The sequence below is a fragment of the Chenopodium quinoa genome, unplaced genomic scaffold (assembly GCF_001683475.1).
Source record: "Chenopodium quinoa cultivar QQ74 unplaced genomic scaffold, ASM168347v1, whole genome shotgun sequence".
Taxonomy (NCBI): Eukaryota; Viridiplantae; Streptophyta; class Magnoliopsida; order Caryophyllales; family Amaranthaceae; genus Chenopodium; species Chenopodium quinoa.
The window spans coordinates 241433-313521 of record NW_018743510.1 but is presented as its reverse complement, the minus strand read 5'-3'; the positions used below and the strand labels follow the sequence as shown (position 1 = coordinate 313521).

Below are 72089 nucleotides of genomic sequence, written 5' to 3'. Positions count from 1 at the left end.
GCACCTCTTTCCTTCCTCTAGACAAAAGTTTTTCCTTCCACCCTTGAAGTTTCTTCAAGATTCGATCTTTTAAGGCCGCAAAATAGATTTTTGGATCTTCCGATGATAGTGGGAATTCCCAAATATTTTTGTGAGCATCAACAAGTTGCATTCCCAACAAATCAATCAACTCCTTTTGCTTCGACACACACACCCCTTTGCTAAAAGAGAACTCTTACTCCTCATAATTAATTTTTTTGTCCGGAAGTTGTTTCATACAAGATGAGTATATCAACAATTTTTTAGCATTCCACTCGGTTGACTCTAGCAAAAAGTAAAATGTTGTCTGCAAAAATAGGCGAAAGATTACCTGTCCATTCCTAATAGCAAGAACCCCATGTAAAGATATATCCACAACGACCTTACAGATCAAGCCTGAGAGGGCATCCGCAATCAAAATAAATAAATATGGAGAGAGCAGGTTAGCCCTCGGGAAGGAAAACTTTGCCTCGACATCTCTTGGACTAAGCTCTCTTTATCCCACTAACTGAAGACTATCTTAGGTCTATATTGTTTCTACCCGAAACAACTGCTAATTCTCACTGACTCCCATAATCTAGTAGATACGCTACAATTAGGGAAAGAAAAATATATAAATATCTTATGGACCCTATAATAAATTTAAGATATCAGCCTACGCTTTAATCACAAGGCACACCTACTTGCACATATTGTTTCTTCTATTCTTACCTCTTTTTCAACTTTGTAATTTATTTGTTCAAGCTCATGTCATAAAAAAAATCTTAATTTATAAACCTTTCATTTTAATACGGAATTTATGTTGATAGATGAATTTAATGACGATGGTTCAAATATTAGCACAAAAGGTACGAATAAACTAATAGTTTATCTTATGATATATTTCTTTTTATTGTTTTTGTTTAGTGTATAACTTTTTTAATTGCATGGTTTATATTTTTAACATAATACTTTAAGGTGTACTTTCTATTAAGGCTATATCTATAAAATGATTCATAAAACCATGTTCAAAATTAAAATTTTCTCTCCCGTTAGGGCGATTAGGGCGTAGGGGTTTTTGGGGTTTTGGTTGTCCTCGTGCCACGGTGGTCCGACAGATTTTTACCGACGCCATCTCCGTTTCTCTGGCGTCCTTTCCAGCGGTGCAAGTCTTTTCAGTGTGTTGCGTTTCTATTGTCATCAATTTTCAAAAGCTTTTGGCGTCAGTTATAAGGTAACGTGTGCAACAGGTTCCACGGCTATTTTTCGGTTGGTTCCACGACCATAATTCGGCGTTTATAGGACCGGAGACGAGCTCTAATTTCTGGCATATTCGGTGGGCAAATTATCAGGCTCTCGATCTTGTTGTGCGATTTTCTGGTGCAGTTCTAGCAGTTTTCTGGCGTACTTGGTGCGATTTTCTGGTGCAGTTTTTTGGCGCTTTGGGTGCGACTTTGGTGCAGTTTTTGGTCGGCGGCAGTGGGTTTCAGTAGGTGTTGTCTTTTGGTGAGTTTTTATTTGCTGTTTTTTAGTTGTTTTTTTGCTGTTTTATTGGTGTTTCATGCGGCTTGGGTGGTTTCTACTATAGTATTGAGTGGTGGTTGTGTGTGTGTAGCTATGTCGGCTATCGTTGTGAGATTTTATTGTCCCTTTATGGATCTTAGTGGGTGTCAAGATCAGGGTGGAAATGGGCATACTAGGAGTTCTCTAATCATGCATCTTCATGATCGTCATTGTTGTATTGGTGCTCGAGACATCACACGATATTCTCTTACTTCTAATTTGGTTGTTTATACTAAGGCAGAAGTTACTTTTACACGTATGGGAATTTGGTTATGCGGGGTTTGCTACAAAACATATACTCTTCGTTCTAAGTGTCGTCATGGCAGGGGTGAGGAATTTATGTCACCCTTTGATGAAGGAGATGGTATTGTTCGTTTTGTGCTTCATGAATTTTCAAAGTCAATAGCTCCTTCTTCTTCTGCACGGCTAAGGCGGGCGACTAGGTGCAAGATTACCTTTGTGGTTTTGATGTGGCTCTCCTTAATAGCTTGTTATCCAAGGGGTTTCATACTGTGAAATCCATTCCTCCCAAGTGTCATTTGGGGTTTTCTCTTATTTTGGAAGGAGCTCTTGATAAGGTGATTTGCAAGCCCGAGGACATCTCTAGTTGGGTTTCTTTGCTAGTGATGCCTCTCTGTACCCATAGAACCTTCCATCCGTGAAGTAGTCTTGAGTGTAAGTCTACTATTAACGTCAACGTCAAAAGGAGAGTATTGTTCGAGCTATTGTTTCTCAGAGTGCTCTTGGTGGTAGTTTGCAGCTTGTGAGGGAAACTTTGGAGGAGGATTCTCATACTTTGTCGGTGGTTGATGATGAGGACCTCGATTTGGATGAGCTTAATATCAAGCAGCATAAGAGGAAGATTTGTGATGGTCATTACACTATTGCGGTTCGGGTTCTTTCTTCTTCTAGCATTGGTCCTTTTAATGATGTCACTTTTGCGGATTTACAATCTAAATACCCTTCTTCACCAGCTCCTTCTTTTCCTGATATACCTATTAATCAACATCATCTTATTGCTACTCCTGTTGTTGTTTTGAACCTTATTACTAGTTTTCCACGTGGCAAATCATGTGGTATGGACGATTTACATGCTTAACACCTTACGGATTTCTTGAGTGGGCCAGATGTGGATTTTTCGAATGAGTTAGTTGACTCTATTTCTCAGGTGGTTAATCTTTTTATGGCTGAGAAATTAAATGTCCTAAGGTATTGGGTGAGTATATTGTCCATGCTCATCTCACACCTATTGTCAAGCCAAGTGGTGGTATTCTCTCAGTTGTCGTGGGTACTATTTGGCGGGGTCTGGTTTCGAAGGTTAGTGCTGTTTTGGTTGGACAATCCTTGAATCGTTATTTCGATGGTCTTCAATTTGGTGTTAGGGTGCCTGCTGATGGTGAGGCAATTCTACATGTTATAAATCGGTTGATTGAGGATCGCGGTTCTGACGTTGGTCTTTCTATGTTGTTGGTGGATTTTCAAAACTCATTCAATTTAATTAGTTGATTGAGTCGTTATGTTACGTGAGGTTCGTCTTCGGTGTCCGACCATTTTGCGTTGAATTGAATTTTGCTACTTTAATCAAGCCAGATTGTATTATAGGGAGCACACCTTATGGTCATCTTAGGGCGTGCAGCAGGGTGATCCCCTTGGTCCTCTGCTTTTTGCTTTGGTATTACATCCCTTGGTGTGTAAAATTAGAGACTCTTTTGACATATGTCTTCAGGCATGGTATTTGGATGATGACACTATTATTGGTGATATCTTGGTAGTGGGGAAAGTTCTAGAGTTGATTATGGAGGATAGGCCTCGTTTTAGACTATACCTCAATGTAGAAAAAATTAAAGTTTTCTGGCCTGTAGAAGACCCTCGTTGTAGGCTTGTGGGTGTCTTTCCCCCTGATATTGCTCGACCTCTGCATGGTATTAAATTGCTTGGTGGTCCCACCTGTTCCAACTTCGTTTTTAATGGTAAGCTTGTGATGCAGATAGTGACCAATACCATTGTGCTTATGAATAAGGTTGCTAAGCTTGATGATCCTTAGTGTGAGTTTTTGTTACTTAGGGCATGTACGGACATTTCAAAACTCTACTTTGCTTTGAGTACTTGTCCTCCTTGTTTTTTTAGGAGGCTTAGGGCATAATTGATGGGGCTCTTCGGTCTTCCTTAGAGCGTATTGTTACTGCTTCTGGGATAGGATTTGGTGATTGGCAGTGGCGTCTTGCCACCGTACCTTTTATGTTTGGAGGGCTTGGTGTTTATTCCACGAGTGATGTTCGACATTATGCTTTTCTCGCTTCTCATTTGTAGTCTGCTGGCTTGAAGTCTAAGCTTCTTCGACATGTTGGTATTGTTGGTCCTGACCGTGCCTTTGATGATGCGTTGAGACTATTTAATAGAACTGTGGAGTCTAAAATTTTAAGTAATCATTGTGAGGTCGCTGCCCCAAAACTTATGAAAAAATTGGCAAATATATATATTTCACAAAGGTTATTGATCTTGCAGAATCTACATTTTCTTTATCTCCTCGTCAGCCAGTTTTGTGGAAGTCACAGCAGGGAGAGCACACCTCGGCTTGGATTTGGGCGGTTCCTATTTCTGGGCTGGGTAGACGATGAATGCCAAGACTAATCGATGTGTTCTTGTTAATGATTGAGTGTTCCTATGTTCTCTATTTCAACATTGTGCTTTGCTTGTTCTAGGGTATTTGCTGGGGATATTTTTGGGGATCATGCGGTGTCATGTGCTAGTATGGTGGGAATTAAACATCACCATAATGTTGTTCAGTGTAACCTTCTTGATGTTTGTTATCGGTCTGGGATTTCAGCAGGAAAAGAGGTTGAATTAGAGGAGGTTGTTACATTGCTAAAACGGGTTCAGAAGTTCTTGAATACGCAAGACATTAGGGTAGGTCCTGCTGCCTATATCTTCACTAGGATTAGATTTGCTATAGCTAGAGGAGTGGGAGCCCAGATTGTATCTCGACTTCCCACTAATTTGTTTTATAGGTTGCATGACTTTGTCTATTTTTGGTATATAATAATAATAATAATAATAATAATAATAATAATAATAATAATAATAATAATAATAATAATAATAATAATAATAATAATAATAATAATAAGAAGAAGAAGAAGAAGAAGAAGAAGAAGAAGAAGAAGAAGAAGAAGAAGAAGAAGAAGAAGAAGAAGAAGAAGAAGAAGAAGAAGAAGAAGAAGAAGAAGAAGAAGAAGAAGAAGAAGAAGAAGAAGATTATAATAATATGATATTTTATTACAACTATTTACAAATAGAAGATAAATGAGTTGGATGTTCTGTATTTGTGCAATATTTGAACCTGTAGTAGAGCTACTTTAATTTCACAAAAAGATGGGAAAAAAAATCGAGTTTTATAAATATATATGCTTATTAAATTTTAAGTACTTATTGAGACAAATTGAATAAATTAAACAAGACATCACACAACTTTATACTCCGTAATTCTTGTACTCTATATATATTAAAATTAATTTAGAGTCTTCTTTCTTTTTTTTTTTAAGGAAAATTTAGAGAAAAATCCAAATAGGAAAAAGAAATAGAAATGGAAGAGTAAAAAATGGTTTATTTTAAATAAATATTGACATAAACACAACTTTTTACTATTTTAAGGCTTTTGAAATTATATGGTTATAAATATGTAAAAGCACATTTTTAGGGATATAAGAGTTCATGCACTATTTATAAGATTTTTGTTAAACTTTTTATAAGGTAGAAATTATTAATACAAATAATTAATGGTAAATGACAACATTATGAAAATTCTAAGTTATAAAACAACTAAATATATTGCGGAGTGGATCTATGTTCATAATAGGGGTGAGAAAAATTGTGAGTACACGGAATTAGAACCGGAATCGGTTAGTAACAGGCAGGTCCAGATCCGGAATTGGACTTGGGGGTTCAAATTCCAGAAGATAAATAAAGGAACCAGTTGCAGCCGGTTCCAATTCCAATTCCCAATTTTTTGGATCCGAAGTCGGTTGGGTACTAGGTTGCCTAATAAATATTAAACTAAATGTATTTAAAAAAAATAAAAAATAAAAAATAAAAAAAATAAAAAAGTTTGAATGTATCTAGTTAGTTATATAAAAAATATATTATTAGTACCTAACATAAATAAAATAGATTCTTACATATATAAATATAAGTATTAAACGCTAAAAATATAAGTATTCAACGCTAAAAATGAAGTGGATCAAGATAAGTATTATAATTTGTACTAAATTTAGTTCACGTAATTTGTTAATTTATCAACAATTTTAATATAATTTATTTTTTGTGTTTAGAGAGCCATAATGGCGAGCAATGAGAATCGATCCCAAGATCACCTAAAATCGGAAAGAAAGCTATAACCTCTTGACCTATCCCTCACTTTCATAATTTATTTCAATTAACTTTCATATTTTATTGACTAATATTTTATTGAATTTTAGTTAACCATCCACGCTTTGTAGAGTTGTTTAATTTTTATTATGAATCCTTCAACCTGATCATCTCTAGCTACAAATAGATTCAGTTCAACAATAACGGGACTCAAGAAAGGAAAAACAACATTACATCCCCTCTTTGATATAAATTTGAGGTAGTGGACACATTGTACTCTGAACTATATTCAACGGGATTACCTTATACGACAAGGCTTCACACAAGTGTACCACAAACACCATGCACACATTTGAAGTGGTCAATTCATTAGCTGAATCCATATCAATAAGTGCATCAATCAGGGATTTAATTCCTAATTTTTTTTCACTAGGCGAAAAATGGAAATGAGCACCGGTTCAAAACCCCCCTTTAGCACCGGTTTTAAACCGGTCCATATTTGAGGGATGCTAAAAAAAAAATATTAGCACCGGTTCAAAACCGATGCGAAAACTAAGAATTAGCATCGGTTAACCAGTGCGAATTAGTTTTGGCACCGGTTAACCGGTGCTAAAAGTATATAAGGCGCGCTTTTCTTTTTTGGTATTAAATGCAATTGGCACCGGTTAACCGGTGCCCTTTTATGGCCCAAAAAATAAAAAAAAAATTGCATTTTTTTTTTTTTGCATTTTTTTCACTTAAATTGTACCAAATACTTATATATAATCATAATATACATAAAACACATATATTTTCTTCAATAACTTGTAATATTAAACTTTAAAAAACTGGAAAAAAAAAATAAAAAAAAATAAAAAAAACTACACAATCAAAGATAGGAGGCAGTAATAGCACTAAAGTAGCAGCAACAGCATCAAAGATAGGAGGCACTAGCAGCAATGTAAAAGCAGCAGTAACATCAAAGATAAGGCAGCAACAGCTGCGGGAGTAGCAGTTAGGGAGCAGTAGAGGCAGCAACGTGGAGAACTGATCCACTCTCTTGTGAAGAGGCAGCAGTGTGGATAAGACAACAAATGCATAATGTAGTAGCATCAACTACGCACCTTCCTCTTCAACATTGCAACATAATGTTACAGCAACGCTGCCCTGCCCAGACCACCACTTCATCAACAACAAGCCACTTTGGTTGTTGGCTCAGTCATAATTTCCTTGTTCTTTTTCCAAAGACACATATCATATATGCCACCATAGTCCTAGAGGACTCCTCAATTATTAAGCTTATAGAAACAGATGAAGACTCGAAAATTAATCGATCATCACTAAGCCCTATCATGTATGCCAATTGGACTAAAAAAAAATTGTGATTGAAGGTAAAGGAAATGCAAGTTCACGTGCTTGTGATTTCACACATGTAATTCACAGCATCAGGTAATGTAGTTATGTGACAGTAGGTTAACTGATCCTTTATAAGGACAAGATCAAGAAAACTATAGTTAAAAAAAAAAAAAAAAAAAAGACCCACATGAGTCACATTTCTCAGCCCAAACAAACAAGTCCAACATCAATATGAGCAACAAAGCAAAAGCAGAAAAAGAAAAAGATAGCAGATGCATCATTGTTAACACTCTAAAACCAAAATCAAGCAATTTATCACATTGCAGAAATCAGATTGCAGAACCAGATTGCAGAAATTCTATCCTCTGTAAACCAACAAGCCCAACCAGATCGCAGAAATCAACTCCATCATTCATCAACAAAAACCGTAAATTTCAACAACATTCATCAACAGAAACCGCAAATTTCATCAAAATAAAGTAAATAATTCATGAACCCATCAAAGGGTTTTTTTTCATCCAAAAACTTCTCAAATTGTGTTACCTCAACGGACAAACCGGAGCAAATCACAGTGAGAAGTTGTACGATGAAAGTGAGTCCCTTCATCATATGGATTATCCTAGTGTAACTATTTACGGCCAAGGGACTCAACGCATTATGATATCTATAGCACACGTCTTTAATATTCATCAACCACTAGGACTCAACACATCTTTAAAATTCAAAGAATGTATGCATTTAAAGGGACAATTCATCAACCACTTGGATAAAATCAAAAGAATAATCCATAATTAGGGCCAAAACCGAAATAACAGCAACACAAGCTCAGCATGGCAAAGGCAGAGACTCAACATGCGCAAACAACAGCAACACAAGCTCAGCATAGGCAGCAACAATAAAAGAGGCTGACCAAAGGAATCAACATCAACAATGGCTGACCACATGAAGCAATAATAACACAGGCTACACATAGGTAGCAACAACAACACAAGCTGAGGGACAGCAGCACAACCTAACCACAGGAATCAACTGCAACACAAGCTGACCATAGGAACCGACAACAACCCTGGCTGAGCACAGGAAGCAATAACAACACAGGCTAGGCATAGGAAGAAACAACAACACAGGCTGAGCATAGGAACCAACAACAACACAGGCTAGTCACATGAAGCATTATCAACACATGGTAACCATAGGAAGCAACATTACCACACCCTGACCATAGGCATTCACAACAACATAGGCTGATCATTAGAACCAACATCAACATAGGCTGACCATAGGAACCACAACACAGAATGAGCATATGAAACAAAAACAACAACACAGAATGAGCATATGAAACAAAAACAACACTGAGCAGAGTAACAAACAGCTACACAGAGTGGGACTGTAATCCAATCGAGCAATAACACAATTAAAATAGTCAAATCTATCCAAATGCTCAATAAGAGAAAATTATTTATTTACAACTAGCAACATCTTCTCAACCTTATAATCTTGTTATGCATGCACATCAACAATTTAAAATCAACAATACCCCAACGTCACTAAAATGCGGTTGTTATAGGCGATATGAAGGGCCGAACAAAAACAATCAGCCTTCATAATCGAAATGCATTGCAAAACAACTGGACTAATGATTATCAGCTATCAAAATAGAAATATTGACAATTTAGTTAGCTAATTTGATTAATTTTATCTAAACCGAAATTTCGAGCCCAAATATCATTCTAACTATTAAAATTATCATTCATACATTTTGAAAGTTCATTTAAAGGCAAGAAAGTCGAATATCCCAAAAAAAAACTAACTGAATTCAGCAATCAATTAATTTAATTAGCAATGAATCAAACGGATGTTAGGAGGAATTTCTTGTTAACATTTTACTAGTAAATTTGATCGATTTCTTCCCTAAATTTGATAAATACAAGTAGATTCAAAATTCGCAATGAAGTAAATTCAACACATATGTAAAACAAGGAATTCAAATGTCAAATTTCAAAGATATCAACAATAACACAAGCTACACATAGTAAGCAACAACCACCACACAACATCAACGAACACCAACACAAATATCATCAAAATCCATCCTGGCCAGTAACTGAAATTACTGGCATACAATCACAACCACAAACAAACAAATCCTCCACCCAAAACATGCTGCTATTTATATAAAAATAAAAAAATAAAAAAAAATAAACGGAATGATAAATAAATTAGGGTTTCACAGAGACATTTACCTATTAGCTACAATTACTGGATCTAACGCTTAAGAAGCGAATCAGGGGGGGACTCAAGATTCACATCCTCTTCAATCATCGCATGAGATTTTTGCCCCAACTCCATGAATTCTTCTGAGGGTTAGACAAGCAACCCTACGAACAGATGGAAGGTGTAATGGGAAACCATTCATGGCCGACATCGAGGGACTCAAACACAGATCTAGGGTTTCACGATTGCCGACGGCTTTCAAATCAATGACTTGAACAACAACATCTGGAAGATCTTCAGAAGAATCAGGAGATGGGTTTGCAATAATCTTCGAAATCACATCTGGGGTTACAATATTCACCTCCATTTTATCGAAAAAAGGGGGAAAACAAAGATAAATTAGGGTTTGATTGAGGAGAGAAATTAAAATCCACAATAAATTGAAGAACCCTAACAATTTACTAATTCGCATACAACAAATCAGATCAGTTAAAACTAATCAATTACCTGTTGTTCGAAATGGTTAATTGGGTAAAAGACGTTTCTACCCTTAATAAAAGAAAAAGGAGAAGAGAGTGAAGAAAGGATAGTAAGTCTTCTTATCCCACTTAACCTCATCCTTCATACCAAACGCCTGGTTGGGGTTTTTCCCTTGGCTTTAAATGAAATAGAGCCAAGTCCAAAAAGTAAATTTATCTACATCTATACTACACCTCCTAACCTAACCTAGTAATCATACCTGAATCAATCCAATTCCAAACCCAAGTTAATAAGAGAGAACCTAAACCCGACCCGACCCGACCCAACCCAAACAGCTCGAAATCACCCAATTTGACCCATTTATCATTTTTTGTAATGACCCAAATGATCCAAACCACTTGAACAAAATGATAAAAAATCTAACCCGAATCCGACTCTTTGACTCGAATTGACAGGTCCACTACAACTATAGGTTGCGTAGTTTAAATTTTCCCGCAAGTATATCCAAATGTCTCACCTAGATTATAATAACATAACTACTTATTGGTCTGGCGATGTGCTGGCTCACTATAAATTGGTAAATTTGATCAAAATTAAATTTAAAAGGATAGTATTTAACAATATTTATAAGTGAATAAAGAATAAAAAAAATGGGTGTTAAATTTTATTCATTATACTTTACATAACCTATTAACTATTACTAAAACAAAACATTGCTGACGTCATCACTGTCCACATGTCACTCACATAATAAAAAATTTCCCGCTAAAATGCAAGGATGATGTCATCTTTTTTTTTTTTTTTTTGTGGAGCTACCATATTTGACAATTTTGAAATTTCCTATCAATTTATCTTTAAAAAAAAATGAAACAGTTGTAAATAGCACACTAATAAATGGACTCTTACATAAAAATATGTATTAAGCGACGTTGAATAGATATTATATCATAATTTTGATGAAAAATCTAAAACTATGAAATTACAAATATTTTTGTACAAGGTGCATAATTCTTATTTATATTTATTCATTTTTTTAAAAATGTATAAATTATAAAAATAGATTTTATATAAACCGTGCATCACACGGGTTCTAAACTAGTAAACTAATAATTTATGTAAATATTATACTTTGTATAATTATTGCTTGACAAATTTTTGGACGGAAACTATTAAGTGGTGGTAGCATCCAATTTGTAAAAAAAATTTCTGGTGTTAAAATAAATTTTTTTTTGGTAGATGGTGTTAAAAACCAATTTCAGACTTTTTTTTGTTGCTAAAAATCAAATTTTCCTAATTTTAATATAATTTGTTTCATTTAATTTTCATACTTTATGAATTAATTTATTTTAACTATAATACTAATGCGTTACACAAATGGTATAAGTAGATAAAATTCGTTAAAGGTAGAGGTATACAAATTTTTTGTATTTATTGATAGTTGTTTATAATTTATTTTTATTTTTTTTTCCAGTAGTTGTTGATAAAAACAAGTCTGTTATAGAATAGCATAGATTATGACGAATTTGTCAAGATCCTGACTATACTCCATATTTTTTATCACGTATAAAACACAAAACACAATAAAAAAAAGATGTACAAATAGTGCTAATATTAAAACGTGTCAATAAAAAAAAAAAAGAGGGAGTAGATGGCAACAAAACCATATTGGCCTTCTACAAATGAGCATAGAGGTTTATTAAACCATTGTGTGCCAAATTCAAGGGTATTATATCCCAATTTATGTAACCTTTAATGCACAAAGAACGTTCAACGTCTTTAATATCAATTTTGATTTTAAACGAGCCACAATTATCATACTCTAGAGATCCATCTAACAAAGGTATAGTTTTGCTTCAATCTAATAATCCAAATGCATCACTTGTTTTCCTATTGAAGTAGTCATATGCATTACCGAGAGTTAGAGATTTCAACAGACCCATATATTAGCAAATCTTTGAATTTGTCCAACCAATGTAAATAGCATATATTTCAACCAAAGAACTTGGAAACAATATACTCCGATATCCAACGTACACCAAACCTGAAATCCAAATATTAATAATTAAAGGCAAAACTGACTTGGTTGCACCTAGCACCCTGAGCTTTGCGCAATAGTCATAACATCATAAACTAATGATTTGGGTGCAAAGCGTACTATTAGTGAGTTTTCCGACCACCATTCTCGTAGGAGCCGGTGAATTAAATTTTTATTTTTCGATTTGCGCGCCGAAAAATGTCCCGTTAAGGTTTTGAGAGTTATTTTAGCCCTTAAGGATCCAAATTAAGCATGTAATAAGCAAAAAAAAACATAAATAACTCAATTTGGCTTAAAAAACAATGACATGCAAATCGAGATATATTATAACACGCAAAACGGGTCATTTACGCTATTTTTTTTCTTATTCTGAGCTCAATTACCCCCGAAAATCTTAACGGGACATTTTTTTGCACACAAAAAAAATTATAATTTAATTTACCAGCCCCAGCGAAAATGGTGGCCGAAAAACTCACTAAAGGTACACTTTGCACCCAAGTCATTAGTTTGTGGTGTTTTAGTTACTATACAAAGTATAGGGTACTCGGTACACTTAAGCAATAATTCAGAGTGTTGAGGCTAATTTTGCTATAATTAAATTATCAAAACAATAAAATAATAAATTAAATTGTAAAGGACAACACTATAAAACTCTATCTTTACATTACAGATGTAAATGATTTCGACTACATCATGATCTATGAATTACTATTACCTATGTGTATCAAAAATTCAAAATAGAAAACGCAATTTTTCATTTTCTTAGATTTAATTTTTCTTATTGAAGAATATTTTAACTTTTCTTCCTACAAAAAAAGAAAAAAAAAGGAAAAAAAAAAAAAAATTCTTAAATAAAATAAAAACAAAGGGCATACCGAGTACTTGGGTATCATGATGATTCATGAATAACCATTTTCCCTGATTCGTTGTCACATAACTCAGTATATATTCTAATTGAGATACGGAATGCTTCTTGATAATCTAGTGAGTTTTTACTCTTATTAGGTAGGAAATTCACAAACTAAGAGCACTTATAATGATGGGCAAAATAAAATGCTCATGGGCATTTTTGTGGGCATTTTGGTAGAAGTAGTCTTGCAATGGTGAGCAAAAGTGAAAATGCCTATAGGCATTTGTTATTTTGCTCATGAGATGAGCAAAATAAAGGATGAAGTAAGTATGTGGGGCCCACGAATATGCTGAAATTAATATAAAGAAGTGTTGTGTAAGAGAGAGAAAATAATGGTGGGGTATTGAAAAAGTGAGAGAGAGAGAGTGGTGGGCAAACATTTTTTTTGCTCACCATTGGGAGTGAAATTGTGAAAAAAATTTGTCCATGGACAAAACTGATTTGTTGAGAGAGAAAGTGAGTAGAGAAATAGTGGGTGGGCATTTTTTTTGCTCACTATTGAGAGTGGTCTAACAGTTGAAGTAAAGGTCCAAGCAAATCGGATTCTTCACCCTCGATCATTTCACATTTTCTCAAGCTATGGAGTGTGCATACCGTACTTTTAATTATGGTCTTACACAAACAATGGTGCTGATTTGTTTCTCTTATCTCCTCAATCTACTTCTTCCTTTGAATCATTTGGGCACTTTTGTATTAATTTGGCTTCCAAGACTGTTTTAAACACATCACAGTGTTTACATAAATCAAATTATTTGGCCCACATTTTAATTTATTTTCTGATTTTACAGTTTCTCTTCCTACAAGCAACATTATTCCGAATAGAATTATAGATGTTCTTCTATCAGACGTTTACTCATAATGAGTTTCGTATCATACTCTTCTTATCTTTTAGGAAGAAATGAGTATCTAGAATAAATTCTTCATGTGCAAAGGAGTTTACGCATTAAAGTACTATTAATTTCGGAGTTAGAGACGTGTTAAACTGATTATATAACTGATAAGCGGTTATAAAAAGTTTATGGGGCATATGTAAGAGTATTTGTATTCTAAACTTACAGTAAACTGTATCATAAAGATGCAATTATCCCTAACTTTCTCATTGTATTATTTTAAACATAAAGCCACACCAATAGCAACCTCTTTTTAATTAGTCTATCAAACCATACTGTATAACAGTATAACACAAATTGTTATATGTGGTCAATCACGCCATTAGTTGATGATATGACCACTTTTTTATTAATTAACAGTAATGTTGTTAATATAATGATCAAATGGGATTACCTTGACAAATATTGGTTACTCAAATGAACAACTGGATTTGGATTACTCTTATGAACAAAATTAAGTTTCTCTTACAAATGAATAATAATTACTCTTATGTGCTACAAGAGGGAAGATCTCCCTTTGAACTTATTTAGCAAAACTTTTTAAGCACTATTCACCTGATCTATTTTGACCATTGTTGTTGATATATAAATGATACAAAAATATTCTTATAAATGCTTGTTAGAATCGTCTCAATGAATAATTATAATTCATACTTAGCCAAGTAAAAAATAAAGCATTTAAATAAAAATAGAGGGAATAATAATTTTTGAAGTAAACATTACAAATTGGTCAAAAACAAATTGGCCAACCCATCAAACTCTTGTTTAAATCGTGCTTAATTTTGAAAACTATCTTTATGCAAGACCCTTAGCCCACCTTTTAACCATGAATTTACTCCGTAACTTTTTTCATACAGTTTTAGGAGGTTGTCCACATTAATATCACATATTAACAAGAGTTGTTAATATAGTGGCAAAATGGAAAATAAATACCTTAATTTTCGCATTTTATTCATTTAATAATAAAACATTGATGTGTATCCCGTTTCACTGCTGCGGTATGGTATTTTTGTAAAGTGACTGCACTTGACGGTAGAGTTAGCGTCGTTACCTCCCATTTTCTCTAACAAACTTAAGGAGGAGAGAGAAACCATTAATTCAGCCAAAGAAAACAATCAATAATTCCTTCGAAATTATCCTCGGGCCCATCAAAAACAAAATTCAACAAATATTAATCTGGATCCTGCTACTCCTGATTGTATGGTAATCTAGCTTAAAACAGCAACAAGTATTCAATTACCTTAGGTCATGCCTCTTCTCTTGCCCAGCAAGAATTCACTTATTATCCAAGCGAAATCGACACCTGTCGAAGCTTAAGAGTTTTGATGATGATGAATAAAAGCAAACTTCAACTAATGCAATTTCTCTAAGTGTTTGATTAGAACAAGTGAAGTTGATTTTGGAAGTGGATGAGTAACCTGCTTATGAAGACTCAAGAAGATCCTAAGGAAAGTTATAGAAAGTAGAAGAAGAGTTCCTCAATGGAACTAACTAAGTTCCCTAACAGGAACACTAAGAGAGGTTCCCTAATAGGAGCTTGACAGCAAGCTAAGAAGACTGGCTTGGTCTACGTTGAAGACAGCAAATTCTATAAGAACTTGGCCTGCGAAGTTCCAGCAAGAAGCTAGAGAATGAAGGATAGTCCTGGTCTGCGTGAAGCCCAAGTATCCTTAATTTACAGCGTTTGATGAGATAATCCAGCTAGAGAATATAAGTCTTTTTGTTAAGTTTATTTTTTAAAGATTATTGTAAATATGTTAGGAAAGTTTATGCATGGAATTTATTAGAAGCGTGACAAAGCTTGGAAAGTTTATAAAAGATAAGTTTTAATTTTATGAAAAGATTTTTGAAAGAATTTATTTTATAAAATCCGGTTTTACAAAATGTTATTCTTTTCATAAATTATATCTTTGATAATTTTTCTAAAAAGATTTTCTTCTAAGAAGATTTACATAAACGTGTAATTATGAAAACGACAGTCTTATAATTTTTATCCGTAGAAAACCCTACTTTACATACGAGTACAACTTGTATATAAAGTAGAATTCATAATTTGCACAACTTTGTGAGTTTATGCGTGAATAATCTGAAGAGAGCTCAAAGTGTAAGTTTGCCAAGTCTAAACTTTGTCATATTAGTTTCGGATTTCATGTGTAGCTTTCCAGTCACATATTAGAATCAAAAAGTTTGTATTGTTTTGGTTTTGGGTGAGTGTTAAGCATATTGCATATAGATTGTAGGCTTCAAGGTTGAAGCTGAGTGTGTGAGCATTCAGGGAGTGCCGAGTGAATCTAAGTCAGGGACTTAGGTTGGGTAGAATAGGGTTCTACTGTGTAGCAAGTTCAACCTGGAACTTGTTAGTAAAGGTCTGATTATAATAGGTTGTAACTAGGAGAGTTTGCTCTATCATAGTAAATTGCTTTGGTGTTTGAAATCCCTTGGAGGGTCAAGGTTTTACCTCCACTTGGACCCTGGAAGGTTTCCTCGCAAAATCCTGTGTGCATTGCAAGTTCCTTTTATATTTCTTGTTTTAATTCCGCAAAAGTAGTCACTAGGAACTCACATACAATTCCCCCCCCCCCTTGTAGTGTTCGTCTCAACTAACCATACCTTAGCTCATGCCTCTTCTCTGAGCCCAGCAAGAATTCACCTCTTACCCAAGCAAAATCGACCGTCCTAATTACAGGATTCCACCTAAAAAAACCATCATAAACACCACCTTCTCGTCGCTAAGGATGAATTGGGGATTCAATCAATAAACCCATAAAGCTGAGGCTGAATTGGGGATTCGGCTGACGATTATTCGGAAGTCAATCTACCAAATTTGGGTATTCAATTGCCAATCCAGGGTTTATTTAACTTCCAGAAATTGAAGAAGATGGAAGTGAAAATCCTCATCAACGCGAAAACGGAGCGAGCTGGGTCTGGAAAACGGAATATTTTGTGGCCCCACATTTCTTTCCTGACTTACCCCCAGATTCTCAGTGCGAAATGACGTTGACACCCCTACATCAACAAAACTTGTTAATATAGGATATTAACTTGGATTTTCTCCGGTTTTAGAAGAAAAAAGAGAGTTGATACACAAAGAAAAGGAGAATGCAACACATAAGACTAAGAGCAAGCACAACTGATGTTTGTCACATTCTTGTGTCATTTATTATCAGACCTATAGCAACGGAGTAATGAATTATTGTCCATATTTTCCTTCCTTTCAAATGAAATTTAGGTCTACCAAAGATGTTATACTAAATTAGCAATAACAGCTTTGTTTTATCAAAAACTTCTATTTTACCTTTTTTATGTCAAGTAGTATGTTTGCCATTAGTTTTCAACCTCATTTTCTTGATCCAAACTAACGTGTCATGTATTTATACCAACTGGGCAACTTTAATCATGTATGCATGAATGAGAATTTCACGATTGTAGGATGAATGGTTCGCCCAAACTTGATCTAGTAGTCTACTACTAATACGCACTAATCGTCTAGTCTCAAGTGAGATCGGTCTCACCCAATTTTATAAGTCACTTCCGAGACCCTGACTACTAGAAATCTAGAAATAGTCTCAGTTTACATGTACATGGTATACTTTGCATTGATTACCCTCATCAACCATGTTACAATTTTCATAAATATCATTTGTGTATTCGAAATAATGTGGTGAGACCGGTTTCCAATAAGTTTTTGTGTATACGATTACACTGCTCGGTATATACTTGCAAGGTATGTAATAATGTAACCAATGCGTAAATTACTCATAAAATTAAGTAATCTAATGACAAGATCAGCATGAGAAACTCTTTCACAAACAAAATGATAGTTGATCACAATTTGCTCAATATGGGTTCAAGTGTTATAGATGTGTAGTGCTCACACTGTCACTCATTTGACAAACATGAAGATGTGATAGAAAAAAAAAAACCCATTCAGATAGAAGCTTCCTGCATTGGTACAAGCTGCATCAACTGCACGATTTATAACTTGGAGCCATTGTAGATTGGTTTTAGTAGCGTCAAGATAACAAATTAGAGCCATGACTTAGTGAGGGAACAGACTTCGTGCCTTGCTATTATCTAGAGTTCTAGACAAGGGCACAAGGCTATACAGACAATACATAATCCATAGTACAAGAATTTTGGGAGCTCTAGAGAGAGAAACTCCCTGCTGTATTTGTGAGCCGCGAGAAATAAAGTGTTCCTACTTGTGCTTGTGTTTGTGTGCTTCTCTTACTTGTGTGTGCGTGCGTTCTTTATTCTTTGAATGTTAGGCTGGTGTAGACTTGGTCTAGGCGCCATCATGGGAACCTCTAAGGTCCCTAACTTAGGGGGGGAAAAGTTAATCTACAAATACCCTGCATTTCAAAAAACTTGTGGCATACTCTCGTTAGTAAACTGAGACGCTACCTATACTCCATAAACTGAGACGCTACCTATACAGTATACTATACAATACACAGCATACATGATATCAGGATAAGTCGTGGCAAGCTAAGGCATTACAATTAGTTGGATATAAGCTGCTAATCTAGTTAACTTCTGTGATAAACAGAATTGAACTGTCTTTGGGGAAAGCAAGGTATGCAGTGTATAGTACAGGTCAAAAACTATGAAAATTGTGTTTTGCATAGCAAATCAATAAAATAAACGCGGTGTGTAATAAGACAGGAGCAAGTCTGAATAAATAACAATAGTGTATTCGCGTGGACAGTTGTTGATTAGAGGCATTCCTATGGTATTTAAGCTTCCTACATATCAAATATTCCATTCATTCTCCTACAGCCAAGTCAGTCTGACCATGAATATAAATAATTTCCTGACCTAAATCCGAAGTCAGAACAAATCTGATCTTATTCAATGGGGCTAATTAAGCTTCATATAGTGACTTGATAAGTATATATTAATGTCGCTTAGGTTGCTTTTCATATAGATTGTTGCATTCTAGAAGCACTCATGTGAGACTAGCGTTGTTTATGGAGTATTGTAATTGTAAATGATAGGTCAACGGCGTTATAGAACGTTGACTGAGCCATGGACGTAATGGAGAGCATCTGTAAGACTGAGAATGTGTCCATCTTGGGTGGTTTTTGGACTATTATAGTATTGATAATGTGTGTAAGAAGCTATATATTAATCACATTTCCCTCCTTCGAGAAGGAATAGCATTGAAGGAAGATTATGTGTCAATAACTTCATACAAATCTTATCCAGTTTCTGAGATTCAGATAGATAAATTAACGTTTAGAATAGATTTTTATGATAAGAAGACATATGCAAGGGTTTGTTTTATGATACACGAAGTATGTATTTGTTTTAATTAATATTAGATAATCCTTTATTAGTTGCAAAAATTTATACTAGCCACCGAGCCAATCCAAGCCGGGTTTGACACTAACACGAGCTAGATTGGTTCGGGTTAGTATCTAGGTTGGGCTGCTTTGTGCACGGATAAGTTGACCCAATTTGGGCTAGGTGTTGGGGTTGACTGGGTTTGGAAGAAGATTTGGGCAAGTTATTTTATAGTGTATTTGAGCGAGCACGTGGGCCGTATTTCAACCTGGCCACAACCCACCTTTTGAGTTGGGTTGTACCGAGCTTTCACCAAGATAACATCGGTTGATCCAATGACCAGACTGATTTAGGTTTGTTGTGGATAACTTAGCCCAATGGCTATCTATGACTACAACTCTTAAATATACTCCATAATAGACTGTTATCTATTATGAGCACATAAAAGTCACCTACACAAGTGAGTATGTGATTTGAGATGACTAAACTTGTTTTATACTTATCCTGCTATAATACACTTCTTAGAAAAAGAGACGTCTTATCAAAATACTTCGTATTAAGTATGACTGTATGAGTAAGATTAGGAAAGGGATAAAGATATTAAAATCACTAAATACATTCTATGGCCAAAAACACCTTAGAAAAAGAAAATGTCAAAATTCATAACTAAAAGGCGACTTCCTCCTCACATACCATACCACAACAATCATGCAAATCAACATCATGAAAATTACTACTCCTATAAACATTACAATAATGTTGACGACATTAGTTAGTAGCTTCCTTTTTGTCACCTTTATAATCAAAGCATAATTACAACAAGGTGAGAACCTGGATTACTGACCCCACAAAATATGATTCGTTTTCCTCGTTTTCATATGCATATTCTTCAACAGGGTAGGCAGGGGTAGTTTTAACAGGTAAGATTTAGTCAATTATTACAGTACCATAATCCTTAGCTTTCTGCACACTTTACTAATCCTGTCTTTCCACTGTCAATATTAATATGCTTAAGTCATAATTATATAGTATTAGTAGAGTACAAACAACCCAGAAAAAGTAAGATTAATGTGTTGGAAATTGCATGGAAAATATACTGTTGCACATGTAATCTATACTACTTAAGACATTTGCACATGATTTTGGTCCACCATTGCTACTGCTAAACCTTACATTACAAGAATATCTAAATTATACTCCATTCTATTCAATATCATACCGACACATTATTAATTATTGTTCCAACAACCTAATTAGCTACAGGAATAAATTCTGTACAATTGGAGCTATACCAATAATGGTGCTATTTCTATAAATTTTGTTTTGCTTGACTAATCAAAGTTGCCAAGGCGGTCCGAAAAGACCTGAATCATTATTGTAAGGGTTGATGATCCATAGGCGAGGGAGCCAGAGATATATGATGCAAATGAACAAAGCTCCCAGTCCGAGTGTGCACAAGAGTGCGGGTTGGGAGCACAGGTTGTGTATTGCGTAACCTCAGAATCGGAAAAGATTTACTAAACAAAGTTCCTACCAACCAAAGAGAGGTTTTGACTGATACATCTATCAGCATTAATAAACAAGTTACTGCATTTGAGAGCTTTACAGATTGAACAATACTTTCTATATACAATCTCACATGTATCATGGAGTATAAGTTTCTCAATACCTAACATATCCAGATGAATAGACCACAAGACTGCAAGTTACAACAGACAGGAGCAATACCCTTCATCTAATCAGGAAAATAACATACTGTATATTAACAATTGAACAAAAACTTGTGTAATAAGAGTACATTTTTCGGATCAAAAACTGAAGAAACAACAAGATTATCGCCTTTATTAAGAAGTCGAAAAGATACAATTTCAATCCGGGTATGTGTTACTAACCAAGATAATATGCTACAAGCAAAGATGGTCATTCAAACAATTAGAACACCTAATACTAATACTAATGCTACTACTCACAATTGCCCTCTCTTGTCACCAATTCTAAACACAAACTATGAACAAGGAATTAGTAAGTAAAAATCAAGTGGTAAGGCAGAAAACTAACAAGAAAAACAAGCTCAAAAGAAGAAAAATTATACATACAAAGAAGAAAAAGAACTCATTCTCTCTGAATTGCTCCGATCATCAAGGTCTGGCGAAAACGCCCCACAGTTTTCCCCGGCCAAGACAATCAAGCAGCTTCTTGGCTCCCACGATTTCGAGCTCAACGAGCTTCTGCAAGTAAACACAAGCTCCGGCAGCCACCATTTGTTTCCTGCACTTCTTAGAGTGAATCAAAGTGGTCAATACAGCAATTGGCCATTTCTTATCTAAAACCTTAGTCAATGGATCCAATAGCTGAACTGTTCCTATTATCCCTCTCTCTTCCTTCCTGAATATCTTCCTGTTAACAGTACACATCAACAAACTCGAAAGAGCTTTCGCAGCCGCTTCTTTCTCCTCAATCGCTTTCCCATCCAACATCCTAACTAGAGCAGAAACACACCCATTTTCACCCATCTCCCGTCTCGCTTTCGAGCAAAACCCGAGCTCAAAAACAGCTCCTGCAGCTGCAATCCTCACTGCCAAAACCCCACAATTCAACAATGGCAACAATCTCAATGGAAACCCCTGAAAAATCAACACCTCCCCAATTGGATGATACGATGCTAAGTTCCTTAACAACTCAACAGCAGGCTCTAATCCCCTCCCAATCGGAGTCGAATCCCAGTAATTCTTCAAACTCTCAACCCCACCTTCTCTTGCAACCAACACCTTCAATGTCTCATCATTACACACCAAATTTGACAAACACCCGATCGAATTGTCCCTAGCTAAGCTCGTCCCAGCAGCCGATAATGCGATCAACACCGGAATCGAATTCTCCTCAACAAAATTCTCCTTAATCTCCTCAAATTGAGCTAATTTCCTCAACACCCCGGCCGCCATTGCTTGAGAACTCGGCGTTCCGCAGTGACAAATCTCCAACAACGACGAAATCCCACCTCTACAACCAATCGCCCTCGCATTCTCCTTACTAAAACTCAACGCCTGAAGAGCAACACAAGCTTTCTCTTTAGCAAACCCACTTCCAGACTCAATTACCCTAATCAATTGATTCAACAACGATAAACCTTCGGCAATTAAAACATGTTTACTACTCTCAATCGTCGAAACCCTAGCAATCGCCGCCACAATTTTTTCTCTCATCTCAAACGACGTCGTATCGAGTGATCGCACAAGAACAGGAACAATCCCTTGAGCAACCCCAATCAACACATTCTTATCATCTTCATTTAACAACGCTAACAACGAATCCATTGCTGAGTTCTTTGACTCAGAACTTCCGATCTGAAGACGAGTCAACAAGTTTCTGACCTCTGCTCTAACAGCCTCCCTTCCTTGAGGTTGTTGTTGAGAGCTCGAAACGACGCCGTCTTGGGAGAGAACCCCACTTCGAAGCAAGATCTCACAGTCTTTGTTAATCCCATCGAGTGTGGAGGACAAAGAGTCGATGTCGCTCTGAGTACGGAGTTTTCCGGCGGGGAGGGAGGAGGGGTCGGAGCATTTTCCGGCGAGGGAAACGGCGTCGTTTAAGGCGGAGGAGAGGGAGGAGAGGACGGCGAGGGAGAGGGAGTTGGAGGAGAGAGAGTGGGAGTGGGAGTCGGAGAAGTCGGCGAGGTGGGATTGGAGAGAGAGGAGTTTGGATTTGATGAGAGACCATTTGGGTTTGAAGTGGTGGATGAGAGGGAGGTGGGTTGAGAGGAGAGAGGTGAGAAGGTGGGTTGAGAGGAGGAGGAGGTCGTCGGATTCCGGGGAAGCTTCTTTCATGGCGGATAATGGAGGTTGAAGAGAGAGAAAGTATGGTGGTTAGAGGAGAGAGAAAGAGTGGAGTTGTTGTTGTGGAGGAGGAGGGGGAGGCATGAGGGAGTGATGGAGGAGGAGATTGAGGAAATTATGGGGGGAGATGGAGAGAAAGGAGAGGAGAAAGAGAAAGGGGGAAGGGAAATTATTGATGGATACTGGAAATTAAAATGAAAAATGAGAAATGAGAAAATGGAAATGTGTTCTGCTTTTTTCTGGTTTTGTATTCGCGGTTGTTATGGTTTTTGTTCACGCGCTGTGGGTCTGTCACCTAGCTGTTTAATAAAGGGGCCAAATTGGTTTTATCCATTTTGCATACTACTTAAAAAAAATAAAAAATTCTTGTGAATTTTTATACTTCTAAGTTGTACCTAGACCTGGAAAAACTAACCCGAGTAGTACCCTATCCGAAATATTCGATCTATGACTTAGTTAGGGCGCGAAACAACAATATGAACTCGACTCGTAAACAAAAATATAACTCAATCGGAAGTGAATTGACCCGTTAGTTTTTGACCTGGTGCTCGAAGTGAACCGACATGAATTGACCCAAAGAGATCCTGATACTCAAACTAGATCCGAAAGACCTGAACTAAAATACCATATACCCTAATGACTGGTCACTGGACCAATTTCATCCCAAATTAATTGACCAAACTCAAAGCTAACCATTCTAATTCTTTTAAATCTTTAATTTTTTTTACTCCGTAATATGTAAGTGTAATGATTCTCAACTTGACACAAGGTATCAACTTCATCTATACTTGCCTAAAAGTCCTAACCCGGAATGACCCAACCTGACCCGACCCTATATGTACTCGAAGTATAAATTACAAAAAGTTGACATTTGAAATGTGTTTTGAGATTCTTGAGATGATTGTAACAAGTACCAAATGAATATATTTAGGCCCTGTTCTCGTCACTTTATTAAAAAAAATATTTTGTAAAAATAATTTTAGCTCTATAAAAATAAGTTCACTTCATTATAAATTACTCTATTAACTTTGAAAGAAAATATATAATAGAAAATCATTAAAAATAAGTTTGATTAGTAAAAATAATTTTAAGTCACACTACAAAAAAAATAGGCGATTTCTGACGGAACTATTCCGTCAAAAACACCCAGTTTTCCGTCGGAAACCGTAGTTGTAAAAGTATTTATCAGAAAAACGACCTTTCAAATGGAAATTCCGACGGAATTCAAGTGTCGGAAGAGATTTTCCGGCCCGAAAAAGTTCGACATAAAGTATTTCGCCGAAAATTTCTGACGGAAATTCCGTCAAAAAATACTGTAAAAAAAATAGCCCACACCAACCTCCACTGCCAAACCACCACCTCCACCCTTAGCCCTGATTTAAACCCCAATTAACTAACCCACCTTCTACCCCGAAATAAACCCCACCCACCCAAAACCACCACTAACCCACCCTAAACCCTAACAATTTTAAACCCCACCAACCCCAAACTAAACCGACCACCGGTTCCCTACCACCACGACACCACAACAAAAAAAAAAAAAAAAAACAACAACAAAACATCAAAAAATCTGACCACCACAACCCAGATCTATCAACCACTGCCCACCACTACCTCGCCAACCCAACCCCCAAAACCCGAACTCCAACAGCCACCACCCACCACCACCATAAATTTTCAAAAAAAATTTGAAAAAACAACAAACAAAATAAAATTATTTTTTTTAAAAAAAAAAAGAGATACATACCTTAATTTGACCACACAAAACCTCAAAATTGGGTTTTCAAAGCCAAATTCGACCATGAAAACTCCAAATCTAGAGTTAATCTGACCTAAAAACCTTCATTTTCAACATGAGAAGAGAGAGCAAGGGAGAAAAAAGACCTTTGTTTTGCGCCGTAAATGTTGATGTCTGTGTTGGTATTGTTGTTGATGTCGATGTTGGTGTTGTTGTTGCGGCGGTGGTTAGTGTTGGCAGTGGTGGTGGGGTGGTAGTTAGAAAGAGGAGGGAAAGAAGAGGAAGGAAGAAAACAAGCGAGAGAGAAGAAGAAGAAGAAGAAGAAGAAGAAGAAGAAGAAGAAGAAGAAGAAGAAGAAGAAGAAGAAGAAGAAGAAGAAGAAGAAGAAGAAGAAGAAGAGAACGAGAAGAAGAAGAGGAGAGAGAAGGAGAACGAAGAGGATAGAGAACGAGATGATGAAAGAGAAGAAGAAAGACAGAGAGAAGGAGAAGGGGAAAGAGAAAGAGAAGAGGCGGAAAAGAGAAGGGGGAGCTATGTTTTAGGGTTTTCTTTAAAACGTTTTTTTTTTTTTTAATAATATTCTGACGGAAATTTTCGATGGAATAAAACGTCGGAAAGTACATAAATTTCGACGGATTTATATTCCGTCGAAAATTTCCAACGGAATTACTGAATTTGTCGGATATCTGACGGAATAGAAATCTGTCGAAAATTTCAATTTTTCCAACGGTATAACATGCCCGTCGAAACCAGTCCGTCAGAAATAGGCTATTTTCTTGTAGTGTCAATAGAATAATTTAATTTCAACAAAAATAATTTCAATTCAATGTAATTATTTCAATTCAACAAAAATAAGGCGAAGTGATCATGACCTTTATCTTTATACAAACACAAACGAAGGTTAATGTGGCGTGTGGTGTATCTGATTATGTAATTTAAGTGCAAAAATCAAACTTGAGGATTTATTTCAGGCCATAAGAGTAATATAAGTTCAAATTACAACTAACATAAAATTTAACAAACTCAAATAATATAAGTTTAAACCTGTAATTTAGGTGAATAAAACATACCCTAACTATTGGAGAGTGAATAAAACATACCCTACTATTGGAGAATAAAATAAATAAAGTTTAATAGATACATCACACATTAATGATTGTGAAATTGTAAGTAAAATCTAATCTAATATCATATTATATAACTATTATATAAAACTAAACTTTTACCTAGGTCACGAGACAACGACATTTGACATTCCAATTTTTCGCCAAGTGTCCAGCCACATATTAAGCAACAATTAATTATTAATATGACGCGTAGGATTTATTTAAATATATTTTTTGTAGAATAGGATAAAAAAGTTGGGTAGCTTCAGTAGGATAAAAAATTATTTTAGTGTTTTATTTTCAATAAAATTTGGATTATTTAGTAGGATAGAAAAATTATTTTAGAGTTTATTTTCAATAAAATTTTTTGTCTTGAATTTTATTTTCAATAAAATACCAATAATTCTATACAAATGACGGATCCAGAGAGGTACGAAAGGAAAAAATAAAAATCAAAGAGACCTGTTATTATATATAACCGTTCTCTTAAGTCTTAACATGCAACAAGCCTTTCCTTAATTAAACGTTTAGAGAAAATAAAGATCATAGCTTTAGACAACCGTTCTTTTTTGTTGTACATTATTACTTCTAATTTAATTAGATTATCAAGTGAATATTAATCCATAAATTACCCATAAACGGACAAGTATGATTGTCAAGTGATTATTAATCCACGAGTAGAAAATTCAAATAACATATACTTCCTTCGTTCTATTAATATTGCAACAAGGATAAAATTACGCATCCCAAAACACATTTTATATGCTAAATATCTATAGTTGTGTAAGAGTAAAAATTATAAAAAGTATTTTATGAGACGAATCCAACTAAGATCCCACGTGACTATATTTTGCATAACGTATATATCGTATTATATGGTCAAACAAGAGTGATGAATAGTGCAAAAAGTCCATTGTTGCAATATTAATAGAACGGAGGAAGTATATTTTAGATAAAAAGTTTTATTTTAAAATTCAATAAACAACCCAAGCATCGCACGGGCACAAAACTAGTATATATAAATAAAGGAGACATTTTTTAGGAGCATTCGGCGCGCCACATGAGCAAGAAACTTATTTCAACCAATAAAAAAACATATAAAATGAGATTTGTATTTTATTCTAGAATTAAAAATTTCAATCGCCTCATAAGCAAAATTAACAAATGTTTTAAGAATTAAATTTCAAATGTAAACCACAACGAATAGTGATTTAGGATTAAATTATTTAAAAGCCAAAAAAAAAAAAACCAATATTTTCACATTAAAGATTTTTATCCTAATATGTGACGAATGTGATAAAATATCTACAATTTATCTAATAAATTCAATTGCCACATAACGGTGGCATTATAAAGTACATTAAAAAAATAATACTTTTCTAATAGCCCGTAACAGTTTAATTGAATTATTCAGTTTCAAAAAAAAAAAAAAAAAAACACCTTATTATGTGGTTTTTTTATATTTGAAACTATTAAATAGTTAAATGAATCAAATGATATTTTAAAAAAAAAACTTAGATTCTAACTAAGAAAAATACTTCCAAGGTTTATTAATACCTGCAACATTTCTCTTTTTAGGCTAGCTAATGCACTATTTCAATCGTTAATATCTTCAATTACCAATGTGTAAAAATTATAAAAATCTGATACTATGAAAGTATAAATTGAAACGAGTACAACAAGATCCCACATGACCATATTTTCCCTAACCTATAAATCACCAAAGCTAGTCAAAGTAAAATATGAGAAATTTTGTCAACAACTAACATTTAAATGACCACTTTTGAAAATAACTTCCTTTTAATTTTTGTTTTTATTTTTTAAAAACTACCATAAAAGCACAAAAACTTTGAGTAGCATTACCACATTTAATTATCCTGCAAGAATATCCGGTTGATGGAGCCTAATTTATAAAATTTCAATCAATTGCGATAGAAAATAAGAAAATTCGGTAGCTGAACACAATTATAGGTAAATTGTCTTTAATTCTACATAGTAGTTGATTTAATTTCTCAATTGAATCTCATAATTAGGGTTCTTGGTCAAAAAAATGGTAGTTGCTGACAAAATTTCTTAAAATATTTGAAAATTATAAAAAGTATTTTATGAGACGAATCCAACAAGATCCCACGTGACTATATTTTGCATAACGTATATATCGTATTATATGGTCAAACAAGAGTGATGAATAGTGCAAAAAGTCCATTGTTGCAATATTAATAGAACGGAGGAAGTATATTTTAGATAAAAAGTTTTATTTTAAAATTCTGACCACCACAACCCAGATAAAAAGAAACGGAGGAAGTAATGTTTTGAGATTTATGTATTATTAAACCGTGCTTTCATGAGTTTCATCTAGTAAACTCTTATTCCAAGATAAATTAAAAGTGTAATTTATTTTCTAGAATAAGGAAATCAGAGGATAAATATATACATGCATAATTAAGAAAAAAAAGCGCGTGGATGGTAGAAAGGTGGGGTGACTGGTGAGTACTGAGTAGGCTCAGGCAATTTACGCGGGACTAGAGTTATGTGGGTCCAAAAAAATCCCTTTTCTTTTCCTATATTTTTTTCTTAATTCTCTCATTACTGACAGCGATATTTCCCAGGTCATCTCCACACCATTTATATCTCACTTATTCACTCTAACTTCACCATCCTGTGACAACCCCTTAACTGACAGGCCCAAATAATCAACCAGGCTGTGACTAAAAGTACCCGTAACTTTAGCAGTTGCAGTGTGAGCCCATTTAGTAGGTGCTGACGTGGCAGACGTCGGTTGTTGTTTGATTGCGGCTGCATTTGTTATTGCTCGTGTGAAATGACGGAATTCGCCCTGGAAAATATTTGTTGTAAATTAAAAAAATTTCCGAGGAGTTGACGGGTATTTTGATATTTTTAATGAATGGGGGTGGTAAAAGCATTAAAGGCGGGAGAGGAAAGTAGTGGGTAAAAGTAGAAGCAAAGGAGATACAGAAGAATCTACGTATTTGGAAAACTTTTTTTAATTCTTTCTTTCTTTTTGACTCTTTGTATAACTTTTTGGTTGAAGCCAGAGCTAAGCAACCTTCGTGTGGTGCCCCATTTTTTTAATTTTTTTTTTTTTTTTAAGAAAAATGTTATACATAGGATTTAGGACGGCATATAATCATTAAATACACAGATTTATAAGGTTAAGAAATTATAAAATTATAAACTAATTAAACTGATTTACAAATTAATTATACACTAGAAAATCGTATAAAGTTAAGAAATTATAAAATTATAAACTAATTACACTGATTTACATGTGTTTTTGCCATAAATTCTTAATTTTACAATTTTCAATAGTGTATTTAATGCTTATATGTAGCTCTTGCATTATCCTTTTTTTTTTTTTAAAAAAAAACTTTCCCAATTTTTTGGCTTGTACCCCTTTTGTATTACGGAGTATAATGCAGAGTAAGTGTTAAATATCTCTAGACACAGTTTTAGGAGAAATAATAGTATGCATTAATATATCGTTGAAATGGGGTAGCTTTAATTACTTTTCCTGTCCCATAATAATTGACACATAATAATTGAAATCTGAAATCTGACAATGATTGTGGGAGATGAAATCTGAAAAAAAAAATTACTTTTCCTGTCCCATAATAATTGACACAGTCAAACTTTGCACACATGCTGATACAACATGAGAGATTGTTATATACATCCGGGTGCACGATGCACCCATGAGCATCTTGTTATCATTTTGATGATGTTTTTCATTTAATCATCAAATAAAGAGCAAAAACTAACTTTGGGTTAGTTGGGTGCATGGTACTCCCGGGTGTGTATAAAATATCTCAATACAATAGTTTAGCTTAATTTTATACTATAATTAAATATCAATAAAATGTATATATATATATATGTATATGTATATATATATATATGTATATATATATGTATATGTATATATATATATATATATGTATATATATATGTATATATGTATATATATATATATGTATATATGTATATATATATATATATATATATATATATATATATATATATATATGTATGTATAAAGGATATTATGAAATCTTATATTAATATCTATTTAACAGCTTATTTCATGATCACATTTGTATTTATTACGTTTATAAAAAACTAAAGTCAAAATTAAGTTATAAATAGTGGAAAAAAGTTCAACGTGTCAATTATTCTAGGACGGAGGGAGTAAAATATAATATGGGCGCAAGTGGGGGGAAAATATAAGAATATTGGCATGTGCCATGCACGGATATATATAGGAAAAATTAGAAACACTATCACAAAATGAGCTTTTAACATCACCAAAATAATACTCCCCCCATTTCATAATGTTAGTCTCATATAATATTTTAAGCGTTTCAAAAAGATCTGCCCATATTCAATATGTTCCATTTTTAACTTAATTTTTTTGAAATTAATTGGTTGTGGATTGATGGCATGGATCTAAGTAAGAAAATCTCTACATTGAATTATGCATTATGACTTATGCTTTCCCAAAAAAAAAAATCAAAAAACTTAAATAAGGTAAACTAATTATGAATTACTCTGTACTTTAATGATATATTCCAAATATTCTTCTTTTCCTATTTTATGTGATTGATTCCATATGGGACTAACATTATGAAACGGGTGCTGTAACACCCCCAAATCTCCCTCTACGGAAATAGTAGTTGTAGACATCTGATTGTGTCTCCCTAAAAACCAACCCTAGTGATGAGTAACTTTCACTTATTTGATTATCGAGTTAGGTGAAGAGTTGAAGAGTCTTGTGAAGTTCCCTTTAGCCTTAACCATTTCTAACCTTTCCAATCCTAAAATGTTCTTAGCCAAAAAAAATCATTTATTTGTCTTTAAATCCAAAATAATTCATTTCGTGTATTTAAAAATCATTCATTTCGTGTCCGAACCTTAAAAACGTTCAAACTAGATTATTTTGGTCCATAATCCTAATCCAATTATTGCTTAGTTGGATGGGGCTTGAAAAGAGCTTTCCAACGATATGTTATAAGTCCAAATCCGACTTAAAATGAATAAGTTATGGCCAAAATACTAAACCAAGTCCAAATCGGACCTAAGTCCATTCTACCTACGACCCAAAAATCATGTGGAGGGTTTATTAACCTGAACCTCATTCCTAAACCAATTAGGATTTATTACAAGTTTCTAGAATCCTCTAGAAGGTTGTTTTCGATCCTAAATCCATTAAGTATTATTATAAAGCTTCTAGAATCCTCTAAAAGGTTGTAATTTTTCTTGTTTTCGAAAAGATAAAGATTAAAAAGTTTGGAATTGAATAAAACTTCCCTTTTGATAATCCTAATCCCGGTTAAAACTGAATTTCGTGTCTCATAATTTTTATCCAAATCTTGGATAGTTGGATAGCCCTTGAAATTATCTTTCCAATAATATATCATAATCCCAATTCCGAGCTATAACGAAAAAGATATGACTAAAATACCAAACTCTATCCAAAACTGACACAGTTCCACTATTTTGATCACATTTTTTATTCTACAAAAGATATCAATATTATTCTAGTTGGTTTGGAAAGTAGACTTCAAGAGCTTTCCAAAGATATATTATTTATCTTATTCCGATTTCTGGATCAAAAGTTATGATAAAAACAAAAACCGCAAAAAACTGTTGTCTATCACGCCGCTATGGAACCTGTTTTACTACGAGTTGGATTCTGACTCTTTTCTGATCCTTTGACCCTCTTTTATCCTTATAAATAGAGGTCTTTTCACCCCATTTTAGATCATCAACAAGCTTGATCACCAACGATCATTATCTAATCCCCTCTCTAATACTTTCTCTCTCTCTCTCTTGATTCTTTTATAGCCTTAGCCTAAACACTTCCTAATACATCCTTGATACTTTTCCCTAATCAAACATCATACCTCCTTCACGAGCTTTGAATACTCCTAGCCAATCTCGAAGTTGCCTTCGACCTCGACATGAAAGATTGATAATTCTGAGGGTTTGGTCCCTAATCTATATTTCAATTCTTATTTGATTTATTTACTTTATTTGATTTGATCGTTCTTGAAGTTTATTAACGTGTGTATTGTTTTGATAGAAAGAGGTACAAGGCATCAAATTAAGTAATTCGATTACTTAATTATTCTTTTGACATAAAAATCATGCTTAGATTATTATTTTCTAGTATCATGTTAGGATGTTGATTTTAATTCCTAGTATCATGTTTAGGGTGTTAATTAATATTTCTAATATCATGTTGATAGTATCATGTTTAGGTTAAAGCTTTAATTATTATTATTAGTGACAAGCTAAGGTTTGTTATTAATCCGTTTAGTATCATGCCTAGGATCTTGCTATTAATCATGTTTTGAGGATTTTGATTATGATGATGATTGTTGTGTCAATTAATACATTGCTTGATTATTCATGATTTTTTGCTTGATCGCACCCCTTCTTGCAGGTTTAAAGGGAATTTGTACTTGAAATCACGCCTAATAAGATAATTAATAATTTGATTTAGGCTTAATATGATTTTAATTCAAGTGATCACCAATAATAGATTTGATTGTGCATTAATAATCAACCAACGTAGATTTAACAAGTTTAGGGCTAACTTGATGTATGTATGTTGATCGCAAAGCGCACATGAATATCATAAGAATTAAGTAGAGGTCGATTTAGGGTAGGTTCAATCTCTTTTAAGTTGGATTCGTATTATCATCCTTGAATATCCAGTCATGGTTCCGGACCACTATGGAGTTAGCGATCTCTGTGATCGTGAATTGGGTGTAACCTTCACACCCTTGAACGGTTTACAAGTTCCTAATACTTGTTGGTGACTCTTTTATCTCTAACTTCCTTCCCTTTGGACGCCACCATGCTTAAATGCATGATCACAGTGGGGCTCAAATTTGAATTTGAAAAATTCCCTACAGTTTTTTGGCGACTCTGCTTGGGAGGATTTCTAATTTTGATTCCTAAAATTTATTTTGGCAATTAATTTAGAATGAGTGGATGAGACTTGAAAGATTTTAGATATTCATGTGCGTAAGTTTGATTAACATTATGGCATAAGCATGAAAAGGTTTACATTGGAAAGACCATCCGTGATGCGTCAAAAACATAGGAATTTTACAAGTAGGAAAAGCTGGAAATATATTCACAATTAGAATAAAAAAGATACTACGAAAAATCGGAAAAAAAACTTCGAACATAGAAAACTGTCGCGAAGCTTTGGAACTGTCGCAGGACGGCAGAGTTTGTCGCCAAACGACAACTTTATCGCGGCGCGATAGAGTTGTCGCTGCGCGACAACCTCTATTTTCTCGCGCCAAGTTCTCGCGACATTGCGCCAGGAGTCTATCTTCTTGTTTTAACTGATTCTAGTACCGTCTCGATAATTTTACTTCCTGATTGAGTTTTTTTTACTTTTCAAAACCCATATGTGTTCTACATATGGTCTTAGCCCCTGGGAATTCACACTCCATCCACCCTAATGAACGCTCCGTGCAACAATGGGTGTGTTTGGGGTAAAAATACCCCAGCCACGTGGCCCTATGGCAGAGCGACATGTGGCACCCAGCCATTGGTCAGCAAGGCTCCAATCCCCTGCTGACACGTGTCCTAGAAACCCTAAATGGGGAACCAAGTCTCCCCACTATAAATAGTGGGAGAATCCTCATTAATGGGGGATTCATTCAATTTAGGATATTCAATACATTCATTAAGACTTACACCAAAACCGAGCAATATTAATTGCGGAATTCTCCCATTACGCGAGAAGCAATTTCACTATTTTACGCACTATCTTCCTCATGTACGTAACTGACTTGATCGTCGGAGGCGGAGCTCCAACCAACCGGAGTCTTCGTGGTTTTGCAGGTACAGGCGGCGAAGGGCATTCTTGGAATTGTAACTCTCCCGCAGGACACATCAAAAAACCCCGAAACATTTGGCGCCGTCTGTGGGGAGAGTACTTCAAGCTGCTCCAGGCAACCCAGCCAGCAACCCGGTTAGAGCTGCTCAGGCGGCAGAAGGCTCTGCTCCCGTCACTAGGAACGAACTCATGACCTTCATGAATAGTTTCAAAGGCGAGATCCAGAACCTTATTAGGTCAGCTACTCCCAAGAAGAGTCATCCGACCAAGAAGCTTTCTTCTGGCAAGAAGGCGATTAAAGACCGGATCCCTACCCCTCATCCAAAGCCGAAGGAGGGGGAGGGCCTCAGGTTCGATCAAAACCGGCTCCGCTTCCCGCAAGCGGAACCCAGAAAACCCATCTGGCACTTGCAGCCGGATGGTTCATAAAAGATATTCTCTGATGCCTGGACGTTTCTCCAAGAAAAGAGAAGTCTGGCGTCTGCGTCGGCTTCAACGTCGACCTTCCCAGACAGTTTTCGTGACACCTCTAACAGGCGTACGGGAACAAGCCTAGGGAGTCAGACGGGCGAACCATCCGCCCGATCAAGACCCCAAGTGATCGAACCTGGTCTATTTGGTTCGCCAAATGGGTTGGGTGGATCCCCTTTTACCCAAACGGGTCCGTTTGGCAGGAATTTGCAGCAGCCGTTCCAGCTCATGGACTGGCAGCAGCGCCTGCTGAACTTGGGAGAACAGCCCACGGCGTTCTCCCCTGAGATAACCCAGGCGGCACAGCCGACTAAGGTTAAAAACGTGTTAGTAGGGGCCTATGATGGTACCTCCAACCCAGAAGATCATCTAATGGCCTATTCCAACCTCATGTACCTACAGGGGTTGGATGATACCTTCTGGTGCCGATGCTTCCCGGCTACCCTGAAGGGCATTGCCCAACGGTGGTTTGGTAATTTACCAGCCGGCTGCATCAACAGCTTCAAGACTTTGGCGTACTTATTTACGTCAAATTTCTCAATGAACATCCCTGCCAAAAAGACTAGCCTCGATCTAGGGGCAATACAACAGGGTGACAGAGAAGGGCTCCGGTCCTATGTCAGGCGGTTCAATCTGATGAGAATTCAGATTCAAGGACTATCTGACGAAGTAGCTTACACAGACTTCTTTAAGGGTCTGAAAGATGGGTCAACCTTCAAGTTCGACCTCGTCCGGAAAAGGGTAGCCACCCTCCAAGAGGCATTAATGGAAGCTGAAGCCTATATACATGCGACGGAGCTTTGTGCTGTAAAGCAGCCGTCGGATTCCAAAAAATCCGACAGAAGAGACAGCCGGCAACAACAACAGCCGGCTAAAAAAGAAGAAAAGAAGAGAAAAGAGGTCTGGGCGGCAGACCGATCTGGTCAGCCGGCTCAGAAGCTCAGATGGAAATCAGAACCGTACGTTCCCAAGTACGAGTTCACAAAGGACTGCTCCTCCATCCTCATGGAGATCAAGAACCGGATGTCTCTCAACAAACCGGCTGTGATGAAAAGTCCCATAAGCAGTCGGGACAAAAGCAAATACTGCCAGTACCATAAGGATGTTGGCCATGACACTAATGGTTGCTATAGCCTGAGGCGGCTATTAGACCGTCTGGCTGATGAGGGGGCCCTGAAGTCCTATCTACCCAAATCCAAGAGTAACACCTTGGCCAAGAAGGGGCAGACGACAAAAGCTGTGCTTGCCAACTCTGAGACGGATGAAGAGACAATCTTCACCATAGCAGGTGGCTTTACTGGAGGGGGTCCCACTATTAGGGGCACCAAAGATAACATCAGGAAGCTGGTCAACTCAGTTGATGAGAGCCAGGCGTCGAAAGACACCTTTCCTGAGGTCCTTATTTCTGAAAAGGACCGAGGCAAGGTTAGGCGGCCTCACGATGACCCCATAGTCATCGAATGTAAAGTTTCCAATCAGAGGGTTGGCCGGATCCTAATAGATACCGGGAGCTCATCTGACCTAATCAGCTATCAATGCTTGACCAAGTTCAAGTACAAATCCAGTAACATGCACCAGGCGCCTCACCCGCTTGTTGGTTTTGGGGGAGGCGTTGTGCATCCGGTAGGAAGCATAGATCTTCCCATCCGGCTGGGTGAAAAGGGGGAAGGACGCCACATGGTGATAAAATTCCTGGTTGTAGAAGAGCTCGCCGCCTACAACATGATTTTTGGCCATCCGACCCTCAATGAGTCCAAGGCTGTCATCGTTCCCTCACTCATGCTCGTCAAATTTGAAAAGGACGATGGTACAGTCGGTTCCCTAAAAGGGGACCAAAGGACGGCTAGGGAGTGCTATCTCTCTGACGTCAAACCTACTATGGGGGCAGCCGGAGACGGCAAGCCCATAGACCTTGATAACTACGATACAACAGTCCCGGCTCCAAGGGCAACAGGTAAGAAAAGAAAGGCGGACCAAACGGAACCCGTCAAGCAAGAAAAATAGCAATCACTAGCCGGGGAAAGGTCAGATGACCAACGACCTCAACCGGCTGGTGACTGCCTTGATGTCGTCTTAGACGACAGCCGTCCCGATAGAACTGTCAAGGTTGGGACGGTTGCCTATGAACGGTTGGGAGCAGACCTGCTCCAACTTCTGAAGGAATTCAAAGACATCTTTGCCTTTGAAGTGGAAGAGATGCCAGGCGTCAGCCCGGATCTAGCTGTCCACAAGCTCGCCGTGGACCCTAAAAAGAAGCCGGTCAGGCAGAAAAAGAGGGATCACGGTGAAGAGAGATCTCAGGCGGCAGCGGATGAGGTCAAAAAATTGTTAGATGCTGGGTTCATCCGGCAATGCTACTACCCGGATTGGGTAGCAAACGTTGTCCTTGTGAAAAAGCCGAATGGTACCTGGCGGATGTGTGTAGATTACACATATCTGAACAGAGCATGTCCAAAAGACAGTTACCCGCTTCCAAAGATTGACAGTCTGGTCGACTCCACAGCCGGTCATGCTCTGATGAGTTTCATGGATGCCTATTCAGGTTTCCATCAAATACCCCTATGGAAGAAAGATCAAGAAAAGATGGCCTTCGTCACTGATCAGGGGTTATTTTGTTACAAGGTGATGCCGTTTGGGTTAAAGAATGCACCGGCTACATTCCAGCGCATGATAAACACCGTTTTCATTAATAAGATTGGCAGGAATGTAGAGGCGTACATTGATGACATGATAGTCAAATCCAAGCTACAGACGGATCACCTACTGGACCTCCGAGAAACATTCACCACACTCAGGCGGCACCGGGTCATGCTTAACCCAAAGAAGTGTGTATTTGGTGTTGAGTCTGGGAAGTTCCTCGGATTTTTGATCGACCAAAGGGGCATAGAGGCTAATCCGGAAAAAGTACAGGCGGTCATTGACATGCGTTCTCCCCGCACTGTAAAAGAAGTCCAGAAATTGACCGGTTGCCTGGCGGCGTTGGGAAGATTTCTCAGCCGGTCAGGTGACAAGTGCCTCTATTTCTTCTAGGCCATCCGGAAAAGGTCCAGATTCGAGTGGGGTGAAGAGGCGGAAATGGCATTCCAGAAGCTAAAGCAGCACTTGCACTCTTTGCCAAGGCTAGTGAGCCCCCTGCCCCGGGAGGTCCTCTATATGTATCTAGCCGTCTCTAATCATACCCTTAGTGCTGTTCTCCTCGCTGAGAGAGATGGTAATCAACTCCTGGTGTATTTCATCAGCCATGTACTTAAGAATACTGAACTCCGGTACCCTATGATCGAAAAATTTGGGTTAGCCCTGTTCGTCGCAGTCAAGTGGTTGAAGCCCTACTTTTTGGCTTACCCGGTGATTGTATACACAGACGAGCCGCTCAAGCGCCCAATGACCACCATTGAGTCATCCGGCAGAATGATCAAGTGGGCTGTTGAAATACAGAGCTTTGAGATAACTTTTGAACCCAGGCAGGCATTGAAAGGTCAGGCGTTTGCCGACTTCATTGTCGAGATGACTAGACTGGTGCAACCGGAAAATCCTGATCAGGTTTGGAAGTTATTCGTAGACGGTAGCTCTATAGTGAACGACTGTGGTGCAGGCGTTATATGCAATTCTCTGGAAGGGGATAAGTTTGAATATGCACTACGGTTCCAGTTCCAAGCCTCGAATAATGAGGCAGAGTATGAGGCCCTGCTAGCTGGTATACGCATGTGTAAGGCAGCAGGGGCAAGTAAAGTCAGCGCCTGCTCAGACTCTCAGTTGATTGTTAGCCAGTACAATGGTGACTACGAGGCCACCCATCCGGCTATGATCAAATATCTGCAGGCGGTCAGAGAAGAGGCCGTGTCACTTGATGAATTTCATCTAAGTCACGTGCCCCGGTCCGAGAATAATCAGGCGGATGCCCTTTCCAAATTGGCATCATCCGCCTCCTGTGATGCGCCTAGGACGGTTTTTTGGGAAGTCATTGAGAAAAGAAGCATTGATCATGACCCCATTGGTATCCTAGACCGAAGTGCCACCTGGATGGACCCCATCCGGGCTTATTTGACAGACGACACTTTACCGGATGACCCTTCTGAAGCAATGGCGCTCAAGAAGCGTGCTATGAGCTTCGTTATGCATCATGGAGAACTTCTCCGGAAGGGATACCTGCAGCCGTTTCTAAAGTGTGTAACCCCTGAAAGGGGAAGAGAGGTTCTAGAGGATCTGCACGCGGGTTTTTGTGCCTCACACATAGGCGGCAGATCCTTGGCAAGAAGAACCAGACGGCAGGGTTACTTTTGGCCCACTCTTGAGGTAGACGCCATGGATTTGGTGAAACGGTGTGACAAATGCCAAAAGTTCGCCCGGTTGATACATCGACCGGCATCTGACTTGACAGCCATCCATAGTCCGGTTCCGTTCGCAAAGTGGGGCATGGACATTCTGGGTCCGTATGCTCCTGCATCAGGCGGTCGCCGCTATATTTTGGTGGCAGTGGATTACTTCACCAAATGGGTTGAAGCAGAGACGGTCAAAGGCATAAAAATAAAGGACGTGATCTCCTTCATTTGGAGAAACGTCATCACCCAGTTTGGGGTTCAATGTCTATGGTTTTTGACAACGGACCACAATTTGAAACGCCTGTCCTCAAGAGCTGGTTGGGGGACCAAGGAATCTCCCATTGTTTTGCATCCGTTGGCCGTCCTGAGGCAAACAGGCAAGTTGAGGCTTTCAATAAGCTGATCTCAGACGGTATAAAGAAGAAGGTGGAAAGAGCCGGTGGACTGTGGGCAGAGGAATTACCTCATGTCCTTTGGGCCATCAGGACCACTGAAAAAGGGGCAACCGGTGAAACCCTATTTCTTATGACATATGGCACTGAGGCGGTGCTCCCCATTGAACATTATGAGCCAACACTTCGCATCATGCTATATAATGAGGCGGCCAACTGGGAAGCCATGCGGCTTGCACTGGATGCTCTCCCAGAGCGAAGGGGCAACGCAACCTTGCGTCATGAGGTTTACCGCCTGAGAATGACAAGAGCCTACAACAAGCGGGTTCACAAACGGCCCTTGAAAGTAGGAGATTTTGTGCTTCGCAAAATGGAAGCAACCAGTAGGGCCAATGAACTAGTCAAATTAACCCCTAACTGGGAGGGACCCTACCGGATCTTTGAAGAAGTACGAGACGGCACATACCGCCTGGAAACCCCAGACGGTAGAAAGCTGCCTAGAACCTGGAATGTAGACAATTTTAAAAAGTACTACTTCTAGAAATTGTATAGCTTTTGTAGATTTCTGTATAATTAATGATAAAGATTTACTACATATTATGCTTACATGCGCCATGTCTTGTGCCTAACACAAGCGACCCCATTTACCGGTTTTCCATGTGCCATGTCTTGTGCCAAACACAAGCGGCCCTGAAAACCAACGAATCAACCGGTGACACCCATTCGGGTGAATTCATCGAAGAGAACATCTCCCATTCGGGTGGAAAATTGTTCTAGTGGTCAAAAATCAGGCGGTCCTACCCGCCTGAATGATCCATGGCACCAAAGAATCGTGAGCTAGCATTCCCAAACATGCAGCTGGCCCACTCTTTGGACTAAGTACCACTAAAAGCTGATCTCAAAACAGACAGCCGGTACTTAAAGTGCCGCCTAATCGACTAAGAGAAGGCAGGCATCAAGCGTTTGATTTATGCCATAATCTAAGGGGTGTTCTTGCAAAGGCCCAACCGGAAAATTGACACCCTAAATCCTACAAAAAGCTGATCTCAAAACAGACAGCCGGTACTTAAAGTGCTGCTTCTCGTTCTTACGGTTAACACTTAGCTAAATTGTTAACATTTGCGCTATGGCATATGGATAGCCGCCTGGCATCATCTCACCTATGCCAGCCTCCTATCCAGGGGCAATTATCTACCCTAACCCCAACCAGTCATGCGGAAACACATTCATCCAAAAAGCAAAAAATAAGCAGCAAAAAGGAACACAAATTCATTCAAAACCGGCTCAGCCGGTAGAAATGTAGCAGAATAAACCGGTACAGCCGGTGAAAATATAAAATTGTTTACAGAATAAACCGGCACAGCCGGCGAAAATATATCAGTATTCAAAATAAAAGAAAACAGCAGAGTAAGCCGACCCTTCCGGCGCTATTACAAAATAATGCACGGCGCGCAGGCCGGGAGGTCGTTGCTACTCTAGCTGCACTGTCATCCGGTCAGCCTGAGCCTGGTTCCCTTCCGGATGAGATGGGTCGGTGGTGGGAACGGAGCCGGGAGCAACCTCATCCTTGATTGCCTCTTCGTTTGCAGCCGCCTCCTCCTGCATCCGCTTGAACTCCGCCTCAACCCATTGCTCATAGGGTTCAGGCCCCGGCTTGCCCTCTTCCTCAGCCAGAATGGCAAGGTCTGCATACTTGTAGGCGAGCTCCTAGACGTTGTAGTCTGTACCCGGATGGATAATGGAGAACGCCCTCTTCATTCGGTTTTTGCAGTCCTGCTCATTCTCCTCAATGAGCCGGCTCTGATCAGCTTCAAGAGTGGCCTGGAAGTTGCGCTGAGCATCAACAGCCTCCTTGACCAGGCGGTCATTCTCTAGTTGCAGCCGTTTGCTGCTCTTCTCCGCCTGGTCAAGCCGCTTGAGGGGCTCCTCGTGCTTCTTGAGCTCATCTTCAGCATTGTCCAGGGCCGCCTGGAGGTTGTCTATTTTTTTCTTCGACTCTTTGAGGGCATTTTGGAGGGACTTGACCTGATCCGCCTGTTGCATGATTATAGATTTAGTTTCTAAGTCATGCACAATCATTGAATAGTGGGAAACGCTATGTGCGTCATCCGCAAAACGTTTGGCTCTTCTTACCTCCTCCTGTTTGCGGATGTAGGCCTTCTTGAGCCCCTCCACGCGGAGCAGTTCTTGCAACAACACAACCGGTATTAGTAAAAAACCGGATGGGTATACTACAAATTAAATGCCGGGTGGGTACTCATTGACTTACATCGGCCAGGTCGACCATCACACGGTCGACATTGAAGGTATTGATTCCAGGCTTTCAGCATGGCCCAGGCGTATTGAGCAGCGTCCGGCCAGCGTGGAGAATTATCTGCACCAGAAACAGACGGTGAGAAAGCTGCGTATGCTCCGCCTACGGACAGCCGGCTGATCGGAGAATCTCCCGGCTGAGACGCGGAATGTGACTTAACCCGCATGGGTAGGTCAAGCAGCGTGAGGTTGAAGGGGTTTGTACCTTTTTGGGAAGCCCTTTGGCCTCCGGCAGCAGATGGACCGGTTGCGGTCCTTATTGGAGTGACCTTTTTCGAGGCCGTTTCAGTGTTAGACCCGCTTAGGGTCTTTATTGTTTTACCGCCGGTAGCAGCCCGGGCGGTAGAAGCGGTTCTCTGCACCTTAAGTGCAGGTTCTTCAACAGACGGCCGTTTCCGGATCTGTTTTTGCAAGGAGCGAGGGATAACGCCCCCATCCCGAAACAAGATCGCAAACGGTCCGGTGAAGGAATGGCCAAAAATAGCATCAAGGCAAACAAATGAAGAAGGTCAGGCGGGCTAACCTTTTTAGCCGCCTGAGCGGCAAGCTTTTTCTCCAGATTCTCCTTGCGGATATCTGAAGCTTTCTTTGCGGGTGTCTTGGCGGTGGGCAGCATGTTTTTAGCTTCTTCTGCAAAACGCAAGTACATCTGGTCAGAATCATGATAATTTTGCATTACAATCAAAAGAAAAAGGTCAGCCGGTATAAAATTAACCGGCTAGGTTTCGTAACCTACGTCTTTCAAACATGCTGCTAAGCCCAAAGGCGGACATTAAGCACTTATCCCTAAAGAATTCGTGTTTGGGCACCCAGTTCTTGGGTACCCTTATTATCTCTCCGGTTGAAAGAGAGGAAGAGGTCAGCTCAAAAAATCCGGAGTCCAAAATGGCCTCCCTATCACTATCAGGCACTGGGGGCAGCCGGCACTTCTGCCCCAAAAGCTCTGGTTTCCGGTTGTAGGTCCGATACTCCTTGTTCTCCTCCTCAATCGGAGCCTTGACCAGGTAGAACCGGTTCTTCCAGTCTGACCATTTAGACGGCTTATCTAAGGTCATCATATATTGAGGATGAGTCGTCAAGGTGTACCAGGCTCTCCAGTCGCCTGGGCTCCGGCTCAAATAATGCATATGGGCAAACGCCTCCCAGCCGGGGTTGAGATCCTGCATCTCACAGGCAGCGATGTACCCTAGAATGTTCACCCAAGAATAGGGGTGAGTTGCCAAACGCCTAGGCCATATCCCCTAATTATGGCCTTAATCGTGCTGTGAAAGGGGAAGCGGACACCAGCTAGGAAAGCCGCCTCATAGCATCCAAACCAACTGTTAGCGTTGGGTTGGTCATCCTCCCATACAACCGTCCCGAACTCGCCCGGTACGGACAGCTTGTACCCTCCACCAAGCGGTCGCTTGGTAATAAAATCTGTTAGAGAAGACCGCATGAGGGCCCGGTCTTTGAGAGAGACGGCGATCATGAGAGGGTCATTTCTGCTTTGCCATGAAGGCCTCTCCGCCTCCTCACTATCTTCAGACATGGTCAAGTAGCTAGAGCTACTACTTTCTACGCGACCGTCATCAGAGCCGGATGGGGAGTTGGGACCCTCATTGGTGGTTCCCGGCTGCTCAGCCTCCTGAGCAGGAGAGGTCTCCTCGTTGTAGGAGCCTAAAATACTATCGCTTGAGTTCTAGACTCAGCCGTACTAATTGACCGGCTAAGTTCACAACTATGTTCCGGGTATGGGTATAAAGGGTCCATCTACCTATGGGACTAAACAAAAATGCAAGCAAAAGACGCAAATGGAAATACATGGAAAAGCGAGAAGGAATAGAGACGGTACCTAGAGTAGAAGAATTTACTGAAACCTCAAGAAATTTCTTGGTGATGCTTGCAAAGACACAGACGGTTTGAAGACCGGCTGGGTTCTCTTGGGTACCCTCGCGAAAAACTTTTGCTTGCTTGCTACCTTACAGGCGGTCTGAAAACCGGCTGCTTTAAATTATCAGATCTCCGTCTGCTCCGAATTTCAAGTACCGGATGCTCTCAAATGCCAGATGCTCTCAAAATTCAAGAAAATTTGTGAAGTTTGTAAATGAGCTCTCGTGTGTGTCTCCCCCTATTTATAGGGGTGGCCTCAGAAGGCGAAGGGACGCGCCCTTTCCCCTTCTGCTTTTCCTTCCTCTTTCAGTTAGAATTTGAAGAGGTTTTCAAAAATATATATATATATATATATATATATATATATATATATATATTAATCTTTGCTGCATACGTCAGCTCTCTTCTCAGGCGCCACGTGGCACCCTGCCACGTCAGCACCTGAGAGGGCAAATGTTTGAGGTAAAAATACCCCAGCCACGTGGCCCTATGGCAGAGCGACACGTGGCACCCAGCCATTGGTCAGAAAGGCTCCAATCCCTTGCTGACATGTGTCCTAGAAACCCTAAATGGGGAACCAAGTCTCCCCACTATAAATAGTGGGAGAATCCTCATTAATGGGGGATTCATTCAATTTAGGATATTCAATACATTCATTAAGACTTACACCAAAACCGAGCAATATTAATTGCGGAATTCTCCCATTACGCGAGAAACAATTTCACTATTTTACGCACTATCTTCCTCATGTATGTAACTGACTTGATCGTCGGAGGCGGAGCTCCAACCAACCGGAGTCTTCGTGGTTTTGCAGGTACAGGCGGCGAAGGGCATTCTTGGAATTGTAACTCTCTCGCAGGACACATCAAAAAACCCCGAAACAGGGTGCATCCGAGTTTGTGAATTCACTGAACCATGGAAGAAAGTCTAATTTACGGGGTCCCAACCATCATGCCAACCCTTCCAAAGGTAAGGCTTCCGCACGATGCATCCGGACTCATAACCATGGATCCTCTTTGGACACCATAATCCTTGACTACTTATGCATTCCTTACTTGTGCATTCTTTACTTGTGATTAAACTAACCTCTTGTGTTGACTTGTCTTTGCAAATAAAGTCTTAATTAACTAACCAAGGACTAAAAAGGACTTTGCTTAATTAATTGGTTAATTAATTTGAACTTATAAAGTCTAAATATACTTGATTTAGCAAGACTTTAGGCTTATAACTTTGAAAGGACTACTGAAAACAAATTAAATTGATGTTCCATTGCTTTGGAGCAAAAATTTAGTTTGTGCCGCCAAACGCTAGGTTTATCGTGTCGCGACAGGACCATCGTTCCGCAATAGTTCCATCGTCACGCGATGGTTCGATCATTCCTTTTTGAGTCTTCGTGTCAAGTCTATTTAATGTAAAAACAAGGTCTTAACTTAGTCTTTGCTTGAGTTTAATCACATATTTAGTCCCATGGTCATTACACGAGTTTTGAACATGTCACTTTCACTCACGAGTCTTTGAACACACTTTGTACATACTTTTTTCACACCATGACCATATCTTAGGTCCATGCATGAGTCGTCCTTTCCGTCATTTGAGTTGAAGGTCCATTATATTCCTGGCTTTTATTCCATATCATTCCACAAATAGACTTTTTCCCTTTACATCACATTCCATACATTACATACCTCACACTTTCCACATTCACATACTTTCCTTTTACATGCTTCCCCCATACATATCATTCCCCTCATACACTATGATCTTTTCCCATCAATGCATGTTGAATCGAGTTTGAGTCAAGTAATTGACAATGAGTGGCCATGATTTCCCTTTTCACAGCGTTTGGTCAAGGAAAGAAGGACGTTTAATCAAGGACAACACTTTTGTTCAAGTACTACTCTTTAATAAACCGATTCGACAGAGAAGCAAGTTCGTAATAATGACCAGTCAAGAAGATTTCGAGAAACTTCAAGAAACTGTGAATGGACTTGCTGAAATGCTCAAGGGACTCACCACTCGAGTCGAAGATCCTAACAAGCAAGTACCCATTGAAACCATCAAGCGCATGGAGGATAGCTTGAGTCAAATATCCAATGACTATAAATACTTTGGAATAAGCTCTAAGGGAGTCTTAGTGGATAAGGAGCTTCTTCCGCAGAAGTTCTCCGCCAATGACATTCCTAAATTCAAATCTACTAACAACCCTTACTTCCACTTGAGGGCCTTTGAGACAATCATGGAGATCAAGGGGATTGACAAGAAAGTTTTCCCCACGCTTTTCCCGCTCTCTTGAACTAGTATGCTGATAAGTGTCATTTATGTCACTATTTTTTTAGGAGTTTCTAGTTAGTTTTTCACTATTTTGATATCTTTTTACTTGGTTTTAAATAAGGTTTTATTTCATTTGTCGTGTTTGCATGTGAAATGTCATTGTTGATCAATTTTGGCTTTACTTGCATATTTTTTTGTTGCTTCTTGCATTAGATTAAACTTTATCGGTTTATTCTTATGTTTAGGAACACTTGGATAAGTTCTTTGCTCAAGATTGAAGAAATGTAAAACATAAAAGAACAAATAATGAAGAAATGTGCACTCGATTTACAAAGATCAAACTTCAAACGCCTATATCTTTTTATCTACAAAATGTATCTGAGTGATTCCAATTGGACATGAAAGCTTATCTCAAGAGCTTTCCAACGACTGGTCACATGCCTTATTCCGACGAGTAACAAAGAAGTTATGGTCTTCTGAAACGAAGCTGCTTCTAAACGGAATTCTGCACGCCCGTGTTAGATGTTGCACGACCGTGCAGATTGTGCACGTCCGTGCCAATTTTGGCACGTCCGTGCAGGACTCTATTTTAGCTTTTTAAAGTTTCTGCTCAGTCTGCATGTCCGTGCCAACTTTGGCACGTCCGTGCAGACCTGTATCCGGGTCTTTTTCCTTGTTATCTCCGTCCTTTCTATTTGGGGTTATATAAATACCCCTTGGTTTCATTTGTAAAAGGGGAGACATTTCATTCTTAAATTTTAGTAGTTTAGGGTTTTAGAGAGAGAAACTCTCAAATTTTAGAGAGAGGAAGTGAGAAAAACAATGGTATTCATGGATTTTGGATAATCAAATGAGGAATTTGATGATTTGAAGATCTCCATTTCTTATCAATGAGCATTTCTTACTCTCTCTTCTCTTTATGCTTTCTTTAATTGCTTTGTTTATCATGTTTGAGTAGTTTTCCTTCTACTAGGTGTTGAGTGAAGCTTTGTAATGATTAATTGAGTTATTTGAGATAAATTTGATGATAATTGTGTGATTAAATTGATTGAATTGATGATGGCATGTTGTTTGTTTTAGATTGGATTGATCTCCCATGATAGCAAACTTAATTGCATATTGGTTCTAGTTTGACAAGGGATTGTGAATTAGAATTGATATATTTGATTGCATTTTGGGTAAATTTCTTCCATGCACCTAGTCAACGAGGGATCTAGGCTAGGAATTTAAGAGATTGCTCTTGAGTGTAATTATTTCCCATTTTAGTTCTTTCTTTGCATGATTGATTATCAAATGGATTCTCATTAGCTTATTAATTGTTCAAAGTGGATCTTTTCCCCTAGTAGACTTTATTATATCTTGTTCTTTATATGTGTTTTAATGTAGTTGTAGTGTCCTCTATCCATAAACCGACTTCGGCGTAGCTTAAGCATTAGATCAAGAACAACCTAGCATTACCGTTCCTTGTGGTTCGACTCCGAACTTACCACTAGACTTGTTTAGGGGTTAGTTTTAGGATTTATAAATTTGTTTGATCGCTAGGAGGTTAGTTGACGACCTAATTTCCCCGCGTTCAAAATGGCGCCGTTGCCGGGGAACGGTGTCAATGCTTGATTGTTTTTGATTACTTGAGTCTAGGTCTTTGTGTATACTTTTGTTTTTATTATTTATCTTTTAATTTATTTTTTTTATTTGTTTGATTGTTTTTGTTAAAAAAAAATGGCATGTTTCTCATTTACTCAATATGATAATGAGCCTTTTTATGACTATTTCAATAGACTTGAGGGATTTGTAGATCATAATTGTTGTAGTCTTTGGGAGGCTTGTGAGATTTGTTATTTTGGTTTGAATGATCAAACTAGAGATATTGTTGAAAGCATGTATAATGGTGAATTTAGAGCATTACCAATTGATGATGCTTGGGATTTTTATATATGGTTTGATAGGGATGTTTATAATAGGGGTAATCATGTTTCTAATATTGATGTGCAATGTGTCGATTCTTCTACTGTTAGCATGAATTCCCATGATTTGTCACATGATCCCATTAGTGAACCTAGAACAAATGATTTCAACTCTATTTCCCCTATTGTTTATGATGATGAGGTGCATTCCAATGTTGATGAACATGGTGTGTTTCAATATTCTTCATTATTTAGCGTGCCTTCTTGTGATGTACCTTTTTCTCCCAATAATGAATCTTATATGCTTGATTGTGCCCCCTTTCCCCATGATGATGATTATACTCATCCTTCTAATGTTGATGCTTACCATCTTGGTTGTGATCCTTCTCCCCTTGTTAACCCTCAATTTTCTTCATCTTATGACTCTCCGATTGATTATTTAGAATCCCTTATTAGGTGTGTTGAGCTTGATTCTGCTTTTGGGCCAAGTAAGGAGTTGTTTTTAAATTCTATGAGAAGTCAACTGGAGATGATGAATAGGAGTGAAGAGCGTACTGAGGAGGTAATAAGGAGAAAGGAAGAGCTAAAAAGCCAATTGTCATCTTTATTGCAGGATCTTGAATCTTTCAAATCCCACGTGTGTATTGAGGATGATGATAGTGATGATGATGATTTTGTGCAATCAAAAGAGTTTGAGGATGACATTAGTGAGCTTTTGAGTGAAGGAAAGAGAGTTGAGAATGAATTAAATGATGATTTTGTGAATCCAAACTCCCTTTCTTATTTTGATGAAGTGCATGTTTGTGATTCTTCTATTTATGAGTATTTGGACTCATTTGAGGTTATATCCCATATATTTTGTGAGGTTCAAATGAAAAATCATAGTTTTTTGAGTGAGTTCATTGAGAATGCTTCATGGGAAAGAGATGAATTTGAGATGAATTTGCATCAATTCATGCATGGTTTTGAGACTTTGGGCTTTGGGATTTCTAAGGGGAATGTTGTTCATTGTTGTGATGGAGAGGATAATGTAGTTTCTCTTGGAGATTAGATTTTTGAGGGATATGAAGTTCACGAGTGTCCCTCTTTTGAAGATTCAATGATTGATTTCCATGCTCTTATTGGTGATGTGAGAAATGATGGTGAGGAAGAATTCATTTGTAAGATCGTTGCTCCTATCCCCTCTTCTCATGTCCCTTTTTCAAGGAAATTTAACAATAGCGCCTCCTATCCTATGTCCATTGGGGACCGTTCTTCTATTTGTGATATTCAAGCTCCCCACTCATCAATTATTGAGGAAAATGGTGATTTTGCCACCAAAAAACATTTTGAGGAGAGTTTGCCTTCTTCTTCTTCTTCTTCTTCTTCTTCTTCTTCTTCTTCTTATTTTGTTGAATTTTCTTTTGATTCTTCTTTTTCTTGGCATCTCTCTCCTCATTTGCGTGCACTATCCTTGTTGCACGTTATCTTCCCGTCATTTGCCTACCTTCTTTCTTATGAAATGTGTAGTAGTGCATTTGACAAGCTCTTGCGATCGTTGCAATATTATTTACTAGAGCAGTCAAGCTTGGACCTTAAGCAAGCCTTTCTCGGGAAGTAACCCGTGTTTTATTACTTTCGTTCTTTTTTATTTTTAGAATAGTTTTTGTCTCATGGAAATGTTTGTGTGCTTTGTGCTAGGTACATAACTTAATATACTCTTATGCATTGGTTTGGATCAAGAATCAAGGAAGTTTGACTCCACTTTTGCTAGAACATGGAAATCAAGATTCAATTGTAGAGGTAGTCAGCTTCAAAAAGGTTTAATTGGGTCATTTGCGGGTATTTATACCTCCCTAATATCCGGTAATATCCTTCCTTGCTCTTTCTCTAATGATTTGTGACTTGTTGGACATATGTTGGTTGGTTGGATGACTTTCTTTCTTTTCCCCACCCATGTATTCTTTTGTTTATGGTTTGAGAATGTTGCCTCATTCAAGCTTGGGGGAGGGTATTCTATCATGTTTGGTGGAATTTTGATTCATATATGCCATGCACATTTGTATATGCATTTCCAATTTGTATATTTTGAAATTCCAAAAAGATTTTTGTTTCTATCAAGGCAAATTTGCAATGTGTTTTTGTTTTGTTCTTGCTTTGGACTTGATACATTTAGACTTGTATTCTTGAATATCTTTCTTCCTAAATTTTATTGGTGTGCACGGTTTGAGATTGTGTTAGGTTGACTCTAGGATATGGTATGATAAGGTAGTTGTTAAGAACTTTGGGACCATGAAGCCCTAGTTCACTTGCTTGTGGTAAGATGGAGTTTCTCTCTATAGTGGATATGAAATCAAGAGTTAGTTATTGCTATCCCTAGTGAGGTATAAATTGTTCAAGCCTTCATCATACTTTGTTGAGCGGCATATTTGGATCCTTGACTATTGCATTCTCATATCTAGAACTTGACTTTTAGCTCCCAAGATCGCGACTGAGCAACTTTAGGGGATGACAAAGGAATTTCTCTTTTTATAGGATAAATTTTCTATTTGGTTTACATTTGCCCCTCTTGCTATCCCTTTTGAGCCATATACATTCTTTTCTCTAGCCACAATACAAGCCTTCAAGCCTTGGTTTCACTTTCTACCTTTAGTTTTGTGAAGCAATTTTGTTTTGGAGCTTGTTTTATTGTTTATAGTGCTAGTTTAGAATTATGAGTTCATTTGCAAAGCAAGTATGTGTTGTATATAAGTTTGTGCATAAAAGCAAATACATTTTGAGAAAAAGCCGTCCAAAGTTAAAAGAGGCAAGGATATTAAATGAAAACAGGAAAAGCTTGAAAAAAGAAATTAAAAAAAAAAGGTAAAAGAAGAACGAAAAGCACAAAAAGATTTTGTTATAGTTGTTTTTTTCCCTATTTTTGTTATTTTGTGTTAAATAAGCTTGGGGGAAATTTATTTTATGAGCATAGTTGGTACTTTTGTTTTGGATTCGTTTGGATCTTGTGGAAAAAGTTCCACTCGGGCTTCACATGTAGGTTTACCACCAATTTCAAAAGTTTTCCACACCTTTACTCTCCTAGCCTGTATTTTACAACCTGGGAAATTCCTTTTGATCCTAGAGGGTTAAGTCATTTAATGGTGGCGGAAAATGGGAATCAAGCCTATAGAGCGAGTTTGCATACCAAGATGTTGGGTAACCTTCTCAGGTTTTGAATTTCTTACTTATTTTCCGGTTCCTTCGTGGAATCATGAGAAGCTAACTTGAAAGTGGATTTGAAACTTGTAGAGAGGACGTGGTTTGATTGGTTGGAACAAAAGGTGGAAAGTGTTTCAGTTAGTTCTCTATGCTTAACATATGTTATGTTTCAATCAACCTTGGACATCTTAGAACGTGCATACCTTTATTTATTTAGAAAGATTGACATTCTTTAGTGCTTGTTCCATCATAAAAGTCCACTCAAGAACGCTTGTAACCTCTCATTTACTTCGATTTATTTTATTTATATATTTATTGCTTTGCCTTGATTTTTGTCAAGAGTTATGGGTTAAACTCTTAGGATACCCTTACGAGAGCATACTCGTCCTCTAGAGCGATCTAAGGGGTTTAAATTGCTTGATGCATACGCTAAATGTATTCGTGATTCCTACGAAAGTGAGTTAGTGTATATTCTTTCTTTTCTAGTTTTATTTGTTTAAATAAAATACATCGTTTTCCCTTGTGTTTGTTTTGTTTTGCTCGAGGACAAGCAAAAGTTAAGCTTGGGGGAATTTGATAAGTGTCATTTATGTCACTATTTTTTAGGAGTTTTTAGTTAGTTTTTCATTATTTTGATATCTTTTTACTTGGTTTTAAAAGGTTTTATTTCATTTGTCGTGTTTGCATGTGAAATGTCATTGTTGATCAATTTTGGCTTTACTTGCATATTTTTTTGTTGCTTCTTGCATTAGATTAAACTTTATCGGTTTATTCTTATGTTTAGGAACACTTGGATAAGTTCTTTGCTCAAGATTGAAGAAATGTAAAACATAAAAGAACAAATAATGAAGAAATGTGCACTCGATTTACAAAGATCAAACTTCAAACGCCTATATCTTTTTATCTACAAAATGTATCTGAGTGATTCCAATTGGACATGAAAGCTTATCTCAAGAGCTTTCCAACGACTGGTCACATGCCTTATTCCGACGAGTAACAAAGAAGTTATGGTCTTCTGAAACGAAGCTGCTTCTAAACGGAATTCTGCACGCCCGTGTTAGATGTTGCACGACCGTGCAGATTGTGCACGTCCGTGCCAATTTTGGCACGTCCGTGCAGGACTCTATTTTAGCTTTTTAAAGTTTCTGCTCAGTCTGCACGTCCGTGCCAACTTTGGCACGTCCGTGCAGACCTGTATCCGGGTCTTTTTCCTTGTTATCTCCGTCCTTTCTATTTGGGGTTATATAAATACCCCTTGGTTTCATTTGTAAAAGGGGAGACATTTCATTCTTAAATTTTAGTAGTTTAGGGTTTTAAAGAGAGAAACTCTCAAATTTTAGAGAGAGGAAGTGAGAAAAACAATGGTATTCATGGATTTTGGATAATCAAATGAGGAATTTGATGATTTGAAGATCTCCATTTCTTATCAATGAGCATTTCTTACTCTCTCTTCTCTTTATGCTTTCTTTAATTGCTTTGTTTATCATGTTTGAGTAGTTTTCCTTCTACTAGGTGTTGAGTGAAGCTTTGTAATGATTAATTGAGTTATTTGAGATAAATTTGATGATAATTGTGTGATTAAATTGATTGAATTGATGATGGCATGTTGTTTGTTTTAGATTGGATTGATCTCCCATGATAGCAAACTTAATTGCATATTGGTTCTAGTTTGACAAGGGATTGTGAATTAGAATTGATATATTTGATTGCATTTTGGGTAAATTTCTTCCATGCACCTAGTCAATGAGGGATCTAGGCTAGGAATTTAAGAGATTGCTCTTGAGTGTAATTCATTCCCATTTTAATTCTTTCTTTGCATGATTGATTATCAAATGGATTCTCATTAGCTTATTAATTGTTCAAAGTGGATCTTTGCCCCTAGTAGACTTTATTATACCTTGTTCTTTATATGTGTTTTAATGTAGTTGTAGTGTCCTCTATCCATAAACCGACTTCGGCGTAGCTTAAGCATTAGATCAAGAACAACCTAGCATTACCGTTCCTTGTGGTTCGACTCCGAACTTACCACTAGACTTGTTTAGGGGTTAGTTTTAGGATTTATAAATTTGTTTGATCGCTAGGAGGTTAGTTGACGACCTAATTTCCCCGCGTTCATATGCCAACAATGGTTCTTTTCCATAGGCACTGAGAAGATCGCTACTTGGGATTTTATTACACATGCTTTCATTGATAGATACAAATGTAATATTCAAGTAGAAACTAATCATTGGAAACTTGAAATTCTCAAACAAAAAGAGAATGAAGGTTTCACTGCTTATAGCAATAGGTGGAAGGAAACTTCCGTTAGGATGATTGAAGTTCCAAGTGAGAAGGAATCTGTAAGGATGTTCATTAAGAACATCCAAGAGAAATACAAAAAGCATTTGAAATATCAATGTAATTTAAATACTTTTAAAGCTGTCTATAATATAGGCATTGAAATTGAGGATGATCTTGCAAAACAGAAAGCTGCTAACCATATTAACAACAGTGGCTGGAAAGGAAAGAAGAACGATAATCCTTCTTCTTCCAATAACACCTACTCTAGTAACAATATGAGTACCTTTAATCTTAAGGATGTCTTATCCATGGATAATCAAGGATCCAAACGCAATTGAGAAAAGAGTTCACCCCTATTGGAATAAGCTATGACACCGCCTTCGATCGTCTCCATGCCAAGGGACTCATCATTCCCATTGGACCCATTCAAGATCCTGCACCTGAAAAGAGGTTACCCAGTTGGAATCCAAATGCACACGGTAGATACCATCAAGGTAGGGGTCATACTACCGAAAGTGGTTGGAAACTAAAGGAGACCATCCAATATTTGATTGATAATAACAAGCTTACCGTTCCTCCAGCCGGCAAGAAGACCGAGTGATGATAAGCACAAAGCACGAGACAGGCTTCAACTACAAGATTTCATGAATTCTTTCTTATTTTTTGATTTCCCTTTCCCCAATAAGTCTAGCATAGGCACCCTTCATCTTCCTTAGATTTAATTCATAAGTTTGATTTTTTTCTTCCCCATTTTCAATAAAATGAGCATTTATTTCTTTGCATATGATCATTACATTGCATTTCACTTAAAAAAAAATACATGTTGAACTAAACACAAGGTATACCAATGATTTGAGGCACCTCTTGTAGCCACATCATATCACCTTCACCCTTTCAATTACATGATCCTTTTTTGATAAAACACTTTGAGCCTCGTCTAACGATAAACCTTCATTTTTTCAACCCACATCTACCTAACCTTGGGATGGGATGGTGTGCAAATTATGCAATTTTCAAAGCCAAGTAAAAAGCTTGAGTGATTTTTACCAAAATTTCAAAAAGTTTAAAAAGCAATAAAAGTGTGTAAAAGGTCAAGTGTTCCAATGTCTTTGATATGAACACGTCTCAGATTGCATCTCATATCGAGTGCTCGGCACCGTGCTTGAGAAACATGAATGCCAAGTGAGTGATAGACCGCATGATCGAGATTGCCTTCAATTATTCAAAAGAAGATTCAAATATAAAATACAAATGCAAAAACAAAGAAAAAAAGAGTTTAAAAGTGAGAAACCTCAAGTATACAAATACCAAGACTCAAATGCAAGGTTGCACACCTTAGGAGGCTTATTTTGGGTCTTGAGCCTTTATCCTTTCTTCTTCAAACCTTTAGCCTAACCCCATTACAACCCTTGAAAGACCTCCTTGAGGTATGTATATACACACTTGTGCGAGGTTTGGCTATAGCTACATTCGGCCTGATTCCTATCGGATACGTAGGCAACCTCACATTGGGGTGCGACCATAATAAAAATGCATTCATTCATTTACATTCGTGCATAATCATATCGAGGAATCTCCAATGCTCATCCTTATCCGTTTAGAGCTAGACTTGGGGCTTGATCCCTTCTTCATTAGCCTACCCAGCCTAAGAGTCACCATCATTTGGCTCTTCTCACATTTTTTCCATATCCTTAGCCTTTGTAGCCTAACCTTAGTGTCACTTTCACACACATCACAAATACATAGCCAAATAATCCTTCCCTTAGGAACCCTTTGTCATGAAATCTTGATACAACCTTGAAGCACACCTTGTCATCTTCGAATCACTCATTATCATAATCATCATTGCATCACAAAGTATGAATTACTTAGCCTCCGCGCCTAAGTTATCCAAGTACTTTCATTATCGAATCATCAAACTTTGCACCATGAGATACAACATCAACATATACACTTGATTAAGCTCACTCAACATGCACCATTGCTTGATTCATTCTTTTCCTTTTGAGGAAGTTTAAAAAAACTTCATTTTCACCTATCTTCTACCTCTTTTCATTTTCACGTCTTTTTTTTTGGGAGAAAGTCAGTACCCTCCACAAAAATGACGAAATTTTTTTGCTTTTTCTGCATTTTTGAGTGCACGAGCACAATCACAATAAAATGCACACACAAGTCATGTACATTGAGTCATGTCATATCATCACATCGAGTTGAGTTTACACACACGAGTCGTACGCACGACATACACATCAAGTCATATCACATCGAGTTAAGTCTGCACACACGTGTCAAAACACATTGAATCGAGTTGATTTAAACACATTGAGTCACAAAATGAGTCAAGTATACCAAGCCTTGAGTCAACCTTAAGCCAATCAACCACAATGATTTGAGTACACCAAGTCCTATAGATGCGAGTACACTAAGTCCCTAGCGGACGAGTAACCTTTATAAGAGATTTGAGGCAATTTGATTGAGCAAAAAGGCACAAGCAACAGCAACAAAGCCGAACAAGCAGAATTAGTCTAACTTTGATTCCAGCGCAACACGACTGAAACAACATGGCGCATACACACTAACACGGCGCGACAGCACCATCGCCGTGCAATGAAACCTGACATGGCACGTCAGACTTGAATTCCTGCAAATTGATTTGCTGGACGACAATTATCTACACAAGCCTCGTGATGAGAAATCGATTCTTTCCAAAGCGGATGATTATGCATTTGAGCCTCTTAGTGAGCATTTGAGCCTTTTGAGCATCGCGATGAGCGATAAATGGTTTGATTTGATTAGTAGTCAGCCTGATTACAACTTGATTGATGATCGGCCTGATGACGATCATCTTATTGATTGATTGAGTACGCCTAAGCATTGGCTGAATACATTTGAGTATTGATTGAAAACGCGTAAGTATTGGCAAAGCATATTTGAGAACGCTTAAGCATTGGCTAAGCACATTTGAGTAACACCTAAGCATTGGTTGAGCACATTTTCAGTACACCTAAGCATTGGTTGAGCACATTTTCAGTACACCTAAGCATTGATGGAGTACATTGATTGAGTAGTGATTGAGCATAATCACAAAGAATTACTAAGATGGAAGATTTCTACGGAAATCAATGTGAAGCTCGGTAGGACCTTGAGAGATGAGGTTTTTACGGTAGATTTTCCAAAGATGGAGGAGATACCACTTCCAGGAGTGAAGGCGAGAAGATTTGAAGATGGCTAAGCATTGGGATCTTCGACAACATTCCCTAAGATGTGGAGGTTGTCTTTCTTTGACTTGAAGATGGCTAAGCATTATGATCTTCGACAACATTCCCTAAGTCTTGGGTTTCGTAGCATCCAACACTACGCGGAAGAGAAACCTGCCCAAGACCCGCCCACTAATTAAAATAACTAAACATGCAATCACATAATTAAACAACAAAAGAAAGAGAAAGGGAAATGACATTCTTACCCTCGACGCGTGCTTCGCTCCTATAGAGCTCGAACTTCAAAGCCTTAGCTCCGCAAGCGCGAGAGCCTCCGACGGAGTCCACCCTCGAGACCCGACCCAAACGGCCTCTCCCCCGAAGGTTAGTCGGGGCTAGACCAAGAAAAGACTATAGTATTACGAACTTAAAGGTTTTCTCACCTATAGGGAGATGCCTTATTGAGTTCGACTCAAGTGATTTTTCCCAAACCCAAAACTTGGGTATTTATAGGGAAGGGAGCCTTGATCTCCTCTTCTCCCATCAATGTGGGAGAATTGCATTTTTCCACCAATTTATTTTAATCTAAAACCCATTGGTATCCCTAAAACCAATGGGTTTCTTAGAAAACCTAAACTTAACACCATATGGGGTTATGAACATTTTACTTATCGGATCTATACGAGTCATCACCCAATACACCAACTACCTCGGTAATTGCATATCATATGAAAGATGTATTAGACCATCAAAACCCATCTCATACACCCAACATTTTCTCTTATCATCAAATTTCCCACAAATCCGACCAAATGACTTAATCCGGCAACTCATGTTGGGAGGTTGTAAAATTAAATTAATGATAAATACACAAGCCAACAAAAAAACACATTGCAACACTAAAACATTAAAAATCTTACCCTCCTACTCCCCTTTGAGTGTTCCTTCACAACCTCTGATCTAGCTTTGACACCTCCACCGTAAGTTAAACTATCATCCTAAAAAATTAACAACATTAGCAATACTTTATTTCGATTATCCGCAATCCTGCGCAAAATATTCATTTCACAAAAACATTACTACCTTAAAAATTCCCGGGTACAAGGTTATTGTGTTTCTCCTTGGCTTTCAATGCTTCTTGCAATCCCATGGAATAACAATATCTTAACAACACCACAGACAATAATAAGGAATAAATTTAATTGACTTTCTAATACTGATTGACTTACTAATACCCTTTTCTTCGATATATATCCCTCCTCTTTTACTGAGCCAACCTGCACGGTTTGAGCAAATGGATCTCATTTTTGTCCAATCTAGATTATACCACAAATAAGCTAAAGATGACACAGGGTGCTCACCTTATTTTTGTCATAAATTGCTCTTCTGCGCTTACACTTTACTTCATAAGACATTTAGAGGTTCCTGTACAACATTGTATCGAATTGTATGATAAAATAATAGTACTACACAAGCGTAAATGAGGATTTCTCCAGATGAACTGATTTCACAGCAACAACTCTCCAATATTCCGTTAATTATTGACATTTCAATTAATAATTCAAATTATTATTCCTGAATCCAGGTCCATTGAACATTTATATTAACGAAACAAACACTTCAAAGTTTGGTAAACAATGAACGGGGATTTCATACAAGCTAAATTAATTGTTTCAACTCATTTTTTCAGTAAGTCATTTCGAACAGCAGCTCAGTTCATTTCGATTTGAACTCAACAAGCTAAATTATTGTTTCAACTCATTTTTTCAGCAGCTCAGTTCATTTCGATTTGAACTCAGTTTTAGCCAATAATTACAGGCAAATTCATTTCGATTTCAATTCAATTTCTACTCAGTTCATTTCGATTTCAATTCAATTTCATGACGAAGGAAATGCAAATCGAACAATTCATAATTTCAAAAAACACGACAATCAATTCAAATCTACATAAAGGACTCACCTCCGTCAGTGTCGTCGACTCCACAATCTTCGGCAAACCACAAGCAAGTCGAACTTCAACCAGTAGCCAACTTCGACCAGCAACTCAGTTCAGCCCTATGTCATCTTTTTCCCCAATTTGATTTCTTTCCAATATTCAGACAAAAGTAATTCCAAATTCAAGAAACACGTGTAATTAACTCCGTCAAATAATTTGTTTAACCCATGTTGTCTAGCTGTTACGAAGTTTTCCACGTCAGAGTCCATATAATGTGTAAAACCAGGTAAAATGATGAGATTGCCCCCATGAGAAACGAACCTGGTTAATCATTAGGAGAAACAGAGAATTCGCCACGTATCGTAACCCACTTGTGGGAACGAAAAATTCAGGCGTTTCAACCTGCGGGTTACGATATTTCCGGGTGTTTTCCGACCACCTTCTTTCTCTATTTTTCGCTACCCATTAAACGTCTCTGTGAAGAGGTGGTAATTTTAATCCCGATTAAATTATTTTCAATTTTATGGTTAATTAAGGATTTCTTTACAGTTACATACTTGTATATGTGAAAAATCAGCAATTTAAGTTGTTTGCAAATGTCGGTCATATAAATAAAATTAGTGTATTGGACTGGTTGTGTGTCCAATGTATTTTGTGTATTACCAACTTTAGGAGAGAGTTCCTAAGCCACTTTTAATGGAGAAAACAGAGTAGCTGCTTCAATGGATTGTAGAAATAACCATAATTAGTTCCTTAATTAAAGGGACTAAATATTGACCAATTTATTCTGCAAATATTTAGGCTGTATTTTTGGTAGTAGTTGTTGTAACCTTGGTAGTAGTTGCCTAATTTACAGGATACTTCTGTGTATAAATATTTGTACTATCACCAGCAATAAACACACAGAAAATTGCAAACACAATTCTGCTTAATTCTCTATATGGTATCAGAGCCGTAAGGTTCGGATCTTCGGGAAACCGAAACCTAAATTAGCCTCATCATATACCGGAGACTTACCTTGAAATGGGGGAACCACCGGACAACAACAACAACAACCAACTGATTTCTATGGAACAGATGGAACAAATGTTCCAAATGTTCCAGAAATTAAACAAAAACCCAATAAACACTGAATCAGGGACATCACAAACTGTGCGTGTTGCTGAAAAATTGAATTTTACGAATTACACCAAATGGTGTAAATTGATGCAAATTGCAATTAGTGGCCGGGGAAGGCTCAATCACATCACTGCCAACCCCGTACCACCAGATGATCCGGAGTACGCACAGTGGGCACAAAGGGACTCATTGGTTCTGTCCTGGATCATCGAAAACATCGATGGAGATCTAGTGAACCAATTCCTAGATTATAAACATGCTCGAGATCTGTGGAAGGGCATTGAAACCCTACTCAGTAGTGGGAGGGACGAATTACAGACCTTTGATCTGAACACAAAGGCTGCATCTTTGAAGCAGGGAAGCGAAAACCTAGAGGTGTATTTCAGTAAACTGAATACCCTCTGGAAAGAAATTGATAGGAGAATGCCAAACCCAATGAAGTGCTCAGAAGATATTACCCTCTTTAATTCATTTATACAGAGGCAGAGATTATACCAATTTTTGGCTGGTGTTAACGACTCACTGGACAAAGAGAAGAGGGACTTACTGAATCAGGACCCTCTTCCATCAATTGACGCAGCATACGCATTCATTAGACGGGAAATTGCCCGTCGCGGGATAATGACCGGCGTTTCATCACCGGGACAAAATCCTTCAGAAATTGGAAGTGGGCTCGTTGCTAATCGCCGGTCGGAATCTTCATTCCGGCGAGAAGACAAATCCCACCTAAAGTGTACCCATTGTGGAGGAACGAAACACACCAAAAAGGGGTGCTTCGAAATTATCGGGTATCCGGAATGGTGGGAGGAATACACAAAGAAGAAGGCCGCCACCAAGGTCGGCGTGAACCAGACCGGCGGCAGGGCACATCTTGCCGTGAAATCGAGCCCAACCCCCAGTAGATCTGACAATGATGGTGGCGGAAAAAACTCAGGCAAGGAAGGTTGCGCAGAGAAGATCGCAAGCATGGAGGAAGCAGAAAGTACCACCGAGAATTATGGTGGTCAGGAAGGTAGAGAGCAGAAAATGGAAAGAGGGATTGAAAATGGGAAGGATGAGGCAAGGACGGTAGAAGACCTAACCCACAAAAAACCCACCCCCTCTCACCCTCTAACCGTCTCTCTTAAAACCCCAAGCCCACAAAATAAATTTAGCCCAATAAAACAAAAAATAGGAGCCCAAGTTGAAAATACTCAGCCCCCTAGCTTAAACCAAAAATCTTTTGGCCTCGTTTGTCATAGACCTATCCCGTGGATTTTTTATTGTGGAGCTACTGACACTATGACGTGTGACCCATTAGATATTAAAGCCACTCAAACCACCCATCGTAACCAAATTCAAACAGCAAACGGGGAATATATTCCTGTTTCCCAGGCTGGGACCATTGATGTTACCTCGGACATTCATTTAAATAATTGTCTTTTAATTCCCAGTCTCACTCATAAGCTTTTATCTGTGAGTCAGTTGACTAAAGAGCTTAATTGTACAGTCTTAATAATGGATTCTGGTTGTATTGTGCAGGATGCTCTAACAGGACGGATCATTGGGCGTGGTACTGAACGAGGGGGTTTGTACTATGTGGATGAGGTGGCTCAACAGGGTAACGCTTTGCTTGCTCATGGATCACCGGAAAACCAACTTTGGATGTGGCATCGTCGGCTAGGTCACCCCTCTCTTGGTTACCTTAAACGTTTATTTCCCTCATTTAAAAATATTGATGTAGCATTGAACTGTGAAGCATGTGTTTTAGCTAAGAGTCATAAACATACTTATCATCCTAGTTTAAGTCATGCCTCTGAACCTTTTGCTTTGATTCATTCCGATGTATGGGGCCCAGCGCCTGAATTTGCGTTCCATAACTATTCTTATTTTGTTTTATTTGTGGATGATTGTACTCGTATGAGTTGGGTTTATTTCTTAAAACATAAATCTGAAGTGTTTGATGTCTTTGTTAAATTTTATCATATGATATGCACTCAGTTTCATGCTCACCCACAAATTTTACGATCGGACAATGAAGGGAATATATAACCTTAGATATGGAACAATTCATTATTGACCATGGTCTGATTCACCAAACCACGTGTCCAGACACTCCCCAACAAAATGGGATTGCTGAACGGAAAAATCGAACCCTTCTTGAAATAACCAGAGCTATCATGTTAGAATCCCATGTCCCGGTCTATTTTTGGCCAGAAGCCATTGCTACATCCACCTATCTCACAAACCGACTTCCCAGTAAACCACTTGACTACAAAACACCTCTCGACACCTTATCCTCTCATGTCACCATCCCATCAGTCCATTCTTTACCTCCACGAGTCTTTGGGTGCGTTGTCTATGTTCATTTACCAAAACGGGCTCGAAATAAGCTCGAACCTAGGGCAGTTAAATGTGTCTTTATTGGGTATGGGGTTCATCAAAAAGGGTACCGTTGTTACGATCCAATTCAAAAAAGGGTCTACACCACCTTAGACTGTGAGTTCTTTGAACAAACTTACTATTACACCCCGCTAAGTCCTCAGGGGGAGAATTTGAGTGATGACCTTAGCTGGCTGACATATCCAGAAATGGTGGACCCAGATCCTACAACACAAGTAGGCAATACCACCGATGCTACCCCAGAAGAAGTAGTCTCACTTCCTCTTCGGTCTCCACCAAATCCGCCAAATGAGCATCCATCTGAAGAGGTACCATCTGAAAGCTCTCCTGTTTCCTATAATATGCCTGAAATTAATCCTGTCTCCAATGAAAGTGAACAAAACAGGTATGAGTTACCTCCTAGAAGTACGAGAGGAGTTCCACCAAGGAGATATGATCCTGAATATGAGGACCAACGGTCGAGATACCCAATCGAAAGAATCAGCACTGAAAATCTATCCAGCACAGCCATAGCTTTCAATGCCTCTTTATACTCCGCAGACATTCCAAAGAATGTGGAGGAAGCTGTCAAGAATGAAAAATGGAAGCAGGCTATGGAAGAAGAGTATCAGGCCCTACAGAAAAACAAGACTTGGGAGAAATGCATCTTACCAAAGGGGAAGAAGAAGGTGGGATGTAGATGGGTATTCTCCATCAAATACAGAGCAGATGGAACTATTGAGAGATACAAAGCACGGCTGGTTGCTAAGGGATACACTCAGACATATGGAATAGACTACTTAGAAACTTTCTCTCCTGTGGCCAAAATTGACACGATACGAGTTCTGGTTTCTGTAGCTGCAAACAAGGAATGGCCTTTGTACCAGTTTGATGTAAAAAATGCCTTCCTTCATGGAAGCATTGACGAGGAGGTGTATATGGAAGTACCTCCTGGATATTCTCATGATTTTAGAGATGGGGAAGGATGCAGATTGAGGAAGGCTCTCTACGGACTAAAACAGTCTCCTAAGGCGTGGTTCGGAAGATTCACAAAAGCTATGAAGAAGTTTGGATATAGGCAAAGTAATTCCGATCATACTTTATTCCTGAAGAAAGAAAAAGAGAAAATCACCTGTTTAATCATCTATGTAGATGACATGATTATTACAGGAAATGATGAGGAGGAGATTGCAGACTTAAAGGGAAAATTATTTCAGGAATTTGAGATGAAAGATTTGGGCAATCTCAAATACTTTCTTGGCATAGAGGTCTTGAGATCAAAGCAAGGGATCTTCATTCACCAGAGGAAATATATTCTTGACCTTCTGGCAGAAACAGGAATGCTTGGTTGCAAACCAGCTGAAACACCGATTGTGGCAAATCATGGCCTTCAAATTCTTGAAGGTGCAAAATTGACTAATAAGGAGGAGTATCAAAAGATTGTGGGGAAACTTATTTACTTAGCTCACACAAGACCAGACATAGCCTATGCAGTAGGGGTAGTGAGCAGATTCATGCATCTTCCACAAGTACAACACATGACAGCAGTAATGAGGATTTTGAGGTACCTAAAGGGTACAAGTAGTACTGGGATTTACTTTGACAAGAATGATCACCTAGATCTAATTGCGTACACGGACGCAGATTGGGCAGGAGATCGTGATGGTAGAAAATCCACCTCTGGATACTTCACCCTAGTAGGAGGTAATTTGGTCACCTGGAGAAGTAAGAAGCAGAAAGTAGTGGCTTTGTCAAGTGCAGAGGCAGAATTCAGAGGTATTGCAAAAGGGATAACTGAAATCTTATGGATCCGGAAACTTATGAGTGAAATTGGTTTTCCACAAAAAACAGCATGCAAACTCTTTTGTGATAACAAAGCAGCAATAAGTATCTCAGAAAATCCAGTTCAACACGACAGAACGAAGCATGTTGAGATAGACAGACACTTCATAAAAGACAAACTAGAAGATAAGATAATTAAACTTCCATTTGTGAGATCAAGAGATCAGTTAGCTGATATCCTGACAAAAGCTGTCAACAGTGAAGCATTCGATGAGACATTACGCAAGTTAGGCATTGGAGCACCAAATGCCCAACTTGAGGGGGAGTGTAGAAATAACCATAATTAGTTCCTTAATTAAAGGGACTAAATATTGACCAATTTATTCTGCAAATATTTAGGCTGTATTTTTGGTAGTAGTTGCTGTAACCTTGGTAGTAGTTGCCTAATTTACAGGATACTTCTGTGTATAAATATTTGTACTATCACCAGCAATAAACACACAGAAAATTGCAAACACAATTCTGCTTAATTCTCTATATGGATGAGAGTGAGAAAGAGGGGGGCAAAATAGTTTGTTTAAGTCAAAATATGGGCGTTAGTATGTAAAATGAGGACGACGTTTCATTCCAATTTCATAATTTCGCTAAACTGTATTCTTATTATACTGTAAAAAATTCTGAAACACTAACTGCTAGGAATTTGTGTGATCAAAACTCCCAGAATCTCAATTTCCCAACATCACAATCACTACTCACTTCTCAAATTGAGATTCTTTTTGTTTCTCAAACATTCCTATTTCTATCATCAATTTTATGATTTTATAATAAGAGAATTTTCTTATTTAGATATTAAATTAGACCGGGTTTTTCTACGTTATGACCCTGTTTTTTTCGCTTTTTCTACGTTGTGACCTGACAATTTGGATTTTCTACGCTGTGATCTTGTTTTACGAATAGTCACTAAGCAGTAACCTACGTCAGCATGCATTTATCACGGACGTTAGGGTATGCAATTAATTCGTCACCTAACCGTTACTGTTCAAACAAAGGACATTCTCTCTCCTTCAAAATTCCCTCCTCTTCTCTAACTTCACTCCCCCTGTTTCATTCATTCACTGATCAAAAACCCTAAAAAGAGAAATTTTCACAGAATTGTTGCGCAAAATTCGCAGTCTGTCATTCGAGGAGAACAATCTCGGAGGGGAGGAGTAGCGTTGTCGGAGGTATGTATTTCATTCACTTATTCTTCGTTTTACACTTAATTCTTCGTTTTAAAATTGTCGAATTATGAATGTACTGGGTTCATTACTTGAAAAAGCTTGGAAATTTTGTTGAGTTGTATTGTTTGCATGGTGGTTTGTGGGAATTTGCGTTGTTTGGTTGTGGGTGATGTTGGTTCTGGGTAATTTAGTTTGTGTGTTTTTTCGATTTTGTATAATTGGCGTGATTGTTGTCAGTTTTTTGTTGTACTAATTTGTGTGTGTGGGGGTGTTTAATTGTTCTGGGTATGATGTGTTATTGTAACTAAGTTTGTTGATTATTGATAGATGTATTGGTAACATGTTGCAGATGGAGGAAGAGAGGATTTTGAAAATCCACTATCTTGGTAATTGTGTGGATTTAACAATAGATGATGTTGATAAATGTTTGTTAATTGATGTGATTGATGATATGTGTGAGGAATTTGCTAATAGAGGGTTTGAGTTACCTGAGTATCCTGGGATACATTATTGCTATAAACAGAAGGCTGTTAAATTAGTGGATGATGGGAAATTGATGAAAATGTTTGGGACTATAGAAACCAAAGAGATAAATTTGTGGGTTGGTTGTTTGAGTCAGCTTAATTTTATACTGAATTTGGCTAGAACAGTGAAACCCCAACCAAAAAAGCCAAACACACAGGCCTCAACTTCTGTTACAAGCCCAGATTGTGCTACTGGGCCATCTTCTGCTAGTGGTCCACCTGTTGTTGGTGGGCCATCTGCTGGTTACCTAGAACCCCCTCCCTCAAGCCCAAAAGAAGCAGGCCCATCTAACCCATCCTCATCCAAACCAGGCTTTTGTAAACCAGGCACCTTCAAATCAGGCCCACCTAAAAAATTCAGACCAAAGTTAACCACCTGGAAAAACACAAAACCTGTACAACCTGAACACCCAGCCATTGGATCAGGGACCCTTACTACAGTAGATCTTGTTAGGAGGAGCCCAAGGTTGACTGGGTCCTTGTCACCCCAAAAGTTACCCCCCAGTTAGTGGGCCTAGGTTACCTAGGATGTTAGAAGAAATATCCCCTGATTCTCCCCCACATATCACACTATGTGATGATGATTTCTTTCATTCAAATACCTCTCAATCCCAAATGCTTTCTCCTCCACACAGAAGAAGCCCAAGGCTTTTGCAAACTAACCCCAACCCTAAGCTTAATGTGGCACCATTCAGACCACCAAGAAGTAACCAAAATTCATCCCCATCTGAGCCAACCAGGAAAATCAGAACTTGCCAAACCAGAGCACTTATCTTTCCTCATGGTAAGAAATTGCCCAACAGCACTGCAAAGCTTAAGGGTGTGTATGTTCCACAACCTCAGTCATCCCAAACTACAACAGAAGTTCAGAGTTCTAGGGTACTTAGGAGAAGAGGTGCAAGTGGTCAGGTTAATGATGATGATAGCATGCAGTACAATGATGATAGTAGTTCTAAGAGTGATGGTGAGTACATACCTGATGTGGAGCAAGAGGTTGAGAATGACAGTGAAGGTGAGGAAGGTGATCTAGGTTTGGTGGAGGAGAATGTGGATGAGTTACTACAGCAGAATTATGTAGATGGAGGTTGGGAACGATTCAGGTCTAGTGAGAAGTATGTTGATGAGGAAGGGGCTCACATGGGAAAGTTGCTTAAAAAGGGTGAGGTGTATGATGATGCAGAGTTTGGGAGAATTTCCTTAAGGCCTTGGCAGTTGTTTGTTGATAAGGATCACTTTAAGGAAGCCCTTAGAGACTATTGCATCCAAGAAGGTTTTAGTTTGGTAGTTAGAAAATCTGAAATTGACAGATACACTGCTGAATGTGCTGATAGCAGATGTAATTGGAGGATACATGCTACTGTGCTCCCTGATGGGTTTACTTGGGCCATAAAGAGCATAAAGCATGGTCATACATGTGACCTGAATATGGTGAATAATCCAATGTGTAATTGCAAGTGGGCAGCCCAGAAGTTGTTGGAAGATATTAGGGCCAGCCCAGATATCAAAGGGAAAGCCCTTAATCAATTACTCTGGGAGAGATTTGGTATTACAATGGCTTGCTCATCTCTGTATAAAATGAGGAGTATTGCTATGGACCTCATTCAGGGAGGGCATGATGAGTCCTATCACAAGCTTAATGTGTACTGCCATTTGCTGAAGGAGAGAAACCCAGGGACAGTGGCATTTTGTACCTGGAAAGCCTTGCAGCAACCTGAACAGCCTTTACAATTCAAGTCTATTTTCATCTCCTTTGCAGCACAGTTTGAAGGCTTGATTGGTGGTTGTAGGGGCTTAGTTGGTGTTGATGGTTGCCATTTGAAGGGCAACTATGGAGGAATCCTTTTATCAGCTGAGTCTTTAGATGGGAATAATGAAATCTTCCCAATTGTTGTTGCTGTAGTAGACTCAGAGAACAAACAAAGTTGGTCTTGGTTCTTTCATCACCTGAAGAACACTCTCACTGGCACAGGAAGGGTTGATTGGACTATAATGTCAGATAGGCAGAAGGTATGTAATTGTTCTAAGTAAATACACTAAAAACAAAGTTAAGTGAGAATTTCTTTTTTTTGTTATTTAGTAACACTAATATGTCAAAATTTGTGCAGGGAATTGACCCTGCTTTGGATCAAGTGTGGCCAAAAGTACCTAGAAGATACTGTGCCAGGAATTTATGCAAAAATTTCAAGGCTGATTACCCAGGCATCTTGATGCACAAACTGTTCTGGGGGGTGACTAATGCCTACTCTGCCTTCAGCTTTAAAAAAGCTCTTCAAAGAGTTCAAACTACTGCTGGACTTGGAGCTGTGAAGTGGTTCAAGGAGGTGGGGCCCCTTGAGAGGTGGACAAGATGGAGATTTGACCCACAACTGTCTTCTGATGAAAACACTAGAAATTTTGTTGAGAGTTTCAACAACACTATTGGTGTTGATAGGTGTTATCCAATCCTAACACTACTTGAAGGTATATCATTTAGGTTAACAATTCTCCTGTTAGTTGTTAGTGCATGATTAATGACTTCACTTTTTTTTAAACCCTTTACAGGAATTAGAAGAATTGTTATGGTTAGGCATGCTTCAAGACAACAACTTGCCGAGCAATGGATAGAGGAGGGCATCTGTCCTAACATTAGAGAGAGGGTTAGGGCTTTGACAAAGGAGTCTAGGTTATGCCATGCATATCCTTCTAGGAGGGGAGAGTATGAGGTGTCTGATGGTAGAAGTATGCTACTAGTTTCTTTGAACAGCTGGTCATGTGTGTGTGGTAGATGGCAAGTAAGTGGCATTCCATGTAGGCATGGAACTAGGGCCATACTTGATGCTAGGAAAAATTCCAACTGATTTTGTCAGGGAGTGGTACTCTGTGGCTAGGTATAAGTTGGCATACAGTGGAAATATATTGCCCATTCCATCCCCTGAGCAATGGCCTGACATGGATGTCCCCAACTTGGTCCCACCTCCAATGAAAAGAAGTGTGGGCAGACCTTCTAGAAATAGGAGAAGAGAGAGGGAGAGAAGAAAAAAAGGGAAGAGGTCTGCTACTGTTCAGTGCAAGAAATGCAAACAGCATGGCCATAATGCTGCTACTTGCAAGGGTGGTTTGACTAAGAAGGAGAAACAGGCTCAGCAACGCAAGACACTCAGCACTGCTACCAAAGGCAAGACACCCAGCACTGCTTCCAGAGGCAAGAGAACAACCCAGCAAACCAGTCAGAGTGAGATGGATTTCAACATGATTCAGCAGATGATTGGTGGCAGCTCATCTCAGACAAATGTAGGGTCCTCAAGCCAACCAGTGATGCCATCTACATACACAAACAGAGACCCTCCTGCTCCTAAAGGCCCTTCCTCTTAGCCTAACCCTGCTACATCTTCTAAAAAGCAAAAGATAATGAACAGACTTGCCATGTTATGAGCCCCTGTGTTCCAATAGGCCATGGATGATTTGAGCATCAATGTGGGATTTTTTGGACATATTAACCCTACTGTTAATATTTTGGAGCTTCTTTATGGAATATACTTGGTTGCATTTTGTATTTACAGCCTCACATCTGATTATGGTTTGTTTTGTTTTGTGAAACTGATGTTAGGAAATGTTGGATGATTTTTTGGGTGTTAAACACTTATGCTATATGTTGGCTGTCAAACTATTAACATTATGTATATATTGGGCTGTTAGTATCACTTATGTTGCCTTTTTATCATTGTTGTACTGTGGATTCCATCATAGTATTACTATTACAGCAACTGAAACAAATTCAAATGTCATTGAACATAAACAAATTAAACAAAATGGTTTTTCCACCAATTTCATTAACACATAAAAGATACATCTTACAATAATTTCAACCCCCCCTTTTAAACAACACAATTATGACTAACACAACATACATAAAAACCCCAAATTTAACTACTTCCCTAATGTAGCTAATGAGCTCTGTTATTTTCTCCTTCAAATATGCATTTTCGATTTCATCACCCCTCAAAGCTTCAAGACCTTGCACATCCCCTTCATCCATCCACTTGAAAAACCCACAATCGTTGCACTTAAAGAACGCTTTCCTAGGGTTGCGAATTGTTGTTGAAACTTCAACTTCGCCATTTTTGGAGGGTTGTAGAAACATCGTGGGCTCAAGAATTGCAACGAACATGATGAATTAGAGGGGAACGAGCAGCGAGAACTAGACATGGCTTCTTCCTTCAATTGAATCTGCAATTACTTACAATGGAGCCCTAGAAATATTTAGGGGATTTATACGGGGGGGAAGAAGAAAGGTAGGAAGCACTGTTTTGGAGGGAAATATTCCCCCCAAAACTAACAACAACCTAAAACTAACCACTCCCATAAACTTAACGGAAGACATTAACGTCAACTTAACGACAGTGTCACAACGTAGAAACGTTAGGTACTTTAGGGTTACAGCGTAGAAAATCCAAATTTTCAGGTCACAACGTAGAAAAAGCGAAAAAACAGGGTCATAACGTAGAAAAACCCAATTAGGCCGCTTAGATTGAAATTGTTTTAGATTAAGTTTTTGGTTTAAGTTCAACTGTTTCGGCGCTCCGATGACGGCTAAGCATCGCTCGATTTCTTCGACGGTGTTTTTTGTTATTTTCTGGTAATATCTTTCTAATTCTTTTATTTAATTTTCAATTTAATTATTAAATTATTTATTTATTTATTTATTTTTTGAAATTTTACATAATAATGGTGTTGTAGATTCGTATCTTTTCAATTCCGCAAATTTTTTCGGATTTAGTGATAATTAATTTAACTGATATCCTTGGATTAATTTTTTTGTTGTTGTTGTTTTTATATCCTTGGATTAGTTAGTACTCTTAACATGTTCTATTATATAGCTATTGTTAGGCCCTGTTCACTTCACCTTAAAAAAATAATATTAAGTAAAAATAATTTCAGTTCAGTAAAAATCAGTTTTAATCAGTAAAAATAATTTCAATTCAGCAAAATTAATTTCAGTTCATGTACGTTGAAGCTTTTTTTAACTAGGATTTTTTTATGTAAATTATTTTTTTCATATATTGCAAAATATTGTCGTACAAGATTTTTTTTTTATACTTCACATATATTGTTTTATTCATCACTTTTGTCTACACTTTTATCACAATTGTATAGTTATAAAATTTAATATCATTTTGTTTTTTTTTGTCAAGTATAAAATATTATGTCTTATTGATAATATTGTAGTCGATTATATTTGGTAAATACAAGTACTATATTTTATAAAAGGGTAACAAAATTCATGATACCTAATCATTTACAATAAATTCAATAAGATATTGAAATATGATATTCATATATATGATTATATATACATGATCTATACAATACTACCAATATTAACCTCAAATAGTCATATGCAATAAGAAGCAATCCTTGTAATAAACTCATCATATGGACGTTGAATAATAAACTCAAATAGCCATATGCAATAAGAAGCAATCCTTGTAATAATTTATGATTATAATAAAGTTATGATTTTGTTTTTATCATTAACATAATACTAAAACAAACACCAGGAATGACACGTGTCACTTCATGGTGCTGTATTTTCCCTCAAAAACTCCCCTTTCCTTTTGGCAAAAAAACTTTTATCTTTACATAATAAAAATGTTTTATTTTTGAAATATTTGTATAATACAACTATAATAAAAATTATTCCAAATCTTATATGTTATCTTTACATAAAATTTATTTCTTTTTATTTTGTGTTCTTAATTTTTCCATACACATCTACCAAAAATATTATTCCAACTTTTTTTTTAATTATAGAAAAAGTAAGCCATTGGTTTAGCTATCAGATACTATCATTACCGCCTAGAAACCTTTTAGATGGAGTATTATTGATTTTTCTCAAAAGTAATAATAAAATTGATTCATATAATTGATATTAAAGAAAATACATTAAAACATCACTTTAATTTTTTTTCCAAATACCTCTAATATGTTGTTTCTTAGACTAATGGAGTATTAGATATGACTATAAAATAAATGTTGTATTCAATAACTATATCATAGGTCTATATCTAGAAAAATGTGAAATATCAATCAATTATTTTGGTACATTAATATCTTAGTAAATACAAAAAAATTATTATGGTTTGCTAAATTATAGACAATATCCTTTAATTCGATAAATAGTTATCATCTACAAATAAAATTTTAAGCTAATAAACAAATAATGATCAAACTACAATTATTAAATACCAAACACATTTTTATATAATAACAAAGAGCGACGATATCATGTAGAGCATCAATTCATAAAATGAAAATGTACTATTAATAATATAGGTTAGTGTTGCCTAATTGTGGATTATAATTGCTTTTAATGATCCGAGTAGTATTTATTTCCATTGAAATTATTTTATTGGATATAAAAGTGATATATTATTTGTAATTTATATATTTACATGTATGTTGTGCTAGTAGTTTTACTGTAAATTTTATTCTATTGTTTGATTAATATTTTCATGTTTATTAAAAAGCATTTATAAATAAGTCTTTAGTCACATAGTCACTAGATTGTATAGTTTTATTGAGAAATAATATACATCATTAGTGTAATATAATGTATACTACTTTTAAATATTTTCAACACAACTATAATCAACAATAATTTTTTTTCTTCTCAATTGTAGTTTTAATAATTTTTTCCTTATTCTTTTATTTTTCTATATGCATGGCATTTGTTTATTCCACCTAAGTTGCCTCATTTTTGTATTATGTCACAATTAATTATGGGAAAAAATTATTACTACCGTACATCGCACGGGCACTAATCTAGTTATTATTAGTTTATTGTTTGGTATGTTTGGCGGTAAAGTTAGAAAATGAAAGGTAGTATCCCTAAAACTAATATTATGTACAAGTATATGTAATATATCGTGATTTTCCTAATAATACATAAGCGATATACAATGACTATCCAAAGCTAATAATCTTTTATTATGGTTCATCATGGGTCCAAACTCCAAAGATTGATGGCAAATATATAAATGTACGCACTCAAATCACTTCCCTACCTATTTATTAAGGCTCCAAGTTCCATCTAAAGCATTTTTAGATCATGGATACTATTATATACGGACAATTCTTTGCAAAACTCTTAAATTGTCCATATACATTATATATATATATATATATATATATATATATATATATATATATATATATATATATATATTAAATCAGTAGAAATAATATTTAAATTAGTAAAAATAAGTTCAGTAAAATTCGGTTTTAATTAGTAAAATTCAGTTTTAATCAGTAAAATTCAGTGTTAATCAGTAAAAATAA

At 37.6% G+C, this 72089-nt stretch overlaps 1 protein-coding gene and 1 long non-coding RNA gene across 3 annotated transcripts; both read right to left on the bottom strand.

Annotated features, from left to right (window-relative positions):
- Positions 1-20894: 20894 nt before the first annotated feature.
- On the bottom strand, positions 20895-23032 carry LOC110739651. Its single transcript, XM_021920098.1, has one exon. The coding sequence runs from the start codon at positions 22900-22902 to the stop codon at positions 21217-21219; it is 1686 nt and encodes a 561-aa protein (XP_021775790.1). The 5' UTR covers positions 22903-23032; the 3' UTR covers positions 20895-21216.
- A 5028-nt stretch (positions 23033-28060) lies between these two features.
- LOC110739650 lies at positions 28061-58244 on the bottom strand. Of its 2 annotated transcripts, none has more exons than XR_002514858.1 (6): positions 57791-58244; positions 57192-57255; positions 57060-57107; positions 56914-56967; positions 56751-56828; positions 28061-28591 (listed from the first exon to the last, which is right to left on the bottom strand). It is a non-coding gene; the product is annotated as an uncharacterized LOC110739650 (long non-coding RNA). The 2 variants fall into 2 exon arrangements; XR_002514859.1 differs by having other exon boundaries at positions 56914-56964.
- Between the last annotated feature and the right edge of the window lie 13845 nt (positions 58245-72089).

Coding starts and splice junctions, on each gene's coding strand:
- LOC110739651 (XM_021920098.1), bottom strand. CDS start 22,902: ATGAAAGAAGCTTCCCCGGAATCCGACGACCTCCTCCTCCTCTCAACC.